This window comes from Talpa europaea (genome assembly GCF_964194135.1).
Source record: "Talpa europaea genome assembly, chromosome: 13".
NCBI lineage: Eukaryota > Metazoa > Chordata > Mammalia > Eulipotyphla > Talpidae > Talpa > Talpa europaea.
The window spans coordinates 90783024-90854423 of NC_140080.1; the positions used below are offsets into that span (position 1 = coordinate 90783024).

The following is a 71400-nucleotide window of genomic DNA, read 5'->3' on the forward strand; positions in this document are numbered from 1 at the left end:
GGCAAGAATACTTCAAATAGTGTGTACTTTTACTTGACATGAGGAGGAATTTAACATTAAATTATCTGTTATGGGTGATAATTGTAATCCCATGGTTGTTAAGTGATATGTTAGATTTTTTCATGTAAAAGTACCTTCCCCTCTTTCAATTTAGCAAGGTTTTATTTTAAGGACATGTGAATGCTTTGCTCCCAACAACTTTGCGCTTGGTGGTGAAAATGCCAGAACCAATTATTATATTTTGTGGTTGCAAAATACTTTCCTTTTAAATTTAGCAACAGGAATTCTTATATAGAGAAGAGAGTTCCCTGCACCTTCCCCCACCCTTTCTTTTTCTTTTTTTGCAAATCCCTATGGGCTAGGATTCTTTTATTTACTGGTACTGTCTTATTCTTTTTGCTACTCAATTTCTGCCACATTTGGCCAATGGAAGTCTCTTTGGTTAGCAATTTAATAGAGTTTATCAGTTTGTGTGTCCTTTTTTACACATTTCAGTCATTCCAGATTTCTGAACCATGTGATGAGAATTTTGGGATTTCCTGATAGGGATCAAGAGTCATTCTTGGAGCTGACAAAGGTATGTCCAATGCCATATAGGGTACATGAAAAAAAAAATCAGGCTTCTTTTATGAAAACAAAAGGGGAAGAGATGGTGGGATGAAGTTGGGTTGAAAGCAACTTAGCAATAATTTGACATAAGTGTAGATTTAGAAAAATACATGAATTCAGCAAATTCCATTCCATCCCAAGATGGCTGGAATCATGGTTATTCTCCTATATAGTAAGCTGCCTTCTGGGACACTTCCTCCTTTCCACGGGTTCCAAAAAGATCAGTGTTTGGGGGGTGGGGAATGATCATCTTGCCTTTTTTTTTCTTTTTTTTTTTTTTAAAGATTTATTCATTTATACAAGCACTGGGTACAGTCAGAAGCGCGGGAGGGTGAGAGAATTCACCAGAGCCAGAGCAGGGAGCAGAGCAGGCAGAAAGACCGAAGCACAATGCTGAGGGGAGCAGCGGGCGGCAGGAGAGGTCTGCGCGCCATGTGGGACCCTCCTCCGGTGGCCGGGGAGCAGCCGGGGATCAAACCAGCTCTGTAGAGGCTGCGGGCAGCTTCTCAACCCAGCACTCAACTGCTGCGCCACCGAGGTCCCGCTTGGTATCCTTTTTATAGAACTGATCATCATTATTCTGCTTTGAATCACCTAATGAACTGTGGTCTTAGTTGAATTTCTTGCCATAACTCAACTGCAGAAAGGATTGCAGTCTCCTCAATCCTTAATCACTGGTTAGTGCATTAATCCGAAGTAAAACCTAAACTTGAAACCAGTCCTTCTGGTTACATATAAATATTTGGAAAGTAATGTCAACAATATCATCTATCATTACTAAGCAGGCAAATAAAATAGTGCCTTGAATATGACTTCAGTATCATCCAGGGACAAGAGATAACAGCACTTCGTGTCCCTAGAGATTTTTTTTGAACCCTTTAGGAAAGATTTGGATACAAACTCACACCCACTATTACCATAGTTATACTAGCTGGCCTCCCTAAGGACCACCCAGGCGGTACATAACAGCAGAGAATCCAGTGCAGGTGTTCTCAGTGGCAGGCCGAGGAACTGGTGAGAGGAACACCGTCCCAGGATGTCTCATTAGAATTATCTGGGTGAGTCCCCAACGAAACACACCTGCACCTCATCCTGGAATATCTATCTAGGCCCCTCCTTCAAAAGTACTGCAGGAGCACACCACTTTTACTGAATGCTCTCCCTGTCTCACTTACGATGGGGTGGGAACAACTTTGAGGCCTAGTCTGGAAAGCTGCAGTATGGAGAGTGGGCCCTGAAATACAGCTAGTGGAGGATAAATAGCAAATTGTCCAACTGATGGGCCATAAGTACATGGCATTCTGTGTAAAAGCTTTGATTACTGCATTTTCTAATACCAGTCAGACCGGACATCATCACGGCTAACAAATTTTAAATCTGATGTGAAAATTTATGGATCAAGTGGAGAGTTCCTACCTAATGCAGAGAATTCAGACCTGGGTCACACGTAAATCTCAAGTGGGAGTTAAGTGTTAGCTCACTGCAGGCCATATCCTGACCTACGCAGGACCGGGCAAGAGCTAGCAGGATGAATAGTATCAGCTGCCTATAGGATTTCATTATAAATTTTAGAAAGGGGGGAAGAGGAGATGAAACGCGAAGATTCCAGCACAGTGGAGGTTTGCAGCAGGAGGAGGTAAGGGTTGTTAATACAGAGCCCTACCCAATTTTCTCCGGATGGCAGTGATTTCGACCTTACACCCAAGAACGCAAGCAAGTAGCAAATGACATGTAAGAACGAACGCCTTTCATGTAATTTGCCAACTCAAATGTGTCGGAAAGAACTGTTTCTCCGTTTTGTCAGCAAAACTGATTTGGGCTTCCACCCTCTGCGGGATGGTAAGTCAGCGTCTGGGGGCGCAGGGCTGAGGGGGCGCGCCCGGGAGGCACGTGCCGGTCCAGCAAGTGTCCCGCCGTCTCCGGGGGGTTTCAACGAGATTTTGGAAAACACCCGCCTGCCACGGCCGTCGCGGCAGTGGGTGTAACTGAAAACAGCGAAGATTTAAATGAACCCGCAAAAGATCCTAACGGGTTTGAAAGATCTGTATCAGAACGGGAAACGCTGCCGGGCAGCCTGTCCCGGGGGCGGCTGAAGTTCGCGTCCCGGGGAACTGACAGCGCAGCGGGGTCCCGCCGTCGGGGTCGGGGTCCAGACGCGAGCTGGAGGGGTTCGCCCCCAGAGACGCCGGGGCGGGGCGGGGCGCTTTGGCCAAACGGCCGTGGAACCCGTTCCCAGAGCGTTAGAGACCCGACGCGGCCGTTAGGCCGGGCGCGTCCCCCGACCCCGGCCCCTCGGCCGCGGCCTCCCCCCCGCGCGGCCCCCCTGTAACCCCCGGCCGGCGCGCGCCCCCCGCGCCCGCCCTCGGCAGTGGCTCCCCGGCCGGGTCTGGGCCCCCCCCCCCCCCCCGCGCAGGCCGCCCGCGCCCCAGCGCCGAGCCCGCGCCGTCCGCGCCCGGCTCTGAAGTTGCGGCGGGACCCGGCCCGCGGCGCACTTCTGGAGAGCCGGCCGGGGCGCGGCGGAGCCCCCCGCGGCGAGCGCGCACTTCAGGGGAGCCCCCATTTCCACGACGCGCCCCGGCGGCCGCGGAGGTGGGGCGCGGCCCGCGGGAGGCGGCGGGGCGGAGGGAGCGGGACGCCGGCCCCCAGGCGCTCGCCCGGGCCGCGAGGCTCCCCGCGGACGCGCCTCCCACGCGGGCGCGCGCCCCGCCGCCCCGGGCCGCTCCCCCGCGGCCGCCGCCGCCGCCGCGCCCGGGCCCCAGGACCGCGCGGGCGCAGCCGCCGGGGGGGCGGCCGGGGCGCCGCGGGGCGTGGCCTCCCGGAGGAGGCGGGCCCTGGGGGCGGGGCGCCGCGCAACCGTCGGCGGCGGCCGCTGATTGGCCGCGGCGCCTGCGCGGAGCCCGCCAGCGGCCCCGCCCGGCCCGCCGCCCCGCCCCCCGCCCGGCCCTCAGCCCGCGCCGGCTCGCGAGGGAGCCGCTCCGGCGCCGCCGCCCAGCCCAGTGCGGACGACGGGAGAGCGGGAGGCGGAAGCAGGACTCGCTCGCTCGCTCGCTCGCTGCCACCCGGACCCCGGCCGGCGCGGCGCGGCCCAGGGGGAGGAGCCGCCGGCTCGCCCCGCCCCCGGCCCGAGCCGCCGCCGCGGGCGACCCCGCCGGCCGGCCGCCGCCCCCCGCGACCCGCCCCCGGCCGCCGCCGCCGCGGCCCCGGCCCCGGCCCGCCCCCGCGGCATGGAGGGGCCGCGCTCCTGACGGCCGCGCCGCCGCCCGCCCCCGGCCGCGCCCGCCCGCGCCCGCCCGCCCGCATGTCCGCGCCGCCCTAGCCGAGGATGCTGAGGATGAAGCTGCCGCCGAAGCCGACGCACCCCGCGGAGCCGCCGCCCGAGGCGGAGGAGCCCGAGGCGGACGCGCGGCCGGGCGCGAAGGCGCCGCCGCGCCGCCGCCGGGACTGCCGGGCCCCGCCGCCGCCGCCGCCGCCCGCGGGCCCGCCGCGGGGCCCCCCCCCGCCGCCGCCGCCGCCGCCCCGGGGGCTCGGGCCGCCCGCGGCCGGCGGGGCGGCGGGGGCGGGCGGCGCGGGCGGCGGCGGGCCCGCGGCGGCGCTGCGCGAGCAGGAGCGCGTGTACGAGTGGTTCGGGCTGGTGCTGGGCTCGGCGCAGCGCCTGGAGTTCATGTGCGGGCTGCTGGACCTGTGCAACCCGCTGGAGCTGCGCTTCCTCGGCTCGTGCCTCGAGGACCTGGCGCGCAAGGACTACCACTGCCTGCGCGACTCGGAGGCCAAGGCCAACGGCCTCTCGGACCCCGGGCCGCTCGCCGACTTCCGCGAGCCCGCCGTGCGCGCGCGCCTCATCGTCTGCCTGGCGCTGCTGGGCTCGGAGAACCGCGAGGCCGCCGGCCGCCTGCACCGCCGGCTGCCCCAGGTGGACGCGGTGCTGCGGAGCCTGCGCGCGGCCCGCGCCGAGGGCCCGCGGGCCGGCGCGGAGGACGAGGACGGCGGCGCGGACGGCGACCCCGGGGAGGGCTCCGGCCCCGAAGGCGGCGGCGCCGAGCCCCCGGCCGGCGGCGGGCTGGGCTCCCGGGCCCAGGAGGAACTGCTGCTGCTCTTCACCATGGCCTCGCTGCACCCGGCCTTCTCCTTCCACCAGCGGGTCACCCTGCGGGAGCATCTGGAGAGGCTCCGCGCCGCGCTGCGCGGGGGCCCCAAGGACGCGGAGGCGGAGCCCTGCAACTTCTCCGGGGCCCAGGTAGGGCGCGCGCGGCCGCCGGGGCGCCCCCTCGCCGGCCGGAATCCCCCCCCCCCGCGGCGCGCTCGGCCCCCCACCCCGGCGTCGCCACGCTCCGTGCCCGCCCCCGCCCCATCCACGCGGGCACCGCCATCACAGAATGCTCTAGAAGTCCTCCGAGCCGGAGTGGCCGCGGACGGCGTGGAGCTCCCCGCCCGGGCGCGCCGGGGGTGGAGGTTCTCGGGACGCGGTGGGCCGAGCACCCCGCGGCCTGGCGGCGCCGGGGAGCCGGGCGGGAGCCGCGGCCCGGCCCGGCCGCGGCGCTCGGGGGGTCCTGCCGCGGGGGCCGCGCGCTTGAAAGCTCCGCCTGCCCCCGGGCGCGGGTCCTCGAGGTGCGCCCTGGCCCGCTGCCCGCGACGGGGCTGCAGAGCGGGGTCTGCTTGGAGCTCCGCTTGCGCACGGCGGGCGCGAGGGGCTTTGGGCTCGTGCCCAGGTCTCGGCGCGCCCCGCGCCTGGACGCGCGGGGCGGTGGGGGGCGGGCGGGACCCCGCGGCTGGGCTGGGCAGTGCGGGCGCCCCCGGCTGCGCGCGCTCCCGGGGTTGAGTCGTTGGGCCCGCGCTGCAGGGGTGGTTCTCTTGACGCTATTGAACTCCGAAGCGGAGCGGGTGAGGGTCAGGTGAGCCGCTCGTCGCAGACAGTGAAGACGAAATGTGGAGAGTCATGGCATTAGTTTGACAGGAGCCGCAGCCCAGCGGGAGGCCCTCGGGCCGGTCACTAAGGGGGGCGCGGGAGGGCTCGGGGTAGAAACTAGGTCCAACAAGGGTGTTTTCTTGGATCCTCGCCATTATTTCAAAGCTACTGATGCGGTGTCAGGCTCCCAGCTTCGGGGCTTCCCCAGGAGGGTGTCGTGGAAGGGCCCCCCCCCCCCCGCTTGTGCACTTTCACTCTGGGCCGGCGCGCGTGTTCCTGCGGCGTCGCCACCCGGAGAATCGGGGCCGAGGGCCGGGAGGAGCTGCCGATGCGTCTTCCCCGCTTTCTGTTTAAAATTCAGGCTTTCCACGTCCAAAAGCCTCACATGCCGCCGCCGCTCACCAGGCCGGACACTTGAGCCAGGAGCGGGGCCGGCGCGGCGCCTGCTCCTGGCAGCCTTCGCGGTAGCGCCCGCGCGGGGGCGGCCCGGCTGCGGCGGCGGGTGGCGCGCGCCCCTCGGCCCCCCGCCCCGGCTAGTCCCCGCCCTTCGCTGTCGCGGCCCGTCCCCGCCCGCTCCCCCCTTGAAAAGCCCGGCCCTGCGGGGCGTGCTGGAGCGCGGGCCCGCCCGGGGGAGGGGCCTCCGCCGCGGCGTGGCCTCTTCCGGCGCCCGCGGGCTGGGGGCGCAGCGTGGCCCCGCGGGCGCGCCGAGGCGGGGCCCCTTGGGGCGCGGGGTGCGGGGCGGCCGCTGGGCCCTGCGGGGCGGGCTCTCCCGCGGGAGCGGTGGGGGGTCGCCCTGACGTCACCGGCGTCTCATTAAATTCTAACGGCCTCGCGTTTTCCGCTGTCGGCGCGGACGGAGCCCCGGGGCGGCGCGATCTGGCCTGGAAGACCGTCCCCTCCCCGGCCCGGGGGGTCGCCGCCCGACCCCGCGGGCCCCCCTCCTGGTCCGCCGGGAGCGCCCGAACCCGGGCTTGCCCCTGCCTGGCCGGCCGGAGGGCCCCGCGGGCCCCGCTGCGCTGGAGCGGCCGGGCGAGCCGGGTCCACCCCGCGGGGCCCGCCCCGCCCCCGCAAGATGGCGGCCGCGCGCGGCCCACGTGACTGCGCGGCCTCCCGGGGGCGGGGCGGGGCGGGGCCGGGAGCGGGAGCCCACGTGGGTGAGGAGCGCTCCAGGGCCCCGGGGCGCTGGGGGGGCCGGTTATTGCACCGGGAGTCACCCTGTGGATCACAGCCTGGCGGTGTCGGCGGGTTAGAGACCGTTTTATCCCCAGCACCGTCCCTGGTAAATGAATAAAGGACTAAGGTCCTTCTAATTTTCTGTGGCGTGTAGTTGTGCAGAATCCGTTCCAGACCCATCCTAGACTTGTGTCCAGTATGCGCCTAATATGCAGTAGCTTCTCTTTAGGAAAAAAAACTTAAATGTTTACATAGAACTTGTGCTTTCATGTAAATTTCACATTCTGTGCTTTGAAGTTGAGCAGACCCAGCAGCTCTTTAGTGACAGAACCGTGGTTCTGATGTCTGCATTTGAGGTGATGACAAATTCAGTGTTAAAAAACTTACTAGCTCACTTTTGATTCATGGATTTGGCAAGTATATTTTTATTTTTTAAAGTAGCATTTGGAGAGTTTTTTAGGGATTTGGGTGATTTCAGAATAAATGTTACACTGGATTACAACTTGAATGTTGCACACTTTTAGGGGAGTTATGCATAAAACTCCCGTTCTTCGCAGCTGCATGGACTCCCGGTCTCTTGCATGATATTCAGCAAATAGGCCAGTGGGCAGTAGTGAAAACGCTGAGCAGCGTCTTGAGAAATTTGCGTGATTGTTGTAGTTCTGTGTTATTACAGGCTGCATATATAGCAGAGTAGACCAGGTGTTAAAAATGAATCTCTTAGCCGGGACCCAAACTGTAAGTGGTGTGTTAGCTCTGGCAGCAGAAACTGCTGAGTATTTTAAAACATGGTCTTTTTGTTGCTGTTTCATTGAAAAGATGAAAGAGAGTCTAGCTTCCTCTCTCTTCAGTCTTAACCGTCTGAAAACAAATATTCTAATTAGGAGATTTAACCCTTCATTCGCAACGCAAAGTGAAAAGACAGACAAGCTTAGTAGTGGTTGGTGGTTATCTCTGATGACCTCTTTCCTTTAAGTCAATGCAGAACCATTTACATTACATGTGTTAAAATAACAATTTTGTTGATGTTTGCAAGTAACAGACCCATGGCCACTTCATTTTTTAGTTTAGCATTCAGATGTAGGGTGATCTTGATTTTACTATTATAAGTTTTAGTTTCAAGCATTTTAATTCAAGCATCAGTACTATTTGCCTAGCAATCTCCAGGGAAACATGAATAAACCAAGGGTGTGATCTTAACTCTGATATTCCAAGTCTCTTTTAAATAGGCTTTTATGAAACTGTTTAGTGTAAATGAAGTAACTAAAAAAGGAAACTTTGCAAAATTGTAACTTTCTCGTAGCATCTGTTAATTAACTATTACATGTGGTAGAGCAAATGCCTCCTGTTGTGTTAGCAATACAAATAATGTATTGGTGGTGTTGGGGCCTGAAAAAGAAAACGCTTCAGAATTTCAGCACAGATACTCCTTTGAGGAACACAGCTGTCCCTGTGGTCACCTGAACCCCAGAGCACCGACTGCAACGAGAGGGGTGGGTTGGTTGGTAGGATGTCAGCTGTTGTATTAGGCATAAAAAGATGCTTTCTAAAAATGATTTTTAAGAACACTTCTACTGCTCACAGGTAGTAAATTCCTTTTCTTCATTTGTTACCCACTGCTGGGAGACTTTTTAAGTGACTAAGGCGTTCCTCCTCAGGGAAGGGTAACACAGAACTTAACGTTGTCAGGATATGCAGCGCACAGGCGCTTGCAGAGTAATGCTGGTAGTCTTCAGTAAATGCTGGTGGTTATAGGCAAAAGTTAAACCTCGTTGGGAAGGCGGTGGTGAAGGAGCGGGGAGTAGAAGTAGTCTTAGATGGAAAATTTTGGCTTGGTTCGGCTGCAGCAAAGCATAAAAACTGTTCAATTTTAAATGCCTCTGAAAGAAGTTTTTAGAATATCAGAGTTGTACTAGTGATTATTTTAGTGGCAAACTAACTTTTGGGCCTCCTCCCCTCTTTCATTTTCCTGTGCAGCGACTTTCTCAGGTGGGAAAGTTCAGGGTAAGTCTCTCACCTCAGAGAAGGCGAGAACGCTGGCGAGGCAGAGGAAGCCTGTCCTTCAGGTTCACTGAAAGTAGACGCGCGCATAGTTTCTAACTGCGTTTTGTTACTTGGAGGGGTGGTGGTGGGAAGCCCGCTGGAGAGGCGGTGGAGGGCCTTGGAGAGTGGGTCGCCTTGTGTCTCGAGCAGCGGGCGGGCGGCTTCTGTTCAGCTCTGGGTCAGGGGTCACTGAAAATACATATTCTCCCCATATTGGATTTGGGGATGGGCATAGAGCAAACATTATTTCGAGTTTGTGTTACCATAAACTGTTGTATGGCCATAATCAACTTAAATCTTTGATTTTCACATTAGAAAATGATTCACACTAGAAATAATTTAAGGTTGTTTTGTAGTTTTAAATCGCACAGTTGTTTGTTTTATCAGAGCACAGATTGGAAGCCATAGATAATTAAGGAACACTTTTAGACTTTTTTTTTAATAGAAGCTATTAAATTGATATTTTCATTTGATATTTTTGTCTTTTCTTGAGAAATATTAAACTAATTAAAAAAAAAAAGAGGGCGAGATGCAGAAGGCCTCCTTACATGCCCCTCAAAACTGAACAGGCTTTTTCACTTCATGGACTCTTTCATTATGGAGGACTGTGTGTGACAGCAGTCCCTGTGCTCACAGAGTGCTTTGTCACAAAAGCCTCCTTCATCCAGTCTGAGTAAACAGTGACTCTGGAAGGGAAGCGCACCTCGGGTGTTTATGTTACAGGTGGCAGAGCTGCTGGGCTCTTGGGCATCCATTTCCTTCTCTTCTTCCTATGCTCCAGGCAACATTTGGCCTTTGGCTCCTGTCTAAGTGTCTTAAGCTCACTGGAAACTTTTCACATTCATTCCAGAAATAATTCACTTTAGGTCAACTTCAGGTTTTGAAAAGGTTACTTTGACAAACTAGATTTTCCAAGTTCCCCACTGCTTAGTACAAAGTAGGTCCAGTGCCTTTGTATGTAACTTGTGAAGAGGAACAGGCTGTTTTATATTAAACTGATTGGTAAACAAGACTGAGCTCTATTGATTGTTCAGTTCAGAGTGAATAGCACAATTTGGTCGCAGTGGAGAAAGACAAATACAGCAGTCTGAAGAGACAATAGGGGTTGAGTTGCAGAGGGCCTTGGAGGTCAGGTAAAAGGAATAGGTTGTCAGCAGGTTGTGGAGCCAGTGAAAATTTGTGTGCGCGTCTGTGGTTTGTCTCCCTGAAATGCCCACTGTTACTTTAAACTTAGTATGTATGAAAAGAATGCAGCATTAATTAAAAAACAAAGCAAAACTTCCAGACTCATGCAGTTCTCTCGGTGGCACCATTGTACTTCCAGTCACTCCGTTGTCCTCAGTCACTCCTGAGTCCTCTCCCTGGTATCCTGGATCCACCCTTCCCATCCGTGCTGACACTACTCTCTGTGGGGACTGTCTGCCTAGGCCTTCCCACGGCTTGCATGTTGGAAACGCCTGGTAGGTACCTTTTCCCGTAGCAGCATTTAGCCATCACATTTCCTTGCAGTAACTGGTAGAGGCTGGCCTCTCGCAGGCCTTTGGACGTAAGTCCCTTTCCCTCACTCTTCTTACTCCCTGCCTTTCATTCAGGCTAACTGGTGCCTCTTTGGTGACGCTGGGCAGTGATCTCTGGTGGTCTTCTCAAGAGTCTTTGCTGTCTCTGGTTTTCATTAGCATGCTTGCGCTGTATTACAGTTTCAGTACTTCTGTAATTCTTTGAATGTTTTTAGCATGTAAAATTGACCTTTCCTGCTAGATTTTAAGTTCCCCATAAGCTCAGGCATCACAGCCTATTTTTTGCTAGCGTTGCATTGATCAGAAGTGCTTGGTCATCATGTGCTTGCTTAGGCTTTTCAGATAGAGCTCTGAGAAACGCCAGCATGATAAATTGCTTTAAGACAAAGTACATCAGGCCGTGATATTTTTTTTTTTTTGTATTGGCTTATACTTTTCAGCTACTTTATAATAATACTTTCAGCTTTACTGTGTAGGCACAGTTGCTTTGGAAATAATAAAAGGAATTGTTGCTTCAGGTAAAGCATGTGGAAAGGTATAGTTATGAAGTGAGTCCTCAGTGGGTGACCCCTTAAGAGTACACTGTTTATTCTCTCAAAATCAGATCATATTTTGGGGTAGATGTCTCCAGAGAACACTGAGTGTTGCTCTCTGATTTATGATTTGCTTGCGGGGTGGTGGGAATCAGGTGTAAAGTTGAGTTGCTTATGATCGGAATGTTAACAACTTACACTGTGGTCTCTGAAGTGAGTAAGCTAAGAGTTGTGGAATTTATATTGTTAGGCATGTCTAAATTGGGATGGTGGAGGAAAGTAACTTTCCTGCAATATAATTTTTTTTTTCTATCAAGTGACTGAAATTCGCTAGTGGCCCTAGAAGGATTGCCACCTCCCATGTCAACCAACCAACGAGCTTCAGTGTTTGTAAAGAACTCTTGGAGAGTGTGCCAGAAGGGAGGTGGTGAGTGGTTTTGTTAGTTTGGGGTGGTTTCTGTTATAATAGGTGGCATTAAACACTAATTCTAAATGCAGTGTTTCCTAACACTGGCAGCTAACAACCTATACATGACTTACTGTTGGGGATTCTTCTTCAGCTCTGTCAGTTTCAAATTCCACATGGCTCTCCTGGCGTTTCTCCCCTGGGTGGAGGTTGTGGCTGTGTTCAGCAGGGCAGTGCCTTCCTGCCGTCAGGCCTCTGAGCGCAAGCTCACTCCTACCCAGGGCCCTTTTGCGTGGCCTCACTCATCTCTGGGGCGGTGCAGTGCAGGGGAGGGCGTTTAAAAAGTCATATACGGCTAGGAGGGGAAGCATACCCTCTCTGGAACCTCTCGCATGCGTGTTAGTGGGTGTGTTCTTTTTGCCTCATCCAAAAACTTCTGTGGTTAAGGAGAAGATCTTTTCCCTTCTGTGCTAGAAAAGTAGAAGGATGGTAAAGCCTCTGGTGCTACCCCAGCTTTGTTCTAGGCCATGGAGCTCTGTCAGTACTCCTCTTCATTCTGTACCTCCAGTTTTGTGGTCCATTAATCTTTTTTTTCACCAGTCCCCTATCAACAGTTGTCTCTGTTCTAGTTGAAATAGCCGAAACGTGGAGCCTTACAAAGCAAACATCAAGACCTGTTCTGGGGCAGAAACTGCTGCCCTCCCTACTCTTTCCTCCTCCGCTCCTCTGCCGACCGGCAGGCTTCCCCTCCAGCATCTTTGGCCAGATCTTCCCTGATTGTGCATCTTACAAATTCCTTCTGTAGAAAATAGGAAGACATCAACAATTTGAATCTGTTTTTGTTTGTGAGAGTTCCCTAAACTATGTAAGACAGCTGCAATGATGAGTGGTTCCCCCCTCATCGTGTTCCACCCTCCCCGCTCCAGCCCATCCCTACTCTGCGTGGATGATGCCTGCTTGTTCCCAAGGGCTGTGTCGTAGCGGCAGAGCCACACTTGAAGTGGCGGGTCTGGTCTGTGGCCTGATGGCGAGGTGTATTATCGGACCTTCCCGCACATCTAACAGGTAGCGTGTATTTACCATCCCTGAATAGTGAATTCTGTTTCTCCTGTCTGGCTGAATCGCCGTAACTTGCGCTTCTACTGAAACGAAATGTTGATGGTGCACGGGAAGGCAGACTACAATCACAGCAGAAACCCCCGCGCTCTCTGTGCTGCTGACTCACTGGTCTCCCGCCTCTGAGCTGCCCTCAGGTGTGTGTGTGCTGCGCAGCCTCAGGACACCTGGGCAGCCTTGTTCTCGTGCTACATCTTGCCTTTATCAGAGACTGGGGTGATCCAAGGCCTTATTTTGGGTTGGGTTGTGCTGTTTCACTAGCTAGAGATGAGACAAACATCTGCCGATTCTAGCACCTCCTCTCAATGAAAGAGACAGACAGTAAGTAATCCTGAAATTCTCTCCAGCTGCTTCCCTCCTCTTCCACCAAAATGGAAGAAATTTGACATCTTAGTAACTTTTCCAATTATGAGTCATTTTCTAACATTCAGAGCAAGACTTTGGATGAATCTTGCTCAAATAATAGCCTATGCTATAGTTGCAACCCTGGTGGTTTAAAGAAGAGAATTAAAAAAAAAATGAATAACCGTATAACAGATTGCCTCAACACTTAGTGACCTGCCAACAACCATTTTATTATTTTTCACAATTCTTTCAACCAGGCATTTAGACAGGTAACCAGCAGCATGGACGACTCTGCAGCAGGGCCCGGAGAAGCGCTGGGTGCCTCTCCTCACCGTCTCTCTGGCACAGCAGCCTTGGGGATTGCACTTCTGAGGTGGGGGTCAAGACTCCCAGAGCGATTGTCCCCCGCAGCCCATGTGGGACTGAACTCAGCAATGCCAGGGCACCTCTCCCCCTCATTCTGTTGGCAGGCGAGTGAGGCGCAGGCCAGCCCAGACCCACTGCGTGTAGATTTACATCTGTCTTTCAGTGGGAGGAAAGGCAGAGTATTTTGGGCTGTCTTGAGTCTACTGCAAAGACTTAATTGAACGTTGTTAGGTACCAATGTCATATTCTAAGTCTTATAGGGGGGATTAAAAACTTCTGAGGAAGTTAATGACTTCTGATTTAAAAAAAAAATTGAAACTCACACTTTCTGCTCTTTTTAATAGTGATTGCCTTGGTATTTTAAAATTTATAGTCTGCATCAAATGCCAGAGGAAACACGTAGACCATTGTTAGATGAGCTAAGAAAACCCCTCCCTCTACAGCTTGACCTTTGTTAAAGTAAAATGAGGCCAGTGTGACCTTTGTTCTCAGAGGAGAGTCTGCCTAGGACTGTCCAGCCACTTGACTTTTTCGCATTTCTCCACATTTGAGAAATCTCAAGTATGAAGTTGTGACGGAAGTACGTGTATAAAAAGCTAGACCTGAGTAATCAGTGGTGTAAAGGAGAAATCCCGCTTCCCTGCCTGACTTGACCAGGGATTTGCGCTGGCGGGGGCTCTCAGGAGACTCAGAGCAGCCTTCCAGGAGTTGGAGAAAGTGGAAGAGGGCACGAATGTTCCTTGCATTCTGTGCATATTTTTGAAGGCTTAGAGTTAAAAAATGTCTTCTTAATCTAAGCAGAGAAAGTTTCTGCTTGTCATTGGGTGCTGACTTTTTCTTGTAACTAGCCTTTGTAAAATACCAATCCCAGCATGTGATCTGTATCGTGTTTCGCCTGAACCTGAACTTTAAATAGAGAAAGTGGGGTAATTCCTGTCTGCAACGGTCCATTAAACCAGTAGTTTTCGATTTTGTGACACCCGTCCTGTATCAAGGGCAAAGGAAAACATACAGGAGGTGTATTAAGGGGCATTGCCAGCCCTTCCTGCTGGGACTAGCAACTCACAAGCCGATCTCGGTGGCACTTGAGGTCTTGCGTGTGATTCAATTTACAGATGACAAGCTCAGGCTAACTTTATAACATCAGTACATGCAGAGACTTTGGGCTGGGAAATGGGGGACAGCCTCGCAGATATTTCATGTGTGGGTGAACATAACTCCTGGAGCAGAAACTCAGATTCCATGTTCTCTCGGTTATTAATGAGGAAGCGTTTTCATGGTGGTTAAGTTGTATTCTTAAGATGAATTCACACTTAGAGATGTGATTTAGTCTGTAAAGTGAACTACTCTCTCCAGTTGCTTCAGTGTACTATTTGTGGAGACAATATAAAATTTTTTAAAAAGTTTTAATGTAAAATTTTGATGTCATAAAATTTGCCAGTTTAATCCCTTTTGACTGTCAGGATTCGGCGGCGTTAAGCACATTCACATTATTGTGCAGCCATCGCCACCATCCATCGCCAGAGCTTTTCTTTCATCCCAAACTGAACCTCTGTATTCGTTAAGGAAAACTATTTATACATGTTGTAAAGTTGTGACTGGGTCTTGAAACTGAGATGAATTTTATCTGAGTAGATTCTTGGGGGCTCTGCGCATGAGAAGGGGCTACGGTGTGAGTTGTGATGGACAACTGCATAGGGCACTTTATTTTTTGGCTTAACCAGTGTGATAGTAACGATTTTTATGTGACAAGCGCTTGAATTGTGTAGGGCTGTTTTTAAAATTAGCGTGCTCTTCGTTCCAAGCAGAAGTCCTCCTGCGAGGAATGCTTGCACTTGCACCCGTTCACTGGCCGCTGGCTGAGCCAGCTTCATTAGATTTGGAGGGCCGCGTTGCTGTTGGGATGCTTCACTTGAATAAAGTCATTTCCATACACGTGCTTGTTGAGAAAGATTTGACACGTATTATGGTGCCTCCAGAAACCTTTCCCCTTGCGCAGAGTCTTGTCCCTCCACGCAGCACAGTCGTCATCGCCTGCAGGAGGTTGGAGCCTGAGCCCACACATAGTACCAAACCCTCTGTGTACTAGGTTCTCCCTGTGATGCATGCATGCATACATACATCATGCATGCATGCATACCTGTGTACGTGCATACATACATGCATGCATGCCTATACAGTTTCATGTACACACAGTGAGAGCTTAACAACAACAAATACTAAAATGGAAGACTTGTAACTGCTGTGTAATAAAAGCTATGTGACTGTGGTCTGTAATGTTTCTGGACCACGATTGACCTCGGATTACAAACTGCAAAAAGCGAATGTTCGGAGAGGGAGGACTGCTGCAATGAATAAAAATTGAACAATAATGTAAAATATACAAATACCCTTACATAAGGGAAATTGGTGTAAAGCTACAGTCTATCATGTGTTCCTTTGATTCTGGCTCACTTTGGACATCATTAGCAAATTCTGAATAGCAATAGGTAATTCTTAAATTGCCTTTAATTAATTATGAAATTTACTGTTTCAAGAAAACTGGGACATAAATAACTGAAAATATTACCATTAAATGAACATAAATATTGATGTTTCCTTTTTCTTATTGCTCTGGTATTTGCATCTTCTGTCCTAGATACATAACCATCTATCTCATCTCTAGTCATTACTATTAAAATGGTTGTTATTAAATGTGTAAGATTTCAATCTGGTTTCTTTTTAAGGAATTTACTATACTTAGCCCATGGTGTAGATTAACACCTGCCCCTCTTTTCTCCTCCAGAATGACTCCGCTCATGGTGATTACATGCAAAGAAATGAAACCAGTTTAATAGAACAAGCCCCAGTACTGCATGACGAACTTACTATGGCGCCTCATAGAGCTCAGCGAGAAGGTATGCTCTCTTTTCTGTAAACTCGGCATCTGCGTGCAGAAAGATTGTGGAGTGTGTCTGCATTAGTTAACTCTAACGCTTCTTTCTTCTTGTTGGAGTAGCAAAATCCTACTGGTCCTAGGTTGGGCTCATGCTGGTTTACTCTCTTGGGTCTAAGTCTGGACGCCTATTCCTTGCTCATGGTCTATCCTAGCTCATGCTCACTCAGTTCTTCCTTGTAGTTGGTTGTCATAGATCTGCTTGCATACTTCTGGAGGGCAAAGACCTTAACATATTCCCAAGTATTTAGTGAAGTGCTTCACTGTAGAATGTGCACAACATTGCCTGAAAAAAACAGATTTTACAGAGAATTTCACTGCAAGAAAGTGAAGCATTTTCTTACAAGTCCATGCTTCCTGTAGTACTTCACAGGGCCTGGGTTGGAGGAATGAAAGGTACTGCCACCAGAAAAGAAGTGAATTCAGATACTCTCTTCTCTTGGCTTTTGGAGAGTCCATTAACCTGTGCTGAGAGAAAAATTGAGATGGAAAAGGTGGACCCCTGCCTGGGCAGCTGGGAAGAGCGAAGGGTACATATTAACCAGCACACACTCAGTTATGTCAGCTTTGAATGGACAGCAGATGTCTCCTTTAATCCAGTGATAATTCTTTTTGTGTAATAGTTTACCTCACAGGGTCTCCCCGGTGGCGCAGTGGGTTGAGCGCCGCGCTGGAAGCTGTCCCCAGCCTCTGCAGCGCGAGTTCGATTCCTGGCCGGCCAGGGAGAAACCCACCTGGCGCGGCAGACATCTCCTGTCTCGCCCGCTGCTCCCCTCAGCAGTGTTTCAGTCCATCTGCCTGTTCTGCTCTCTGCTTTGTCTCTGGTGAATTCTCTCACCCTCCCGTGCCTTTGACTGTACCCCAGTTCTTGTATAAATAAATAAATCTTTGGAAAAAAATAGTTTTCCTCACAGAAGAAAAATAAATATGAATATTTAATGTTTAAAAAGACCACTTATATTCAGGATGTCATGGTAGTCCTCTCAGTCCAGCTAAACTACTCAAAACAGAGACTGCTTCAGCCAAGTTCACCAGACTTGCCAGTAAACTAAAGCAGAGTTTGATTTTACCATGAAGGTTCTTTTTTTTTTAAAAAAATAAAAATTTAGAAAGGTGTAAAAGACATCACTGAAATGCTAACAAGTAGTTACAAGTAGTGGTAGGATAGATGACTTCTTACAGTCCTGACTTAAAAATAATGCATGTGGTACCTGCTTTTCCATTTGAACTTATAAAGGACTGGAGGATCTCCATTATCAGCCATTCCCCACCGCATACTCTTTGTCATACTCATCTTGATTCTGATAGATCACGGCAGGTAAAGCTTGAAATCAAGGCTGCAAACAGAGCCCTATTCCCACACCCTCCAGTGCCCTAGGGTCCCCTGCCCTTAGCCCCATGATTTGCGGAAGTAAAACTGCTTTGTATTTCTGAACGTAGATTAGTTCAGATGGTTATTTGATAGCATCATCCTTTAACTAATTTAATAGATAAGCTTTTGGAAATAGCAGACCCTTCCTCCTCCAGGTTGTCCTTTATCACACTCAGCAGTCCTGAGGGGTTGCTGGCTCCTCGCCTGACTTCGGTCTCTCTCAACATTCTTCACCCACTAAGGGAAAATTGGCCTAGAAGTAGGTCACTAGATACTCTGCATTTGGGAAGTTGGTACAAAATGCCGGTAAAGGTGTCACTTTATTTTTAGTTTATGAATGTCTGTTTACCTGCAAATTCTGTGTCTTACACTTGGTACCTTCGCATTGCACACCTCCCGTGATCTATAACAGCCTTTTTCCTTCCTGTGTACTTTTGTTCCTTTGTGTATTCTACTTCATCTGTTTTAACTTCTTCCTCTAAAGCGAAGGGACTCCTTCCCTCTTCTTCCATCTCCTGTCCCCTGAATCCAGCAGTGACGCTGGTCTGCTGAGTCACTCTCCTCACTATTTCCTGCGACTTTTATCATCTTCATTACTGCCAGCCTCTGATAGTACCTCCCTCATTTTTTAAGTAGTATTTCTTCTATTCATACCCTGAGCAACAACTTTTTTTTTCCCTTAAGTCCTTACATTATGCTTAGTAGACTGGTTCTTTTCAATTTGTAAAGGAATTTACTTCCTAAGTTGCTATTTTTATTAAAGGATGTATAAAGTGAGTAGCTCTGGGATTTGTGTGTTTGCTTCATGAATAAGCTCAGATTTTCTATTTCAATTCAGAGTAATTGTTCTTAAGTCACTTAAGTTATGACCACCGTTTCTTGCTACAGTGAAACTTCATAGTTCGTTATAATGCTGTTTGTGTTTATGATATTAAGGGTCACATTTGAGAAAAATAACTTTTAAATTCCCAAATGGAAAGACATTTTTATTAGTTTTATATATTGCCTCTGAAGGGGGTTTTCCCAGTTAAAAATATAACTGTTTGCGAGTTTACGTGTATTACGCATTATCATCGAATGAACCTCAGTTGCTGGTGGTATTCTGAATAACAAACAGTTTTAGAGATCATCATCTAGAACAGCAGTCTTTCACGGCAGGCACCTTTTACTACTTATCCTTTTCATCTTCGGGGTCAGCAGAGTGCTTGATGCAACTCAGGCTCTCGGCACATTGGATTAATTGGTAGAGGAAAAATGAGTTCATGCATGGATGGCACACTGCTTTGCTTCTGGGTTTTTCGTTTTATGATTTAAGACTAGTAGTAAAGATGAAAATAAATTGCTCAATCGTTAAGCACTTGTCAAATTGGGTAACTGGAATGTGTATCTAGTCGCTGTAGAACGAGTCAGCGTGTTTTCTGTCTTTCAGCTGTACACATTGAGAAGATAATGTTGAAAGGAGTCCAGAGAAAAAGGGCTGACAAATATTGGGAGTACACCTTCAAAGTAAGCTACTCTCATCCACAAAAGATACCCCATATCCCATGTTAAATGATCTTTTTTAAAAGAATGAAAGCTTATTTTTTGGAAAAATTTCTGGCAGGTTTGCTAATTTAAGAAAGGTTAGATATGTATGTGTTTTAATTAAAGGAATGTACTGTGTCTAGTTTATACTTCATGCTTTGCCAGGTTTTTAAAATTATATCACATTAAAATTACAATTTTGTTAAAAAGAAATAAGAGCTTTACATTTAAGGTGTAAGATATATCTTAAAAGGTGCAGTAAACATTTCCTTCAGTATTTTTGAAGTCAAAATCGCAGGCATTGTCTCTCCCTGGCATTGTTTTCCCCGTTTCTCTCCTCCTCTTTCTCCGTGTCGGGTGGTGGTTTTATTTTCTGGCCTTCGTTGCCTGGTTTTCTTGTCTGCACTTGCTCTCCTGTCCTCCAGGCAGCTGTCTCATCAGCCTCAGAGCCCAGCTCCCTTGCTCCCAGCATCTCCTCTCTGCCCATTGACCATCGAGTGGATTCCCGGCCTTGTCTTCCTTATTCTCTCCAATTGGGCTTCACTCTCCAGCCCTTTGCTGGGCTGCCTGCGTCTTGACGCCCTGGGATGGTACCACATTTCAGAGCTTCCTCACTTCAGTTCTTCCCCAAAAGTTGCTTGCCAAATTTCAGTGTCCTTCTCTCATGAAATCATTTCTGGATCCTCCAGTGGAATGTTTTATCATTCACCCAAGTTATATGACCGTCGTGTTTCTCACAGAGAATCTTCTATTTGGGCTGCATGTTTTTTCTTAACAGTAGGTTATCATCTCATGGAGAGCAGGACTCTTCATTCTTTATCATCCCTACCCTATCTGTCTTGCTATTAGTACTTACATTGATTGAATTTCAGACTTCTTCTTCTGCTTTTGTGGGAGAAATATCCTCAGTCTGCACATTTTTAGTCCCTGTCTGCATATGTTTGACTTGAGTTTTGTAACACGTGGCGCAAGCCCCTCTCTGCTCTTTTCATTCAGTCACGTGGGTCTCCTTCTGTAGTGGGAACGCATAGCTTGTTCCTTCCGTGAGGCCTTCGCTGTCCCCTTGCTCTGAAATGATCTTGCCCTAGGCTGTGGCACAGCTGATGACCCCTCAGCAAACAGACTCTGTCAGTCACTCCCACCTCTGAGGTCTTTCTAGGCACCAGGCTAATGTGCTATTACCCCCTCCTGCGCCATGCCCTCCTCATCATTGTCTTCAGAGCCCTGGTCACTGGTAGTAATCCTTACGTCTTCTGTTGCTTTCACCTGTCTCCTGCATCAGACTCAGCCAGTGGACACTTGCGCTGTCTTGCCCACTTCTATATCCCCTTCACTGGAAACTGTCTCACACAAGTAGTTACCGTACAAACAATTTAATAACTAAAAAAATCACCCAAGAGATACGCCAGTTAATAGGGATACTTGTTTTGAGGATTGCTAAATAAAATTTTGAATGTATTTTAAAGCATCTGATAATTACGATTAGTTGATAAGGGTTTGATATTAATTGCAAAGTAGAAATTATTACTGGGCCACCAGTGAGTCCTCTGAACTAAAATTATCCAGAGGTAAGGAGGCATAATAGATTTCAGTTCTGGCTCTTCTGTTTACTTAGGGTTGAACCAAGTAACTTTACCTTTTTGAGATGTAGTTTCTCCATCTGAAAGTGGAGATTATCATACCTGTCCCATCCACTTTAATAGGATTTTAAAGAATAAAGTTGAAATTTTTGAAATGTTTTCATAAACCATAATATCCCATGAAAGTACAGTTTGGTGTGATAGAGGAGAGGCAGTAAACTCTGCTTATTTCTTGTGAGAATGCATATTTCATAAGTCCCAGGAGATAGGATTTTTATCTTTCTTGGGGCATGGAACTTACTGTCAGAGCTTCATTTTAGAATCTGGCAACTTCACAAAAAAGGAATGTAAGACATTTCCCTTGCTGAAAAATTACTAAAACATAGTCACATTATTTTAAGACAACTTTTTATAAAGACCATGTAATCTAATAGAAATTATTAAAAAGAATTTTGAGTAGACTGTCAATGTAGAATAAATTTTGAAGAGATTATGTGACAATGTCAGATTAACTTCATATTTTTAGTGGTTAGTAAAATTTAAGTAAGGCCCTTTGTTTTACACATGGCTTTTTTCTAGCCGGTTCCCGCCTAAGAAATAACCATATAATATGTGTTTTTTTTAAATCAGGTAAATTGGTCTGATCTTTCAGTCACAACAGTAACAAAAACCCACCAAGAACTACAGGAATTTCTACTGAAGGTAAAAGTATAGATTTTGTTGTTAAAAATGATGTTTACATAATATACATAATCCAGAAATCTCTATCAAAACGAACATCAGGAAAATTAAAACATATATATAAAGGTGGTTTGGAACTCTCCATGAGCTGTAGGAAATGTCATGTTGTTCTCGACCTGAGTTTTCTTACATTGCCAATATGAGGAAATGATAAAGGTTTTCCATATTTTCAGAACCTGTAGCCCTGCTCCAAGTTCCTGGGCACGATATTTCCTGTGGTGGCTGCTGGAGGTGGGTGGGGGTGGGGGTCCCCGGGAAAGGTGCATCTCAGGAAGTGGGGCATGAGGCTGGTTTGCCTTTGGTAGTGGCTCCTGGAGGCCGTTCAGCTCCCTCCCTCTGGCTGCCTTAAACTCGCCTCCATTTCTTCTTCTCTCCTTGATAGAATCTCCACGCTCTTGAGAGCAAGGGATAGTGGAATCGCTCTAGGCAGACTTGCAGAGGTCAAGACTCTCCTGTTTCTTTTATAATTATTTTCTTGAAAAGTGTGGATGGGGATAAATATTAAAAGGCGAGAATAGTTTTAAATGGTTAGGCAATAAATTATTTCTCAGTAATGGAATTTTTGAACTTTTAATAGGAAGATAAAGCAGAAATTCCAGAAACAGGAAAAATTCCCAGCGCAGTGTCTACCTTGGTGAAGATGGGACGTAGTTAGGGTATCTGTAACATCTGACATTTTCAGGACAATGCTGGTTTTTAAAGTGATGTTCAATGCTTATCACCATCAGTGCTCTCTTCTCAGACTATGTGGGTCTCCCCTTATTCTGAAAACTGAAAGAGGCGATTTGTCACGGGTTTCAGAGCTTCGAGCAGCACCTTAGATGCTGGTCTGAGAGCAAGTACCTCATTCAGACCATATCACATCTTAGTTCAGGCGAGTGAAAACCCCCCAGGGTGACTTGAATATTTCATTCTCCTGTGGCTTATTTTAATCTAGGCTCTCCCAGGGAAGGGTGAAACTCCAGCACCCACTTCCAGCTGGTGACCTAACTGCACATAAAGAGAGGGGCTGTCATTCGTTTCTGATTGCCAGGGTCGCACACCTGTGACATGATGCTGTGACATGACATGACCAGGGTGGTGAGAAGAGCGCAGCGGGGGCGTGGCGGTGTGACCACTGGCCTTGGAGAGAGGCTGACTCCTGGCCAGTGTTCTGCACTTGAGTAAATTAAGAGTCCCCACCCCCCAAGTGCTTTTAAAATGTCTTCTATTTCAGTCTCTTCTGTCTCTTGGTAGAATAAGCTGATCAAAGTGTAAGGACAGGTAATCATGAACAGGCTTTGTTTGAAATACGGTACTGTGCTTCCTTCATTTCCCTTCTTTCTTCTGTGGCCCGCGCACAACAGAAATCTAATGCTGGAGGGGAGGGGGTAGGGGATTTAGAGTTGAGGCTGAAATATCTTGCATTCTGAAATTTGGTGGTAGGCGGGTGTCTGGCCCTCTCAAGGCTGGTAACCTAATGCATTTGTGTGGCGGTTGCTACCTCCCAGCCTGCGGGCATTAACCCAGGGAGACACGGCTGATCCCCGGCCAGTGTCTTCTACTGGGTTTCCCTAAGCTCTTTACAGATTTCAGTTTTTCAGTCACACAGTTTTTCCAAAAGCTTAGGTCCTTTTTAAAAATTACAACCCCAAGTAGATAATTCACTCTTCAGAATCACAGTAATTAAGGATCCCCCTGCTTAGCCTACACTGGAACAGAGTATTTTTCTAATATGTGACAAATGACATTAACCTTCGTAGACGCTGTTTAACTGCACTTACAGTTTGCTGTCACGTGGAGGGGTGAGTGTGAGGGCAGTGTTTCCAGATCCATTTTTCCCACGTAGGTAACAACCTCTGTCCTTCGCTTCCCAGTGCCCTGCTCCTGCTTCTTAGCAGCTCTGTCTCACGCCTTTTCTGTTGGCTGTCATTCCCAGAGTGGAAGCTCGAGGGCGGCAGGGATTATGTTTCTTCTTTCACTGTTGTACCCACAGTGCCTGAGACAGAACCTGGAACAGAGTTTGAGTGTTTGATGAATGAATGAACAAAGGAATGAGACATGTTGAAAACTAAGTTGTGATGAGGTTGTGTAGAGGCTTATTAATTAGGCCTCAGTGTTTTAAAAGACAAGCCTGTGACAGTGAGGTCCAAATGCTTTCCAGTTCTCTGCACTTGCGCCAGGCTGAGCCGGGCTCCAGAGTTGGGAGTCAGGGTGTGTTGAAGCAAAGATCAAAAGGTGAGAAAATTCAGAGTGACTAGAATAGAAAAAACATGATTTAAAGCTGTATTTTTAGCAAATATGCCTTCCTTTCGGTCTGGAAATAGTATCTGGAAATTAAAGATAAAAGATGAAAAATAAAAAGATAAGTGGGACGTAAACCAGTCTGCAAACACTAGTACCTGCCCTGTGCCCCATTGTGTCACCAGTCACTGATAAGGTGAGATTTGCATGCACCTGCCCCCAGGTTTAGGAGAATCACAGTGACATGGATGTTGTAAAAGACTTGTCCCCTGAAGCTGGGTTTTTGGCTGTGTACAGATATGCAGTAGAAATAGTGCTTAAAATGAGTGAGGCGCTGTATGAAGAGTGTCCTAAATCTCCATTAAGATGATGTCAGCGAGTGACTATTACAATGAATAGCCATTTCTTTTTCTGGAAAAAGTGTAGATCCAGAACTTGTTTCTTCTCATGAGTAGTCAGGGTGCCCGATCCCTCCCCTGCTCCAGCATGTATGTGGGTGGGCGTAGAGCCCGGCCTCCCATCTTGCCAGGTCAATAAATGTGCCAGCAAGGGCTTCATTCGGACATAACATCTTGATTCTACAGTCTCACTCTGCCTAAAATTAGTAATACTGTATGCTACCTTTGTTGAAATTTCTTTTTTTGAATTGACAACTCAAGATGTTTATTTGTGAAAAGAATACTTTCTTTGGGTTCTCAAATTAAGCTCAGCATGTGAACTGACAATTTGTGTAGCTTCTTATATTCATGTAGCTCCTTAACTAGTGTGTTAATTGTTCTGCTGCTCCTAATTTTAGTGAAAGTGCCAGTTAGTTATTCAGAAAGTCAAGTGGAGAACTTTGAATTCTTGAAAGACTTGGAAAGTTAGTTTTATAAATATATAAATTTGTTAGGAATTTTTAGAAAAGTAAATTAAAAAATAAATTTTAAAAAGTTACTGAAATGACCTAAATTTTTATTTGTAATTGTACAACTTCCTTGACCAAGGAATAGTTTTTGTGTGAGTGGTTACTTGTGAACTGCTCTGAAAGCACCTCCACCCCACAGAACAGACACTAACCTTCCATCAGGGTGTTTTTTTAATGGAAGGAGATGAGCGTGTTCACCCCGTCTTTCACACCCACTTCTCTATTTACCATGTGGTGTTCGTGTTCTGGCATTGCCTGAGATTCAGACACAGATCGGGGGCACAAAAGTGACCGCTACAGAGGCAGGGAGAACACTTTGAGAATACTATTTGAGGGTAAAAATAACACTAGCTATTCTGTGCAAAGTACTGCATTCAACGGGAAGAGCTGCGTGTGGGTGTCCTGGCTGTGTGGCTTGTGGACTGTAAGGTCGATACAGGTGGCTCCCAGAAGCAGATGGATCGCTGCTGGCCACTCTATCCTGTGGGAGCCCCCAAGGTGTGCCCAAGGGCAGACGTGGTGTTGCCTTGTGGAAAAAGGGATCCTGCTTCAGCGTGCAGTGCGATGTTGTGAAGACTTAGAGAAGGAGCTGCTTTTGGGTGATTATGGAGCAGGCACATGGATCTTCCTTTTATGCCTCTGGTTTGTAATGTTTACCAGCAAATGAGGAACTTAACATTGGCTGTGCTGTTTTTCTTTTCTAGCTTCCAAAGGAATTGTCTTCAGAGACTTTTGACAAGACCATCTTAAGAGCCCTGAACCAGGGTTCATTGAAAAGGGAAGAACGGCGACAGCCTGACCTAGAGCCCATCCTAAGGTAACAGTTTACCTGCGCTGTCCCAGCAGGTCACAGGCCGGACTGTGGACTGAGCAGAGGACTTAGGTGGGGATATGGGAGGGGCTCAGAGGTGCTTTTTTCCTGCAGTACTTTTTAAAATGGACACAGTCTAGGCTTACAGTAAGAGATAATTAAACTGATTTAATATTGTACTCTTCAGCTCTCTTGATACCTTAAGGAATTGCTTCTAAAATCTACAAATATTCACTGAATCCTCTCTCTCTATAAACTGTTTATTGAAGGAGACCCCTGTCTAAGAATGCAACTTTGGAGATGTGTTTTATCTTAAACTGTCATGTTATATTAGGTTAGTAGGTGGGAAAATGAAAGGAAACAGCACTTCCGACTGCCTGCTGTTTGGTATGGGGGTTGGTGCAGTGGGGGGGCGGGGGGGCGGGGGTGTTGAGGCTCAGTGCTGGAGAAGGTGAGGTCTTTGCCCTCACAGGGTTGATGGGCTTTTAGAAAAGATGGGTATAGGCAAGATGATTGTTGCATAGGCTGCCAGGGGCACACAAACCCTGCCTGGGATTAGCTCCAAAACATCCCATGCTCCCTTGGAGAGGGAAGAGAGGAGGTAGAGGCAAGGGGGGTGGTGTTGTTAGCCACATAGGACTCCCTGAGCAAGCAGGGTGGGTGTGGGTATAGGTAAATTTGCTTACTTGATGACAGCAAGTTGAGGGATCTCTTGCCTAATGGTTTTTATTTTCTCCAAGGTAAGAGATTGGCCTAAGAAGGAGTAGATTGAGAACGGGGTCAGATGTTTGGGAGTGTAAGAGATTTAAAATAATCTTGTGGGAATATGGAGAACAACCTGACAGGGGATGCCTATGTAAGCCGCCCAAGGTTTGGAGTCCAGTTGCAATGGGAGCTTCATGAATGATATTGCTGTATCAGTCTGTCCTGCTGAGGGAATTAAAAAAATCCTTCCAGTAGCTCAGACCTACCTGATAGGGAAGCCATTGGTTGGATTTCCCTGGATAAAGACTCTCTTGGGTGTGACAAAAGGACATGGGGGAGAGAGTTACTTTAAAAAAAAAAAATGATGTGCAGTTGGATTCAAAGAGTAAAAGTCAGGGGCTCTCACAGTAGAATGAGCTGCTGGTGGGGAACGGGCGTCAAGGGAATAATCCATTTGTGAAGGAAATGGCAAGTTGAGATTTGAGTGGGAAACGTCTGAGTTAGTGAATGTCAAGGACAAGCGACTCCTTGCAGTGTGGGAAGTTTGGAGTGTGGTTTGGTGATGCTTGTACCTGCGTCCCCCCCGCCCCTTGGCAAGAATGGCCAGAGGGGAAACTGCCGTTGTCCTGGAAACTTGGAGTGACGAGTCAAAGCCGTGGTGGAGCATGTGTGCTTAGAGGCAGGGCTTGCGTGAGGCTGCTGCCGGCCGAGCCTGAGATGGCCTGATTTGGGAAGCTGACTTGCTGAGGGGGAGTGTGTCATTCACTGTCCTGATGCTCGCATCCTAAGTGAGGGCCCTGTGAGTGTCCTCTGGGTGGGGTGCCGCTCGAAAGAGGGAAGGAATGTTTGCTCCTCTATGTAGAGAAGCAGAAATCTGGGAGGGGAGAGTATTTCATTCTAAGGCAGGATCCAGGGTGTGCCTGTGGACGTGAATGATTGAAATAACTCAGGAGCTGGAGGAAGTCACTGGGGAAAAGGCAGCCCAGCAAAAAGTCCGGCGTATTCTGTCACTCAGGCAGAGCGTGACAGACGACTAAGCGTGGAGAAGACCGCGAGGCCGGTGCTAAAACTGAATGTGGAACAGTGGCCTGGAGGCCAGTGCTGACTGGTTGAGTGGCAGCCCCACGGGGTGTCCGCGTTCTCACAGCCCTGGTATGGCAGGAGGGCCGGGGCGATGGGCCCTCCCACCGGAACAGGTGGGATGGGCCTAGCAAGATTGGTCAGCATAAGGGGGTTCAGGCTTTGTTCATTGAAGAACTTGAATATGTGGGGCACCTCAGTGGGCACAGTGGAGGAGTTCAGAGAAAGAGGAGGAGACATGGGTGGGGCTAGGTCCAGGAGACCCTCCAGGGGTGAGACTGCATAAGAGGTTGGGTGATGGCAGTGAGGAATAAATAGCTGAATTCCAGAGTACCCTAGGCTGTTTGGACTTCAGTGGGCATATGCATGCAGATTTTTGTTCTCAAGTGCTGGGTGGGCCCCGTCTGGGATTCCAGTAGACGTTGGTCATCCAGGGAGCAGACCTGTAGTAGCAGACCTTAGAGGGGACCGAGCACACAGATCCCCACATCTGCAGCAGCTGAGAAGGGAGCTGCTGCTCTGGGATAGTGGGGTGGGTTCGTCCCACAGGGGGAGCCTGGTGTTCCCCATGGGAGGAGATAGTGAGGATGGCGGCCTCTGGGGGGTGGCCACCTGCAGAAGCACATCTTCCAGATGTGCTCATTGATGTCCCTTGCCCTTGTTGGCTCAATGTGTGCTGTCTCCAGCCAGGCAGTGGTTATACCTTGGCGTCAGCTTTGTACCAAAGTCCTTACGTTGCTGTGGTCATGACCAGTGATCACCTCAAACTTCCATAGCTGTACCACTCCAGGTTAGAGGATACAATCTCATAAAATCCTACTTGGGATTTGGCTTTTTTGCTTTGTTTTTAAAATACAAAGTGCTTGATACAGAATCATGCAGGTAGATACCGTGATGTTTGGGACTTCATGGCAAATCCAACGTGGTTATGGTAGCTCACAAAATGACACAGAGATTTTTGTTTTTATTTATGGTGTCTGTATGAGGAGATGGCTGCCAGCTGCCCCTGTTGTGGTTGTCACTTGGCAGTGTTGTGCATTGGCCATCTGCCTTAGGTTGTGTCCGCCTGATGCACAGTGATATGTGCATGTATGTTGTACATACACATGTGTATGTACATGTATGATGTATGTAAGTCATTTCACAATAAAACTGGAAAAAATCCAACAGATGCTCAATATAGAACCTTTGGGAAACACAGAAGAGTACTGAAAAGATGAAAATTATCCAAATAACTGTTACCACGTTTTTTTCTTTGAGTTTTTTGTTTTGCCTGTAATACTAGATACGCAGTTTTATATTCTATTTTTTCCCCTGAAATTATGAGGATCTTATATCTTAATTCTTCAGAAGCATTTTGAATAGCTGCAAAATATATCCCATCTGGCTGTATAATCTTAGACTTTTTCTCAGTTGTTGGGAATAAAGATAATTTTCTGTTACTTATTTTTTCCTAAATATTAAGCTTTGAACATTCTTGTGTCTAAAACATTTCCCGGATTTATGAGTAATTTTTGAGGAAAGATTCTTTGATTTACTGATTCAAAGAACAGGCTCCTCTTTAAGAATCTGAAACATATTTTTTCTTACGGAAAAGTAGTTCACGTTCCCAGTGTTTGAACTTGCCTGCGTACCACAGGTCGGCTAGCTGCAGTATCACTTAAGAGATATTTGCCAGTGTGATCAGTGATTATCTCACTGCTTTTTATTTCCTTTATTAGTGAAATTCAGCCTTTTTGTAACTTCAGCGATTTGTGTATTTTGTAAAACTATCTTTCCTTTACCAGTTTATTGTTGTGCTTTTTAGTGTTTTTGATTTTTAAATGAAAACTATTTCTTTTAGTAACATTATTTTTTCGTTAGCTGTGATATTTTAAAATGAAGTTTAAAGTATGGGGAAAATCAGTACAGGAATGAAATTGGATTACTCACTCTGTGACTTTAATCCAAACAGATTAAAAGATTTAGATGTAAGATCTACAGCAGGAAAACACTGGTGATATGTTCCATGGTGTCAACGATAGGATATCTTCGGGGACTCAGCCACAGTGACAAGGGAAATAAAAACAAAAATAAACAATTTGGTTTTACATCAAGTTAAAATGCTTCTATACAATGAAAGAAAACATAGGACGATTCAGAAGATACCCTATTAATGGGAGAAAGTATTTATATGATAGATATCTGATAGAATAATAACCATGATGTATAAAAACTCATAAAATAGTAAAAAGCAAATAACCCAATTAATAAATGGGCAGCTTATATAGACAGGTCATCAGAGAGGATATCCAGAAGGCCAAAAGACATATAAAAAAGTGTTCATCATTGCTTCTAATAAGAGAAGCAGATTAAAACTACAATAAGATATTACTTTACACCCTTGAGAATGCCATATACTGAAAAGACCTCCAACAAGTGCTAGAGAGGATGTGAAGAAAAAGGATTACACCGTTAATCAGAATATAAACTGGTGCAGTCGCTGTGGATAGTAGTCTGAATTTCTCTTAAGCTAAAAGTGGAAATACCATATGTCCCAGTGATCCCACTCTTGGGCATCTCCTTAAAGATTGTATGTTCCACAGTATTCTTAGCAGCATTATTTACAGTAGCTGGGATCTGGAAGCAGCCTAACTGTCCTCCATCCGTCAAAAATTAGATCAAGAAGATGGGGTATATCCATACCATGGAGATTCTGTAGCTCTACGAAATGATGGAATAAAGCCATTTCAACAGAATGAATTCTGTGCAAGGAAATAAGTCAAAACAATAAAGAAATACTCAACATTAGATCACAGACAATTCGATAACATTAAACACTTTAAAAAACCAGTAGACATTAAATATCCTGAGGGCTCTGAGGTAAACGTGGAGAAGAGTGGAACAGAGACGAGGGGACACACAGCGGGGTGGTGGTGGGAAAAAAGAACGGAAGAACTGGCTTAAGCTAATAGCCACCGTATCTGAGCCTTGTGTGAGATACTGTACATCGTCTCGTTTCATCCTCCCCCCGCCCCAGGCTGCATTGTTCCTCATTTTACAGAAGAAAACTAATTTCAGGCTCATGTAATAGTTAAGCAACAGGACTAGGGGTTGCATTCAGACTTTTCTAACTTGAATTAAACCACAATACTTATTTAAAAAATTACATGAGGTCTGTTAGTCTTTGTTTCTGTGTACTGGAATGCCTCTTTCATGGATAAAGGCATTCCCTGATTGTTCAGCAAAAGGCAGGTACACCTCTGTGGCCATGTGGGAATGAAAGGTCGGAACTCTGCATCATTTCTTACACCAGCATTAACTCTAGATGGCTCACGGGCTTAAATAAATGCAGGAAAGAAACATGAGATTAATAATATGTGTATGAGAGGTTTTCCAAGTGTTGCCTAACACCTAGTTACCACTACAGAAATGGAAATTTGAATACTCAAATTTCTGCACAGTGTATAAAAGAAAATACATTACAAACAAAATGAGGACAAATCTCAAGTTCAGAAAAAAAAAATACTTGCAATGATTTCTATTAAAAAAAAACAAACAAGCAAACAGGGCTTCCCTTGTGGCGCAAGGGGTTAAGCACCGCACTATGGAGCAATCCGCAGCCTCCGCGGCACGAGTTCGATCCCCAGCTGATCCCCGCCAGGCAGGGAGCAACCCACAGACCTCTCCTGTCTTGCCTGCTGCTCCCCTCAGCAATGTATTTCAGTCAGTCTGCCTGCTGTTCCCCACTGTGTCTCTGGTGAATCCTCTCACAACCCCTCCGCCCCCGCATCCTCTGGTCTGTACCCCAGTTCTTGGATGCATAAATAAATAAATCTTTTAAAAAAGAAAAAACTAATTAAAAACCAGTAGCCTAAAGCTGGGAAAAAAATGAGAGCAGGTGTAAACAAAAATAGCACGGAGTTAGGTATCATTTAAACACGAAAAGATGCTTATACTCAGAAATATAAATTAAAACTTTAAGTGTTTTATTTAATCTTTGTTGAATATGCAAATCAAAAAGTTTGGTAAATAGGTGGTGAAAGGTGTTAATTTGGTAAAATTTTTGCAGATAGGTAATTGGCGATATTCATACTTAAACGAAGATAGCTTTTGCATAGGAATTCATCCCACAGGTATATTCCCATTCAAATGCAAAGATGATTGTGCCAGCATGTTTACTGCTGTACTTTTTGACTAGAACAGATTAGAAATTACTAGATGTTGAAAGGGACTTGGTTAAGTCACAGCGTGTCATTCACTGGACTACTGGGCAGCCTTCATGAAAAGAACAGGTGAGAAAAGGAAGAAGGAGGCACAGCTTTTCAGTGGGTGTGTGCGTGAGGGTGGCCCAGCACTCTGCTTGGAGGGCAGCACCCTTGACGGGGCAGAGAGGTTATCACAGGGGGTTGACCTGTTAATAAATATTTGAATAGTGAGAGCCAGGGGCTTTTCTCTCTGTTGAAGGGAGTTACAGGAAGGAAAAGGAGAAAATGAGAACACACCCCGTAGTGGCAGATGGGAATTGAAGATACTGGTGAGAATCATGGATTTCTATATAAATGAATACAGTCGTGTGTGTATATGGCTTCAGTGGTTGAATGACAAGATATTTACGGTATCGAATTCCTTTCCCACAACATAGTGCTGATTAATTATAAATGGAGGGAGAGTAATTCTAGAGGGGAGAAGCCTGACAGGTGCCACCCTAATCTCCACTAAAGTGAACTTGATGAGTGAAGGGTTAGGATTGCCTACCACTCGGTAGGCTGCAGTGAAAGAACACGGCCTCGCTCCTGGGATGCTTCTGTGAGTCTAATGGTGGGGAGACATCAAAGAAACCCGAACTCCGACCTCTCCACAACAGCCTGGTCTATCCTCTGAAAACCTCCAGAACTGAGCGAGTGCCAAGCAATTTGAGAGACCAGGCCCTGAACTGGGCCTTTCGGGGATAAGAATGCTTAAGGGTCCATTGGGAAAGCCTAAACAGTCTGAGGATTTGGAGGTCACAATGTATCAATATTAATAGAGACCCTCAAACACTTCTAATGTGAAACGGTCATTTGTACTTACTCATTTTCCTACCTGCTTATCTTGGTTCAGGGCCTCTGCTGCCTGGAGGCTCTCCCTGCAGCTTAGGGCTCCAGGCCTAGACACGATCTTGTTCCATGGCAGGTGCATCTCACACACCCACACTCCAGCTGGGCAATTATGAGACACGCCCATGAGCCTCATATGACCATCCTAGGATGTGGGAGGAGCCCAAAGGACCTGCAGAAAAGTCCATGAAGACTGTGGTGGGAGGGAGGGGCCGGGCGTGCAGACTGCACTCACAGTGGCCTCCGGGAATCAGTTTCCGTTCTTACCAACATTCTAACAAAATGTCAGAGGAGCTGATGTTCTTCAAGGACCTGCTGAACATGTGAAAAGTACCTGCTGCATCGCTTCTTGGCCTTTTGGCTAAGATCAGCTGTGAAAAGTACCTCCTGCCTTTTTGCTACATGATATTCCATTTTCAGTTGTGCCATAACTAATTGGTATGATTTATGGTCATTTTGATTGTTTCTAAATGTATTAAAACTGCTTCAAACACTATTATAGTGAACGTCCACATTTTAAAATCACATTTGGATACAATTATCTGTTGTATAAATTTGTAGGATTATTATTTGGTTAAAGAGATGCATTTTAAATTAAGTACTTCCAAATTGCTTCCAAAGAGGTTGCAGCAGCCTTTATACCCTCAGGAGCCTTGTGTTTGTGTCTTTACACTACAGCAGACATCAAATATTCAATTTCTCATCTTTGCCCATCTCAAAAAGGGAGACTGCACTTCATCTGTATTTGAGTGACCATTTTATCTTAACCATGAATGGCCATTTTACTGGTTTATGAGCACTGATTTATTATATTGGAAAAGGAACCCTGTTTGTCCTCATTTCTTGTCCATGCAGATGGTTTAAATTTTTACGTGATGGAATTTATCCAGCCTTTTCTCTTTAGTTTCAAGATTTTGTGTCATGTTTAGAAGGGCTTTTTCTTCTCGAAAATTTTTTCATTTTATTATATGCATTTTTCAATGAGTGGTTTTTTAAAATATGACTTTAAATATCTAAGTATGTATACGTGTATCATATGTATGACTAGCCTTTGTTCTCAATACCACTTTATTTTTTTAGGATTGATTTATTTATGATGGGGTGTAGGTGGGTGAGAGGATTTACCAGAGACAGTGGGGAGCAGAACAGGCAGATTGGTTGAAATACACTGCTGAAGGGAGCAGTATAGTGCTGAGACTTAACACCTTGAGCCACCAGGGAGGTCCCATTACCACTTTCAATGGGATACTGTATGTTCACAGTTGGTGAATTTTAGATTAGTATCGTCATCAGTCATATCACTTATGTAACAGTTATAAAGGAGGGGATGGAATGAAAAAACAGGAAATGACTTTATAAGCAAAGGAGAGCTTGGTGGTCACAATACACTGCTTCTAATTCCAGTGTAAATTAAGGAAGTGAACACACAGCCCTGAAGTGTGCATGAGGTGATGGCCAACTTATGTCAGCACATAACCTTGTCTGATTTAATTTACTAAGTGACCACTTTGATTTTTTTTTTAAACATTTTTTTATTTTTATTTTTATTTATTTACACAAGCACTGGGTACAGTCAGAAGCGTGGGAGGGTGAGAGAATTCACCAGAGCCAGAGCGGGGAGCAGAGCAGGCAGAAGGACCGAAGCACACTGCTGAGGGGAGCAGCGGGTGGCAGGAGAGGTCTGCGCGCCATGTGGGACCCTCCTTCAGTGGCCGAGGAGCAGCCGGGGATCGAACCGGTGCTGCAGAGGCTGTGGGCAGCTTCGCAACCCAGCGCTCAACCGCTGCGCCACCGGGGAGGCCCCTTTGATGTTTTTATTTAGGTGGAATTGCCTCTTGGAGTTGTACATTAATGAACCTTGACTTTAGTTCTCCTGATTTCAAGCCCATGCCTTTATCTCAGGCGTGATTTACCTATAAGCTTGGCGTTCCCATAGGGCTCTGCAGCTGGCATTTGAGTCATAAGTGGTACCCAGGCTGTCTTCTGGGACCCAGAGCTTGACTTGAAGGTGTGATTGTGCTTTTGACCAATTGGTTTATAAATGTAACTAGGCCATGGCTGGTATCACTGCCTTTTGGTCATGTTTGACTTGGATATTTAGGTCCGTTAACTCCATACCTCATTTCACTTTGTTTCCACCCTTTGTTGTCCTATTTGATGTCTCCACATTTGAGGACCAAGCAGCAATTTTGCATCGTTTCCAAGGCGTTATTTGGCTCTATCCGTCATCTTTTGGTACAGTATTTGATGGTTTTATGATTCATCCGAGTTATAGATAAAAAACCTGAAATGAAATCGACGCATGGGCAGTGTTGAGAGCAGTGAAAGGGGAAGTGTGTCTCGAGTGGGTAGCAGCTCAGTCTGTATGTGCTGGCGTGTCTAGTCACCTCAAAGAACAAAGAACTTACGAGGAAATTAATGCTGAAAGGCGAAAATAATGTGTTGGAGACTTAGCTTGTAAGTGGCTGAGTAGAATCATCAGCTTAGAGTAGAATCCAGTTAGATGTGCTATGACTTGGACCCGTTTTGCAGAGACCCCCTTGTAGGGAGGGGGCCTCCGATTGGACAATTTGAATTATATTAATACAACATGAGGAAAACTGTTTTTGTAAGATAACCAACTTAGAACTGGGGAGTGGCGCACAGTGGCGTGAATCATCAGTCATGCCATGGGATGTAGTCACACCATACCAGCCCTTCACCATTTCCGAGTCTGCCAGCTTCAAGCTCTACATGTGGGAAGGTGTCTTCATGGTTTAGCGAGATGATGGAAAGTAACATAGATGAAGGGGAAGAAAGAAATTCTGCTTCATTTCCTGAGAAAGACAGCAGTTGGACCACTTTGGGCTTTTTTTTTTTTTTTTAAACCAGAAATCAAGCCTCACCACAAGATTTTAGAAAATTGAAAATAAACTTGTTTATTAGATTCTTACCAAAGAAAGTTTTGTTAAATTATAATTTATTCTCTCCTATGGGAAATTCACTAGCAAACAATATTCATTTACTTAGGTAAACTGTATTTTTTTAGTATCTGAATTAACTGCCACCTAAGTTTGCTTCACAATCTAAACTGAGACTTGTGGATTTATATTACATGAAATTAACAGATCTCTTCTTTTTATATGCAGGCAGCTATTTGCAACTTCATCGCAAGCTTTTCTACAGAGTCAGAAAGTGCACAGCTTTTTTCAGTCCATATCATCAGACCCACTACACAGCCTCAGTAAGCATCCTGCGTGCCTGTAGAAATTCACCAAGTCTTGCTTGGTGTTTTTTTTTTACTTTACTTAACTATGCCATCTTGTATGGGGTGGTTGTTTGAAAGACAAGGAGTAGTTGCATGCATTTAAGAAACAGTTGCATTTTTAAATGAATTTCATGCTGCAGTTTCGAAGAAAATAAACAAAAGCTGATTCCAAGGAAAAGCCCAAGTGTCTCTGAAACTAGTGACATACTCAGTCCCTCTGACCTTAACAGAGCCAGCTGACAGGTGGCAGAGATGCTACAGTGATGGTTGCAGGATCTTCTTTAAAATCTGCCTTTCCCCTCCTCCATGATGACCCTCCCCTCTCCTCCCCAACCTCCCATACTGGAAACATTGGCCTTATTCCTTTCACTTTTCCTGCCTGGCTTCAGTCATTTAAAGGCCGGGCCTTTAAATCTCCTCTTGTTGGGTCTCTCACTAATTACCTGCAAAGCCCTGCTCTTTTCTCAGATTATAGTTTCTCATTATACTTTAACCAGCATTATTTCAGGAATAAATTTGATAAGTCCCTCTTCAGAATCTGAAGGTTGGGTGTGAAATTCAAATCCTGCCATGCACTCACTTGGGCCTCCTTTCTTCAGATCTCAGGCTTAGCTGCTCCATTGGCATTTGCTCGGTACCCCTGACCGTTTCCAGCTTATGTTCCCACTCATTCCTTCTGTGCCCTTCCATGAGTGTCCTTCCTTGTCACGGCCTGTTATAAAATCACACCTGCTTTAAGACCCAACTGAAATATCACCTCAGGAAGAGTTTCTAGTTTTTCTGAATGTTCTTGTACTTCAGTATTACTCACATTTCAACATTCATCACAGTCCGCCTTGTGTTTAGTTTTATACACATCTGTCTACACAGCTGCCTTTTGACAAATATTTTGCCAGTAACACTGATGGGCATTTTAGGAGAATTTCTCCCAACATTAAGCACATTCACTGTGGCAAGTGGGTATTTTGGTTTTTGTATCTTCTACTTTCAACAAAGTTACATTTTCCTGTACCTAAAAGAGAAAGAAAATGCATGTTTCCTCAATTTGAGGTGGGAGGAAAAGGTAAAAAAATATGTGGAATATTATATAGGTTAATTTTTGGAAATTTTCTAATCATTTGTGTAAATATACCTGCCTTCGATATTTTAAACATATAATTAGCAGTTAGAGTTAATGGTTCTTCTTGATTAGTTGACTAAGGTAAGATGAGCAACTTCATGGTTAAATTCATATCTAACAGTCACAGCCTTTTTTTTTTTTTTTTTAAAGAGAATCCTGATCCTAGAGCTGTATAGAGTTATCAATCACTGCTTTCTACTTGAACCAGTAATTTTTGCTGAATAGCTATTAATAGCTTCTCTTCTCTACAGGCATTGAAACACAAAGTTAAATTAACTCAGATTAACAGCTTGACCAGAAAAATTCACCCAAGTAAATAGTCCAAATGTAATTAATAGACATCATCTTGAGAGCTTGGTGGTATTTAAATTACAGGAACAATGCTAAAGAGGCTGGTAGACTTTAAGATTCCTAATTGTTAGGAAATTAAAGCACTGTATTACAGTGCATGTGTTGAGATTATGGACGGGTCAAGGTAGTGGTTTTTTTGTGCATGTGCAAGAAGTTTCACCAAAGAACACATGTTGTCAGAGTTCATTTGCACTCTTGACAAAATGACAGTGGTACCTTTCTTCCCCTGGGGTAGAGAGCAATGTTCCATGTCCTGACAACTGAGAAAGGGGCATTGAACCCCTAAATGACTTAAGATGTTCAACTCTGGAAACCCACTGTCTGTATTTTAATGGGGGGGGGGGTAATCCAGTGCCGTCAGAATGTGTTCTGTGGGTCAGTGCTAGCACGAAAGATAGCTTGTCACTGGTTGGTAATAGAAGAACAGGAACTGAGTAGATAGTGAAATACTTTTGTAGCGATTTAGTGCTGCCTCATTTTTATTTCAAAAGTAAAGGTCCACAACAAATTGAAAATTTTTAAAAAGTTGATGTCTTTCCATACCAATTAGTGCATCTCTTCTTCTTCCACCTGAGCCCGTGGGACTGACAGATGTGTAGCAACTAGCCATGCCGTGGCTCAGGATCCCAACTCCAGTGCTAAGTCCTTGAGCTTTCTGAGAGGCTCCGACTAGTAGAGATACTCCAGTTACCAGTAACCCTCCTTTTGTTTCCCATGAGGGGAGAGTAATCTTGAATTTGTTGCCTTTATCTCTTAATGATTTCCCTAAAAAGTTAATGATATTAAATACTTAACTGCAGATAACCTACAATCATCACTGAAGACTTCTAAGATACTAGAACACTTAAAAGAAGATAGCTCAGAAGCTTCAAGTCAAGAAGAAGGTAAACGTTAATTCACTAAAATAAGCCGTTCTGCATCATAGTGGCATAGGAGTAGGCAAATAGACAAGTAGAATAGATTTAGGAGCCAAGAAACAGACGTATGGGAACTCAAAATGTGACAGGTGCCTTTACGAATAAGTGGGGAAAGTGGAGACTGTCAGTGAATTGGAGACTGTCGGTAATTATATATGTTTGATCCCTACTTGAAACATGCACTAAAATTCTAATTGAATAACAATCTGTGTGTAACATATATTGTAACATTGTAATATATAAAATGTAAACCTTAAACTTTTAAATGTTAATATCTGGGAAGAGGCTTTTATAAACAAGACAAAGCATGATCAGGGTGGAGATCTTTCAAATCTGAAACAAGAAACCAGACAGAAAACATTTGCAGGATATTTGCAGAAAACACTAAAAAAGATTCTCCTCAAAATCACTGAGAAAGCCTGGCAGTATGAGCAAAAATTACAGACAAGCAGTTCATAGAAGAAGAAACTTGGGAGGCCATTAAGCAGTTTCTGCCTCTCATGTAGTCCAGAACCTGCAAATTCAAAACAGTGGGCTGTCAGGTCATACTCATCAGATGGACAAAATATTTTCCAATCTCGTGTTGTCAAGAATACGAAATTATCACAACTCTGATGGGAATATAAATTTGATGCACTGTTTTGCACAGAAATTTAATATTGTACAGTGAAGTTTGAGGTAATTTTATGCTTCTGCTCAACAGTCCTGCTTCTATGACAACTGTTGTCCATGTGCTTAGGGGACAGGGACAGAGGTGCCATAGCTGCAGTGTCTGTAATACAAACACCCGGTATTCCCAAATAATTTAAATGTTAATAAAATTTTAAATTGTGGCATATCCATGCCAGGTGGTAATAAAAAAGAAGAATATTTGCATTAGACTCAAACATGCAGCACCACTGTCTGTGCTTGTGCGTACAGTTAGGGGTAGTTAAAAGAAAAACATGGTCTAGGTTTTGTAACTAGTTAGCTTCGGGAGGGGGGAAATGGACAAAGGGCTTCCATTGTTGCTATGAAATTTTCTTTCTAAAAAAATGAAAACAGATTATCTGGGAAGTGGATATATGGGTGTTTGCTATGTTAATCTATGTGATTTTTAAATATTTGAGATGTCCATTTCATTAAAAATTGCATTTTTTAAATTCTGTTTTTTAAGTAGAACTTTAAAAATTTTAAAAAGGGTCTAAAATTGATGTGGTTTTGCAGTGACTGCTCATTTTAGACTTTCATAGTTATGGACAAAATTGATTTCTTACTAGGTAGAACACATCTGAAAGGAGATTTAAGAAAATTTTAGTTTTTTTAATTTTGAAAAGTTGCTCTGTAAGGAATTTTCCTTCATGGAAAAATACTTAGAAGTTTGTCGCCCTGTCTTGGTCACAGTCATTGTTTTGGATTTTCACAGAAGCGTTTTTGGTATAACAGTTGTTTTTTTCCTGTACTCTAGATGTGTTACAGCACACCATCATCCACAAGAAACACACCGGGAAAAGTCCCATTGTGAAGTAGGTATCTAATTCCTAAAACTGGAATGTCTTTGTGCATTTTTAAATTAGAGTGACACTCACTGCCAGTATGTTTGACAGCAGTTCTGCCATTTTGCTTTACCTGTTGCTCATGCCACCTGTTCTGTGTTTCCTTTTCACTCCTTTCTTGCTTTGGGGTGGGTGGCTTTTATAATTTTTTCTCTTCTATCAGACATGCTAGCTATGCGTTTTTCGATTCTCTAGTGGTTACCTAGAGTTTATGTCACACCTTTTTATAGTGGTCTTAGCAACCCTTACTCTCTGAGGTCTGATGTTGTACCTTAATACGCGTGCGCCATTTCATCTCTCCTCCATCTATAAACTGTAGCTGTCCTGTGTATTTTAAACCTCGTGACACCTTTTTTTCAGTAATTAATTTAGATTCTGCCAGTGCTTGTCCTTCCTTCCTGTGTATCTAAGCATCCACAGGCCCTTTGCCTTCTCACTGAAGAACATTTGATTATTTCATATAGTCATGGATGGTTCACAGTGCTGGATTCACTTCATCCGAAGAAAACATTTATTTTGCACTCATCTTTTAGAAGATAATTTCCCTGTTATGGGAGTCTAGGTTGGCATTCTCTGTGAGTGCTTTGTGACAGTGTGGCAATTACAATCCTGCTGTCCTTTCATCCCTTGCATCGAAGCCTCCAGTCCCAGCCCTGACTTCTGTTGCAAATCACATGAAAACATTTCTGTGACTCCTGACCCCCTGGCCTTGGTACTGTCCCACAGCAAGCATGTGCCCCAGGCTTTTCCTCTCCGCCTGGGGGCCCTTGCTGATTCTGCGGGGATCTGCTTGACTCTCCAAGATGCAGGCCCCAAGTACATGCAAGGGAGGCCATTTCTTTGGGGTTAGCCCTCAGTGCATGGGGGTACTCCAGCTGCTGTCCTTCGGGCAGTAATCCTGGGAGGTACCAGCAGGGTTGAATCTGTCACTGTGGCAGCAGCCTCAGCCATGCCCCTGACACTGGTGCTTCCTTTTTCATTCATGCCACTGCTTGCTCCTGCTTCCTGGGATCACCTCCCAAGTGAACCACAGCCTCCCAGATCCCACTTTTAGAGGGAACTCAGATATGAGGTGGCTGTCATTCGTTGCTTCAATCTTATTGTTGCTCTTTTGAAGTTAATGCACTTTTCCCGACTGATGGCTTTTTAAGATGGTCTCATCGTCTGGAGTTCTCAAGCTGTCCTGTGATATATTTATGGTTTTCTTTGCATGAGTTCTGCTTCTCGAGTCTGAAGCTTTGATGCCTTTGGACCTTAGGGAGGTGTAGACCACGATCTCCAGGTGCTGCTGCTCCCCTGTCCTCTTCTCCCATCTTTGTTTGACACAGTGTCTAGTGAGCAGGCTTCTCCTTGTCCTCACATCACCACTGCCAGTGGGGCAGGGAAGGCCTGGAATTTAAAGGCAGAGCGTGTGTTTTTTGTTAATCTCCTCAGAGACAAGTGTCAGTTATTAAATAGAGAAGATAGTTCCGCGCTGGTTTCTTCTTGCCGTAGACTGCTTTTGCGTTCTAGGAAAAAATGAGCGTACTGATGCTTTCTTCATGATAAAACTAGTACACTTGATGATACCATACAGTAGACAGGACTGGGTTAGCTTAGTGAGGACAGATTTTCACGCTTGTGAACTTTCTCTTGGACAGCACTATTGGTACAAGTTGTTCTCCACTGGACGGGCTTCCCGTGCGGTATTCCGAGCAGAACGGAGTCGTGGACTGGAGGAAGCAGAGCTGCACGGCCTCTCAGCATCCTGAGCACTGCGCGACCATGGTCGATCAGGTACGGGGGGACTTTTTGTCTTGTTTTTGTGCCACATAGTTCAAACATTGTCACGCATAATAAAACTGAGTTCTGTGAGTCTCATGTTGGTAATAAATTATTAGGGTATATTTGGTTAGAAGTTAAGGAATGCTTATATGTTTGACTTTAAACCTATTACTGGTCTATATGTTCTAAGTTTTTCTGAGAGCCATTTGAAAAGTATGTTTATATTGCTTTTATTGCACATGTAGCAAACTTAGTACCTTTGAATATGATACCTTGAAATGTTTATTCTATTTGAGGGTATATAAAATTACTATGCCAGATGTTTTGCTTTAACAGTATCACTGACATTTCAGTCTTGCTCCTGATAATGTGACTTTTGAAACTGACCTACCCTCATGGGTGGCTTGACCTGTTTATGGGTTCTTCTCAATGTGGCTAAGGAACCCCTGCTTTTCTGGGGGCTGGTGTAATCAGAGAGCAGAATGCTCTCCAGTGGGACACCGTGGACACCAGGCTGGCAGCTGCGGGCAGAGCTGCCTCTTTGAGAAACTAGATTTGTTAACCTGACCTTTATTTCTAGTTAACACTCAGATTCAGGTGTTACCTTTACTGGAAGGTGCTTTCATGAACTAAAGCATTGAAGCATATTTTGAGAAAATGTGTGTTACCTTAAGTCATAGTTATATAATGACCTACTTTCTTTGTTCATTCAAGGGATTATACTTTTTCCTTCAACTTCAGTGCCTATCTCATCTTGAGCTGATAGTCATGTTAGAGCCAATACGATCCAAAAATTAACAACACTGTAAGAAAATAAATTTAATTGTAAAAATAAATAAACAATAAAGCCAAATATAAAATAGATCTTTTTCTTTCATAGTTACTAGTAAATGTTTGTCAGAAAACATGTAAATTTTAAAGGTTCAGGTAGGTTACTTCAAAAAATAGGCTGAAAATAAAAGTGTATTAGAATGTACATCTGGGAATGTATTGTCTTAATGTTTGATTTTCAGAATAAGGGAGTAGCTAGATATAAATTTGGTTTAGCTTTAGTCTATGTAATGTCTTTTTATTCTTTCCACTAGCATTCAATTGAAAAACGAAGCTTATCTTCAATAAATAAGAAGAAAGGAAAGCCACAAATAGAAAAGTAAGTGCAAGTTAATGTTAACCAGGAACAGAAATGGTTCAGAAAAGACATATGATTATGGGTATGTTTAGGTTATTTGGTGAAAATAGTTTTCCTCTTTTTTTTTTTTTTTTTACCCTTGGGCTTTATTTTTTTCAGTTGAAAATAAACAGATATTGATGACAGAACTTGAACTGTCAAATATTCAGTTTGCAGTGACAAAACTCTCAGAACCATACACTAAGGGGTGAATATTGGCAATAGATTATAACTTAACTGATTTTTTTATTTATAAAAAACTTTTGAGGGGAATTTTAATAATTCTGTACTTAATGTATTTTTCTAGAGACCTTTATTAAAATATTGGTGACATGTATACTTTTGGTTTAGGGAGAAAATTAAGAAAACAGACCACAGACTGAGCAGTAGAATAAATGGCATTAGACTGTCCACTCCTCCGCACATCCATGACGGCTCCGTGAAAGGTACGGAAGTCTTTCTTTCAAGTACCCCTCTCCTAAGTACCCTTGTGTGCCACCTCTTAGGGTGGGTTCTGAGCCACTGTTTCAATCCTGATGCTTGCTTGCTTGACATGCACAGCAGTTTCTGAACAAGACGCTTCTGCGTATTAGTGGTCGTGTGGGAGACCGCACTCTGAGGAGATGAGCCTGTCCTAGGCCCTGGGGCTCGCACACCTGCCCCCTCTCCTGGGGACAGTTCTCTCCCCACTTGTTTCCTTAGCCAGCCTCTTCCTGATCCAGAGGCCGTGGAAGGGCTTTCCCACCTCATGGGAAGCCTGTACATGTTCTTGTGTAAAGGCGTTTTTCACACTCTTTCAATTTTTAATGACTTTCTGTGAACTTGACGGGGATTTGATTTAAGAGAACTTCGACCCTCTGGCTTTTGTTGTACTAGAGAGTGCTTTCCATTCACCCACCTTATGTTCAGTTTTGTTTGTTTTTTTTTAGGTGAAATGTGTTAACTATTGGTTCATTGATAACTTTTCCATGTTATAGCAACCTTTACTCTGCACAGTAGAGATGCAGAAGAACAAAAGCCCACCTGGAGCTTATTTGTCCATGTGTACACCCATCACCTGTGTGGACTAGACTGGTCCCACAAATAAGGATTTTTTAAATTTAAATTGTATTCAAATGTTCACACATTCCATTGTGCGCAACCCAAATTACCAGAATGTATTTTTTAATGGAGTGTATTTTTGAGCTAGATAATGGTTTAGAGAGATTGAATGTTGGTAAAAGAAATACAATTTTATTTTGACTCCAAAATCACCTGGCCAATTCATTGAATCAGCTGAGTTCTCTTTAGAGGGGGGAAGATGACATAGAAAAAAGCCCGTATCATTTGTGAGTACATTGAAATACTTAACTGTCCTCAAGGTTTCCTGTGGCAATGGCAGCTGAAAACAAATGGCAGCAAAGCTAATAAATGAGGAAGGCAAAAGGTCGACATTCTTGAAAATAGGTTTTGCCTGGTCTCCTGTCTTTGTTCCTTTCTCCTCCATTTTCTACCTTCTGCCTCCTAAAGTACATACCAAATCAGGGTCATTCTCCTTTTGAAATTCTGTCAAACATACCACCCTGACGAGCTCACTCTCTTTTCTCTCACATAACTTGGGAGCTACTGCTCACCAGACTTCACTTTCATATTTTCATAGAAGCAGCCCAAGGTCTTTGATCTCAGATGATGTGGGTTTGACCCTTGTGCTGTCCCCGTTGCTTAGATGTATGGTCTCTCAAGTCGCCTTAGTGTGCTCCTTTGTAGAACAGGAATGCTACTTCCCCCACCCCCACCCCCGCCAGAATTATGAATTGCATGTGATAACATACCAAAAGCATTTCGCTAGTACCAGACATGTAGGTGTTCAGTGATTTAGTTCCTTTACTCTCTAAAGTTAGGAAAAAACATACACTGTGTAGTTCATTAACTTTTTAATACCATCTCAAGTTCTGATTCTTTGATCTCTTAATTCTGAAATGTTGTAAAATTAAGATAAACCTTATCAGATCAATATGTCACTGATTCATGCACATTTACATTTATGGAATATAACTAATAAAACACACGTCATACAGCTTGTCTCACTGATGTCAAATGTAGGTCAGATATTTGTTGACTCCAGCTTAGAAAAAAACCTGTTTATTAATATCCCTTTGCAATATTAAAGTATCAAATGGGAAGTTCCTTTAAGCATTACTTGAACACAAGATATATTTGATTTTTTTCTTTATGGAACAATCCGTGTGCATATCATATCACAGAGATGCTGTATTGAAATTGAAAACACTCTGGGTCCTGCTGATGTGTAAGTTGTCGAGATCTTTTCCTCATTTTGGTTGAAGATGCTATATATTTTTCATTTTAAAACTTCACTTCTATCTTCTATTTTAGGTAATTATTATTTATGTAGTTCAAAATCCCAAAGGTATGGAAAAAAAAAGAAAAAGAAAAATCCCTCTGCCTTCCTCCAGGTTGTATCCTCCAAAAAAAAGGAGCTAGGACTTTTCCTCATCTGTGTTGTTTGCAGTGGATTTGCTTTCAAAACATCAAGCTTTAAATCTGTTCTTAAGAGCTGTGTGCGTCGCCCCATCCACGTCCTCAAGGACCCTGCCTGTGCCAGGGCCTCCCCGTGTTTCTTCCACCCCACTCCTCTGCTGACTGATGTGGCACCAAGAAGGTGAAGGGGCATGAGGTTGTTGGCCTCTCGATCTCTTTACAGTCATTTAAATTTCTTCCGCTTCCTTCAGTAACCCATCACAGTTCTGTCATCAGAGGTATCTAAGAGATCCTTGCGTCTAACTAACTTCTTATTGTTCATTATTACTAATAGCCCACTTTTTTATTGCTAGAATAGTGGCTAACAGAAGTTTTCTGAATCACTTGCATGGGCTTTTTTACCCTTTGTGGGTAACAAAATAGTGTATATCTTTAAAGGTTTTAATATATTTAAAAGAAGGTCTTTATGGAATATCCTTTGGCATGGTTGTTTCATCCTGGCCTTCCACGCTGCTTACTCTGGAGCATTGCGTGGATTCTGATAACAGAACCCAAAAGCTCTCACTTCTGAAGTAACTTCTGGATCTTCAAAAAGAGGAAGTTATCTTTGGTGTAGCTTTAGATTTAGAGCATTTGGTTCTCTGAAAACTGCAAAGTAATATGACAGTTGGTGACTTTAATATTTATTAACTGTATATATAATCTAAAGAAAATCATTTTACAAATTCTGCTACTTTGAGAAGTAACTGCCTGTTTTTGTTTAACATAATGAAAGTTACATTGACATTTCCAAGACTTCACTGTAGTTTCACTGTCTAACTTCTAGAGAACACGTCTGCTCACCCTGCCCCAGTGCTTCCCTTTCGGCCCATCTTTCCTGCTTTGAAGCTGTCATAATGCATTATTGCTTCACTTAATTCTTCAGTGGTTCATTTTGCAATATTCTGGTTAAAATACTTACATGCAGAATTTCTGTATGTCACAGGTTCACAGTTTAATTTTTATAAGTACAATTTAAAACCAAGTTGTTTGACCAGTGTGGCTCATTAGGCTGTCTCGTGGCGAGCTGCATCCTTCCTTAGTCAAGGTATGGCTGCTAACAAGAAATACTTGTCGTTTACAAGTATCTCTAGTCCGTAAAATTAATGCTTGCCTTCATAACTCCTCTGCCACTCTTCGTATAGTCTTGAGATTATATGCAGTTTTCATTTGGCAGTTTAAAGTTTTATTGCCCAAAAGGAATAAGCAGCATCTGCATTCTTAATGAGTTTATTCTTCAACATTCATTCACTGTAGGAGGACTGTGCCGGGCTGGGCGAGCTAGGCTGGGTCATCTTTAGCAATGGTGACACTTACAGATGTACTCCTCCACTTGAGACAAGTTAGTCAGATAACTTGCTCGTATACAAACCATGTCATTTCGCTAACACGCTTTTCCCAAATGATTAATAGTAATATTACCTTTTATTGGTTCTACCAGCTTGCTATAGAAATGACTCACTTGTTCATAGTTCTTAAAATTCTTCTGAAATCCCTTATACAGGGATTTAGACACTGAACATGTGATAAATGCCTTGCTGTAAGGCAGAAACTATGCTGGCAACTGGGTTTGCAGAATGAAAAGGACATTTCCTAATTTTGGACCATTGTAAGAATGTCCACTATTTTGGTTTATCAATAATTTCTCCTCTGTGTTTAAAACACATACAGCTCAGTGATTGTGACATTTGCTAGCTTGGCTTCTCAGCACAACTAAAGGGGCTACTCATGCTACTAAATGGGAAGAATTTTCCTCCTAAATACTTAGGCATAGTAATTTTAACAGAAGGGGCATTTCAGCAGCCCTTCTTCTTTTTAAAGAATAAATTTTCAAATAAGCTCTGAGGAGTTTTATACTCAGAAAGTGGTTCAATATGATATTATTCGACTGATCCTACAAAAAAACCTTAATTCTGATTTTTTAAAGTCAATTAGATTGACTTGTTCCTTTGCCTTTGTTTTGAGAATGAATTTTTAAATTATTTTCAGCTAAAATTGTGATTTAATGATGATTTTTCACCTAGAATCAAAGACCAACTTTTTAGGTGGTTGTAGAACTGAAAAAGCTGTAACTAATTTCTAATGGTTCGATTCAGAAATTAATTTAACTACTTACCATGAATTTTAAAAAATAGAACTGTTAATTTTAGATGTGCATTTGGACAATGGATCGGGACTTGACACATGTGGAGACACATCTTCAGAGAGTTATAGTTCTCCGTCTAGCCCACGACATGATGGAAGAGAAAGTTTTGAAAGTGAAGAAGAAAAAGACAGAGGTTTGCTCTTTGGGGGTGGGTATAGGGGATGGTGGAGGGAAATGTGTGTTGTCTTAAAATCAAGGTCAAAGATAAATAGTTTTATGTTCCTATAAATGTCGTTATTGATTCTAAATTTAATTTCACTATAAAGGGTGTCTTAACAGACCATTACCTTAGCATTTCCTAGAATGTTGATTTTTTTTTTAAACTTCTTTCACTTAATATGAAATTAAATGGAGGACCAAGTCACAATAAAATGTAGATTAGTCTAGAAAATTTAAAATGTGTATGTTGTCCAATGCACATATAATTACAATTTTTTTTCTTCCTAATGGATTGGCCCTTTTATCATCATAAAATGTTCTTTGTCTCTAGTGACAATTTTTATCTTAAAGTCTGTTTTGTCTGGTAACATAACAGCTGCTCTAACTCTCTTTTGGTATTGTTTGCTACATACCTCTTTTTCTGTCCATTTACTTTAAATCTATTTGTGTCTTTGAATTTCAGTGTGTATCTTATAGATAGCATATAGTTTGGGTTTTTTTTGTTGTTGTTGTTCTTTCAGTCTATCTGCCATTTGATTAGTGTGTGATCCATTTAAATTGACTGAGATTACTAATAGGACAGGATTGACGTCTACCTTTTTGCCTTTTGTTGTCAGCATGTATTATGTGTTCAGTTCCTCCTTGCTCAGAGAAGTAGCGTCAGCCTGTAAGTGAGAGTGGGGAACCTTCACAGGCCTTTTTCTGGATATACATAGGTACAGTCCTAGACGTGCTCCTCACCTTCTGAATTCCCACATATATAGCAAAGCTTCTCAAAGCTCCCTGTGGACTTCTCTTTCTCCAGTTTTTCCTTTCAAGTTTTTTGGTAAACCTCTTATTAGCTCAACAATTGCTGCTGGCTGTTTGTAACAGATGGCCTGTGGGGGAGAGGCTGTCAACACTGAGCTGGAGCTGCTGGTCAGTTGGGGGTAGTGACATTTCTCTGAGGATGGGGCTTCATTTCTCTTTCTCAAAATGTGTGTGGGTCCCAGTGGCCGCTAGGCTGCCGGTTTTCATAGCTGTCATAGTTGCAGGTCTGTAACCTTACCAGGCTACTTCAGAGCTGGAGAAAGTGAGATGAGATGGCAATAAAGACAAAATAAAATGCTGCCGGACTGGTTATTCTAAAATAGATTAAACTGTTTGTCTTGAATACACACTCAGATTGCTACAAGCCTTTAGTTAATTTCCAGAATTCCCAGAAAGTTGATTTTGACAATTTTTGCCAGGAATCATACTGCTTTTATGGTGGGGTAGAGTATCAGACGTCGTTATTCTGCCATTCTGGAAGCAAGATCTCAGAAATGAGTATGTTGAATGAGGATGTTGTTCTTTACACTTGACGACGACGTCTGATTTGCAGCGTCTTGGTTATGCGGTGTTCCCACGCTTGTGGCCAGCATCGGATGGTTTCTCCAGGGCCACCTACAGATCTGTAAAAATCCCAAGACCGTGGCATTTGTGTGGTTCTTCCTGAGCCCCAGCTCCACGATACTGAGGTGGTGTCTCCGAGCCATGGTGCTTCTACTTCAGAGACAGTTGATGCCAGCCCTTTCTTTGAAGTTATTCTGAAGTCACACCAAATGTAGCCTGCAGTGACTGTACCACCAAGTCTAACCTGAGGCAACGCTGCATTCTGATCTGCAGTTTCCTCAGGAAAGGAAAAAAGTGAAAGTAACACAGCTGTTGAGAAGGTTGGGCGATGAGAGGGTTTTTATGCCTTGCCCAGAATACACACTTTCAGTATGTTTGATTTCACATGCTTGGTTCTGTAGGGTGTACAGATAGTCCTGTGACTCTTTAGCTGACAGTGCTGTGTGGACCATGGTCAGAATTGTTAGAGCACATCTGTCTGCCCAAGATCCCACTCCTGGCATCAGATGGGCTGAGTCGGTGGCCTGTGTGGAAGAACTAGCTCAGTTATCAGATGACTAAATGAGCCATCCCTAAATGAATAATCATTTAAGGCTGACACCTTAAATGTCAGGGGGAGTTCCACAGTGATGCAGAGCTTTGATCAGCTTTAGAATTCTGAGGGCATGAAAGCTTGCTTTAAAAGCTCGAGACTTTGTTCTTCTTGTTAAGACTCTGCACTTTTTAAAGAAGGATGAGACCTATCTCCTTTAACTAGGTGAGACCTTACAGTGCTCTGAAAACTTTTAGCATCCCTTAATTTAAAATTATGGATTCAGTTGCCATGATTTAAGAAGATTTAAACAAAACCCAATTCATGTAGAAACTTAACTCATCATCTGAGAAATGTTAGTTTCTTTTTGCCTTAAATGTTCAGCCACACTCCTGTGATGGTACAGAGAGAGATGTAATGTCTTAAGTAAGTAAGTTTTGGATACTTTGCATTTTGTAAAGTTTAGCAGGAAACACCCCAATTATGAGAAGGAGTTTATACTCCCTCTCTTTTTTGTAATATAGAGAATAGTTGGACGAATACTGCTTGCCATTCTGTCACTAAGTACATTCTGGTCTTCTCAAGGAAGACTAGTATGTTTCGTCTTCAGTGTTCTGTTTCAAAACTGATTAACATGTGAACATAATACAACATTTTAAATACATAATGCCAGTTAGATTATATTTTTGAACAGAAGGATGTTAAAAGGGGCACTGCAATTAGTTGAATGGTCTGTGTACACATTATTGTAGTGTCTGGGTTTAAGGCATTGTAACCTTGTGAATTAGATTTTATCCTTTGTCTCCTGTACCAAAGTCAGGAAGTCCATGAGAAGTGTAGATTGAAGTTCTTTCCTTTCATTAAAGTGTAACATTCATATATGACACTATATATGACTTAATGGTTTAGCTTCAGTAGATTGAAGTTATTTCTGTGGGTTAGCTTCAGAGTGATGCAGTACCACGTATGAAAGCGGGACTGTTGTGCATATGCCGGGTTGCTGTTTGCCCTTGGAGACACGGCCAGGCTCTTGCTTTGCCCTGCTGCACGTGTTCTAGCGCATTTGTTTTGTGACTGTTAATAGTAGCTTTGAATTTTCTCTTCCCCCACTGAAATATGAAAGAAAGAATGTTTATTCCATTCTAAAATAAAACTCTTCTATTCCCTACCTCTAGATATTTGGGTTAAATATAGTCTTGATTGAGCTCCTTTAAATTGTTTCATTTATGTAGGCTCTATATATGAAGACCATGGATTTGGCTGTGCACAATATAAAATCACATGAATGGCCTAAAATTGATTAGGTTAACATTTAATCCTTGGTAATAAGGTGACACTAAATAACTCTGTTTTACACTGTGCTTCATTCAGTCTCCAGTTAACCTTTTGTTTTGTTGCTTATCTCTCCATATATTTTTGTTGTTGTTATAGGCTTTATTTAGTAAAGCATTTTAGGTTTATAATAACACTGAAAGGAAGGTTAAAAAAAAAAAAAAAAGCATTCCCCATAAAGCCCCTGCTTCCACATACAAAGCCTCACTAGATTGATACATTTTTTTAATTAAGGATGACATGTCATAATCCCCCAAAGTCCATGATCTAATTAAGGGTGCACTCTTGGTGTTTTACCTCAGCGGGTTTGGCCAAATTATAAGAACATGTATCTGTCATTATAGCATCATACAGAACATTGTCACTACCCAGAATACCCTCTGTGCGCTGCCTGTTCATCTCTCCACCACCCCTTGGGAACCACTCATCTTTTTATTGTCTCCATAGTCTTGCCTTTTGCAGAATGTCCATATTTTAAAGATAAAGTATATAAGTGACCCATAGAAAGTAAAAAATTGAAAGAAGTTCAGCTTGGCAGTCAGGCAACACAATAGAGGAACACTTTTATTCCCGCCCCAAACGTCAGAGTTCCTTTTAGGTGTGCTTAAAACTTACTTCTAGCAAGAGAGGAGGAGGGCTACGCTTTCGTTAACATCTATTTATATTTGTTTTCCTTAGACACAGACAGCAATTCTGAGGATTCTGGGAATCCAGTAACCACCAGATTTACAGGTTACAGCTCTGTCACCCAGACACTCACTGTCAAGCCACCTGTTCCGATCGCTTCGCTAGGAAACGACGACGGCAGCGTCCTGGAAGACCCCTTAAACTCACCCAAGTACCCGCACATTTCTTTTATGCCCACTCTGCACTGTGTCATGCACAGCGGCGCCCAGAAGTCTGAAGTTGTCGTTCCTCCACCCAAGTCTGCCGAAGGCAAGACAGTAGGGATGCTGGTTCCAAGTCCTGTTGCTATTTCTGCAATTAGAGAGTCCACAAGTTCAGCCCCTGGGGGAATGCTGGGGTCAGCAGCTTCCACTGGAGAATCAGAAAAGCACCTTGAATTACTGGCTTCCCCTTTACCTATCCCATCAACATTCCTGCCGCATGGCAGCGCTCCTGCTTTGCACCTCACAATTCAGAGGCTGAAGCTGCCTCCGCCACAGGGACCTTCGGAGAGTTGTACAGTCAGCATCCCACAGCCGCCGGCCGGGGGTCTGAGTGTCGGGTCACCAAGCACTGCCTTTCTTCCTGTCCATAGCCCGGGTAGTTTTCCAGGATCTCCTGTTGCCACCACGGACCCCATCACAAAACCTGCGTCCCAAGTAGTAGGACTCAATCAAATGGTGCCTCCAATTGAGGGAAGCGCGGGGACCGTCCCTCAGCCTACCAGTGTGAAGGTAGTCGTTCCAGCAGCCGGCCTCTCCGCCGCACAGCCACCAGCCTCCTACACCCTGCCCGGCTCCCCGCTGGCCGCCGGCGTGCTGCCCAGCCAGAACTCCAGCGTGCTGAGCACGGCGGCCACGTCCACCCCGTCGGCGGGCGCGGGCATCAGTCAAGCCCAGTCCCCGGTGCCTCCCGCTGTCCCGACACACACCCCGGGCCCGGCCCCCAGCCCCAGCCCCGCCTTGACACACAGCACAGCGCAGAGCGACAGCACCTCATACATCAGCGCGGTGGGGAACACGAACGCTAACGGGGCGATGCTGCCGCCGCAGCAGATGGGCTCGGGTCCTTGCGGTTCTTGCGGGCGAAGGTGCAGCTGCGGGACCAATAGCAGCCTTCAGCTCAACAGCTACTACTACCCTAACCCCGTGCCCGGACCCATGTACCGAGTCCCGTCCTTCTTCACTCTGCCGTCCGTCTGCAATGGCAGCTACCTCAACCAAGCACATCAGAGCAATGGAAGCCAGCTTCCTTTTTTTCTGCCTCAGACCCCATATGCAAACGGGCTGGTGCACGACCACGTCCTGGGGAGCCAGGCCAGCTATGGCGTGCAGCAGGTGGCAGCGTTTGGCAGGTTCTACCCGGTCTACCCGGCACCCGGCGTAGTTGCCAACGCGAGCGGCTCGGGGCCCAAGAAGAACGGGAATGTGTCGTGTTACAACTGTGGTGTGAGCGGGCACTACGCGCAGGAGTGCAAGCAGTCGTCCATGGAGGCCAGTCAGCAAGGTAATCCTGAGGGCTCCCAGCGCACCTGTTTCTGAGGGTCCGTTTCTCCTCCCCCGCTGCTCACGGGGGTGCTGTCGGAGCAGCGCGCTGCTGTGTGGTCGTGTCGGATGTTGTGCGTGCGGGGACAAGTCGTACAGAGCAGACGGCAAAGCGTGTAGGGTAGACACAGGCCGCGCAGGACGAGGGAGTGCAGAGGAATCCAGTTCCAGTTCAGAAAAAACTGTCAAGGCGCCTCTTAAGAGATGCAGTGGGAATTTGCATTGCCTAGTGTCAAATTTCTGGCTTGCGGCACTTTTTTTTTTCTTTTAAAGCTACAACCCTGTTTGATAAGAGTAAGCATAAATTTGAAATAATGAAAAACGAGGAGGCAACCCAGTCACCTGATGGGAGGTTTTAGTCACTCCTCAGTGTACTTACGCCACAAGCAGCTGGCCGCCCGCGGGCGCCCCGGCAACCCTTTTCCTTCCCAGCAGATGGTTTTTAAAAATGCCCTTGCGTTTTACAGGAACGAGATATTTAAGCACTGGTTTGGGAGTAAAGGAATTTGACCTAAGTTTAATATTATAAATAAGTAGGTTGAAATAAGAAAATGCTCTTAAATAAGTATGAGCGAGACACCAAACTCAGTGTAGACACCTCAGACCTACCGTTCCTTGCATTTGGCTTTTGTCCTGTTGCCAAAGCTCACCCAGGGAGAAGGTCTTGATTTGGGACTCTCGATTTGGCATTTTTAAAGGAAGATGGAATTTGATAGCTTTAGGTTGAACTTAAAGCACAAACTTCGTGTTCCTTCTCAAAAGTAATTGTACTGACCGTTTCGGAATCGAAGTAGCGCGGAGGAAGCGGCCTCTGGAGCGCATGCCCGTGTGCTGTCTGTAGTGGTCTGCGGCGCGTGGCTTTGTGAGCAGTGACTTAGCGTTCTGTCTTTCCCGTTTTAGGCACTTACAGACTGAGATACGCGCCTCCCCTCCCCCCTCCTAGCGATCCGTTGGATTCTGCAGACTGAAACGAGTAAAGCCTGCCTACTCGACACACGGCAGTGTGGGCAGTCATGGAGGGGTGTGGAGGGGAGGCAAGGAAAGGTATTTTGTGTTTCTTTTGTCTCTACGTTTCCCAGATTTCTATGCAGTCGGGATGTTTCATTTCTCATGTACTGATGTCTAAGACAAAAAAGAATGCGTTGCTTTTGAGCCGCTGGTCTCCTGGTTCAACAACAGGCTTCTCTGTATGATACGTGTAATTTAAACCTCCAGACTATCAAAAGGAAAATGTGGATGTGTGCTTTTTTTTACACTGAATACTCGCTGTGTGCAATGTTTACTGAATCTTTAAAACTGTGTATTTGACCTTTTCTTACAACACTGGTGACAGTCATATGGTTTTGAAAAAAGGACACTTCGCTTCTTCTGCAGCTTTTTCTCACTTTCACCCTAAACTGTACTTTTCTACCCCTGCCCTCCCTCTTCCTGCGGGCGGGGGTGGGGGCAGTACCCGTGTCCCCCTGGTGGAAGCCGCCCCGCACATGAATTGAGGGTAAAGTGATTCACCTGAATCTTGCGGGAGAAAACAGATCCCCAAAGCAGCGCGTGCACGTGTGGTGCACGGCCTCCCCTGAATACAGACGCAGCACTTGTCCAAGCAGAAGTTAAGGTAAATGAATGAGGGATGAGCAAAACCATATGAAACTGAACAAATGCACTAGCTAAGGTGGACAAAGAGCTTTTCTCAGAAACAAACAAGCCCCCACCTTTTTACTTTTTACATTTTTAGCCTGTTGCTTCAGAGAGACATAAAGTGAACAAACTGTGTGAGTGCTGTTCTCGTGTGTGTGTGTGTGTGTGTGTGTGTGTGTGTGTGTGTGTGTGTGGCCCGTCCCCAGCCAATCTCTCTAATTACTCTGGTCCTCCACTGTGTCCCCGGAGACTCCCGGAGCTGACTTCTTCCTTCCCTGCACCAACTGTTACAGTGTTCTGTTGCGTTTAAAATGTGTATGGCTTATTGCAGTCTGAACAGAAGCTCTTAGTTTCTACAGAAAAGTCAGGTATTTGTTCCCTAACCTGTCTCTCCTAGCAAAGTCACTTTTATAACAGTTTACCACTATGCTTGAGTATAATGTGAAAGACTGAATTCTGAGTGTGTTAAGATGGTGTTAATCATGTCAGTGTCATGTCACTAAGTTTAATGCTGCTGTTTAAAAAAAAAAGTTTTTTAAAAGCCAATCTATGTACTAAATTGCTTCCAGGTAATTTTTAATTTCCTAAAGTGCACTGAGGTTATCTGGAAGAGTAGGTGTATTCTTTTGGACTGCTGCGTCCAACAGCAACGAGCAACTGCCACAGGGTAGTCACAGGCTGGGGGGCCGGGCTGGCTTCGTTTGCCACCCTCAGCAGAGCAGAAGGGGCAGGTGGTGGTTGGGGGGTAACATTGGGGTGCAGCAGAGCGACACAGAGTTGGTCTTGGCTCAGAAGCCTGCCAGATTGCTAGGAGAAAGGCAAAACTTGAAGAGCAAAAAGAAGCTTCATTTAATGCTTCCTAGGTAGTATTTGTATTTATAGCACCGATGTACATTTTGAAACTTTATTTCAGGGGCGGGAGTTCAGGGGAAGGGAAGGGTGGGCGTGAAGGGGTAGAAGGTGAAAGCTTTAATTTAAAAAGAAAAAAAAAGTTGGAGTAAAGGAAATTATTTTGATTAAATATATTTTATTTGATCTGGGTATTTTTGGACCACATTATTAAATTAATTGTTAAGCTGCGATTGAGTTGTTCAAGTGACAGTTTTGATAAGCCACATACGGACCGCATTGTGAATCACTTGCCAGTTGTACTTTATGGAGCTTATTTTATGATTTAAAATACTGTACTGTACATAGGAGGTGTGTTACCTTCTTCTTATTTGTATGTTTACCATATACTTTGATATTTGAAATGTTATGTACTGGAAAGGCCACTTATATTTCTAGAACAGATTGGATTTTATGCAACCTTTTTTCCTTGAATTAACAGCAATAAAAAAATGAAAAACAGCTTAAGAATTGTGCTTTTTTGCAAGTTCTGAAAGATGATAGACAGGACATCATACCTTGTGGGGTTTTTTTTTAATTATTTTTAAAATAGTTTTTATGAATTGACCCGTTTGTCCGTGTCATGCGGGCGTGAATCCCAAAGCTTCTTAGCATCAGCATTTTTCACTTTGCGCCCAGACGGCCGCTAAGGGACGAGGCTGCGTGTCTGCGCCCCCGGCGCGCGCCTGGGCGAGGCCCCGGGCCGGGGATGACAGCGTCCTCGCACCCGCGCCCGGCTCCGGTCGTGGCCCTCCTCGCCGACAGCGCGGGGGCCTGAGTCACGCCGGCGATAAGCGGGATTTTTGTTTTCCAGGCAGCTCTCACTAACAGTGTCGAGTATCTTTGAGTGCCTTGGCTCTGTCTTCTGAAATCCAGTCTCAAGTTAATTTCTTAAACAATCGTTTATAAGATTACCGGGAGGTGCTCACCAAGTACTCACGCGCCGTCCATGTCCTCTGGTGACGGCTGGTGTTTCTGGGCCCAGGCCTTCCGGGTGCCCCCACCTCCCGGCTCGGGGTCACAGGCCAGGCCGTGAGTGAGTGAGGAGAGCCGCCTTCTAATAAGTGGCCCGTGGGTCCCCACCTGGGTAGTGGGTTTGAAGTGATCGCAGAGTCCCCGGGGGTTGACAGCACGTCCGTTCCCCCGCCCCCCCTTTTTCAGCCAGCAGACACGCGCCTGTGCACGCGGAGCACAGTGTAGGATGGGCTGCTCTCCCGGGGTGCAGGCGGGGCCCTATCCTTGTCCAAGCAGCTGTCACTCCTGTCAGCAGTTACCTGAGTATCCCCCCCCATCCCGTCACCTCTGGGAGCGGTAGAACAGTGCCGCTGCGGGGTTGGAGCAGGCCGCAGAGAGCCATGCTCCGAGGCCTGGCGCTGGGCCGGCGCGGCGAGGAGGTGCCTGCGCAGGGCAGGGCCGGGCACAGGACAGGGCGGTGCGGGAGACGCGGGCAGGTCTCGTGCAGGGAACATTTTCTAAAGGATTTTTGAGATGTGTGGCTCTACAGAGGAGGCCGGAGATTGCGGAGTTGACTGAATGAAAAAGTTAGAAGCTCACCGAGTTTGAAATAGAGGAAACATGTCGACAACAGTTTGGGAGGAAAACGTTAGATGGTTGAAGGGGGAAAGCCTGGGGTTCAGAGACCAGTCGGGGGGACGGCCTGGACGCCCCACGAAGGTTGGCAGAGGCCAGGCCAAGGAGGGGATGGCGCCTGAGCTGCGTTTCCCCTCGAACGGGAGCTGGAGTCCCCGCTCTTGGGGTGGAATGAATTCCATGGAAAGTTGGTGGTGAAATGCACCTAGAGGGCTCTCAAAGATCCCACGAATTCCATTTTGATGAACATTGTTCTAAAGAGACAGGAAACTAGGGATGAGGATAAGGTCTAAGAGTGAGAGGGTCTTTGGGGGTGAGGAACCCAGAAAATGTGTTCACTGTGTTAAAGGGAATTATTTCAGCTCCGTCCTGGTAGAAGAGCCGTGTGCTCCAGGGACCGGTCTAGCTGGACAGCTTACCAGCCGCTGGGGGCCGGGGCTGCCCGTGCTGGGGCTGGGCTGTGTGATCCCGAAGAGGCGGTACCAAACCCAAAACTCTTTTCAGAGCAAATCCACGTTTAATATTTTATGTAAATGCTAAAAACCAGTTTTTTTTCTGAGAAGATTCCCAAAAAGGTGAAATAAAGCACAGTGTGATATAATCTTTTTCTCTCTTTAACAGGTAGCATCTAGTACTAGGAGCATCATCCATTTGAGCTTGGAAGACACCTTTTTTCAATTCTACACACTGGTTACAAAAGCATTCTAAGGTTAAGGCAGTGAAACCAAACAGAGGCAAGCTGTGGCCATAGTTCAGTCCCAGAGCCCTAAAGAAGAGAGACTGCTCCCCACCCTACCAGAAACCACTGTGGGGGTTGGGGGGGGGAGCCCCCAGCAGGCACCAGAGCGCACGGAACTGGGCTCCAGAGGTGGAGAGTCAGGCGTGAGCTCGAGCAGAGCGCAGCCCCATCCTCTCCTGGGCAAGACTCGCGGCGGGCACGTTGGCTGGCTGGTTCGGAGTCCTCAGTGCATCCGCTCATGAGTCACAGCTCGTGCCCATGTATGCAGAAATACCCACCATATCGCCAGAAGTAGATTCTTACATGAGAAACATGAGCCCTCTAGATTGGAGCAAAGGTACACACGGCCTGAACTCTGTGTCCGCAGATGTCTGTCTGTCTTGGGGACCTCTGGGGGTTTTAGGCTGCTTCTGCTCTGCAAAATGGGCACATCACAGGTGGGGGGAGCAGAGACCCTCCTTCCTGCACTCACCCGTCTTCTGCAGAAACTGCAGACCTCGATCACCAGAGCTCTTAATCCTGAGATTTGCTACTTGAAACCTGGGGGCCGGGGTGAGGGCGAGGTGGGGGCCGGGTGGTTCTTTATTGTTCTCTTTGCTCTTGCAGCTCCAACTTGATCCTCTGGAAAAGGTCTCAGCCTGCCTCCCACCAAAAGAAATTGCTACTTGGGAAGCGGCGCCACCTGGTGGGCGATGCGGACAATGCACGCAAGCAGAGGTCTTTCCCGCTGACCTCACTCAGAGAAAAGGGACTGTAAGACAGAAAACATTTGCGATTGGGAGCCTGTGCCTCAGACCTTGCAGGCAGCGGACCACAAGAGTCATTCAAAGTCTCCTCTTTCGGCCACGGCCACCTGGTCTGTTATAAACGTCTCCGATGCATCGATAGTACTTTACCGTGTCCTTTGCGCTTTGCTCTGCTCGTCGGTGAGTACAGCTGTGAAGGCTGTGGGCTCTTCCTCCGTAATCTGCAGAGTAGGAGCTCAGGGTTTAGAGGGCTGGAGTGCCCCAGACATGCCAGTGACGCCAACCAGGCTCCAGCTTCAAGCGAATGCTGCTCTCCCACCCCGCCTCCCGCCTCCCGCTCGGCACCGCGGGGACCCAAGGACATTTCAGCCACCGGCTCTGCGTTCCTGCGAGGGCTGGCCCCGTCCTGGCCGTCGCCGTGCCCTTTCTGTGCCTGTGTCTCTGCCGACCAAAACACCGGGTGAGGGAGTCTCCGGGGACGGGGAAACTCAGGACTTTCAGATCTGGGTTTTAAAGCATCTGCCTGTCTGAGTTCAACTCAGAAAGCAGCAGCGCTCTCTGTATAGGAGGGTTTAAACACACACGAATATCCCCCGTTGGAACAGAGTTTGGTTTTGCAAAGGTTTTCCTTGTCCCGGTGTCTTGATAAATTGAGCGTAAGGTGAACGTATTCCATCAGCTTTGAAATTTCAGGATTTAAATGAAGTAGCAGGAAAGGCAGAAAGGAAACACTGCTGGCATTTTAAAAGCTCTGACACTGGCGTCTAGACTGTGCCAGGCACTCCCTCTGCGAGCCACCACCACCGAAACAGCAGAGGCCAAGAATGACGGTGGCAAAGTCACCTTCACGCAGGAGCAGTCGCCACGCCCACCCCCAAGAGCCCCCCAAATGCTGAGGACCAAGCCAGCTACCTGGGAGTTACCGGTGCTCATTCCTGCTACCGTGCCAGGGTCAGGTCGCGATTGTGACATTCAACTGTGCGTTGACACCTTCATCAAATGGTCTTGTTCCCAGCACCACCCACGGACACATGCCCTTTCTCAGCTTGTTCACAGAAGGTGGGGGGAGTGTCACGTCAGCTTCCTGGTTACGGGGATTAAATCTGGCAAAATGCAGAAAGCACTCAATGTGTGGCAACGTCCTGGTGGTGGCCACACCGCAAGGCTAGGTCTCTGCAGCCTGCAACCCCCTACGGGGTAGGCTCCCTATCCCACCTTACACCTGGGGAATTTGGGTGCAAAAGCTAAATAAATGTCCAAGGGCAATTAAGCAGTGGGACTGGGACCTGCACCCACAGCTCCTAACTCACCCGAGGCTACCAGTTCTCCTTAGTGCCCATTTCAGGTCTCTCACAGGCCTGGCCGAGTGGTTTTACGGGCCACCCTGTGCAGGGTCTGGAGGGGCACTCTTGGGCAGTGTCTGCCTTAAACTGTCACCTTGAACACCTTGCCCCCTGGGCCTTTATTTTCTTACCTGACAGCTGGGTGCTTGGTGGTTAATGAAGGGTGGTTGAAATAGAACTGAGTGATGTCAAGACTCTGTGACTGAGAAGCTTGCTTTTTCACGTTAAATGGCTCATCAGTTCTTACGGTTTGAAGGCCTTCCCAGGGGCGGGCAGGATTACCAAGGCCACCCATCTGTGCCCAGGTGTCCCGGGCAGTTTTGCCTCCCTGGGGAAGAACAAGCCTGACCCTCGCGGCTCCCGGGGCTGCCAGTAGGTGGCAGCACAGAGCTCCGGCCGGCCCCTGCCGTCCCTCCTCTGCCCGTGTATTTGTAGTTTTCATTTGTTGGGGCATTTTAATGAAAGAAAACAAACAAACATAGTCTTGTGCCGAGGGACAGTGGGTTAGGCACAGCTGGCGGGTAGGCCACACTCCGAGGGCCAACCAATGATATTATGGTCCACAGGCTGAGCGCGGTTTCTAGCTCTTTAAATGGCTGAAAAACAAAAGAATTTTTCATGACACATGAAAATTATATGGAATCCAAATTTCAGTGTCTACAAATAAAGTTTACTGGCAAACCACCACTCCCGACCGTTTATGTATTGTCACGGCTGCTTTCGTCCCCAGCCGCAGAGCTCCGTGGGTGCAGCAGAGACCCCGGGCCGCTGAGCCTGCACTCCTGCCGCGGCTGCAGGAAAAGCTCCGCAGCTGGGCCCCACCGTGGCCGGCGCGGTGCCTGCATGTAGGGATCCGCACTCGGCCCTGCTCGTGCTCTAATGAAGTAGCTCCTGGCGCGGGCAGGGCCGGCTCCTGTCGGCTGGGAGACCCCAGAACATCACTGGCACCGCGTGGCAAGCAGCCCTGGGACCAGGGTGAGCCGAGAGGCGAATGCTGCCGCCCCAGAACAGGGAAGGGTTCTCAAGAGACCCGGTATCTTACCTGGACCACGGGAGACAGTGCGCTGCCCGTAGGGAAGCCCTGAGAGGCAGCAAGGGAAACGCATCCTCGGAGACGCGCTTCAGAGCAAGGGGAGGGGCAGGAAGCAGGGGGGCACTGGCAGGGGCGTGGGTGGGCAGCAGGACACAGGATGGACCCAGTGGTCGCAGGCCCACCCTTCACTGTGGGGGCGGGGGGTGGGAGCAGGAGCAGGGGGGGAGAAGGAAATGACGAAAGAGGAAGAACCTGAGTTCTTTGTGCCAGGTTTGAGGTGTGTGGCACGCGGCCAGCAGAGCTGCTCGAGGAGCGGCCTCTGGGTTACCGCAGCAGACTCTGGGGGGCTCAACTAACAGTTCCGCACTCCCTCCGCGCCCCCAGCCGGCTGAAAGTGCTGAGGGCGAGGAGGAAGAGCCAGCGAAGAGGGCAGACAATGGCTTGCAGAGATCCTGGGGAGAGGGACAGGCTGTCTTAGGGCGGGGACGAGGGTTTAAGAGTGAAATAGCACTGCAGCGAGCCTTCGGCTTTTAAAAGTGTGAGATGGTCACTATTGCCACGTGCAGGGCAGATAAGGACACGAACAAACGACCGCGGGGTGGCTACCGGAGGTCACTGGTGACGGGAAGACCCAGATTTAGAGGCAAGAAGCTGGAGGAGCCGAGGCCACAGCTCGGGAGGTCACAGGGCCAAGGCACCCGAGGGCCTCTTTTCTGGATGAAATAGGGGGAGTCTGGGCCAGAGGAGAGGGAGGAGGGTCTGGAGCTGCCGCCTGCCAGAGAGCTTCCCTGCGGTGCAGCCAGAAGGCAGGTTGGGAGCATTTCCCCAGTGATGCCGGCCTGGGCGCAGGGCAGGGTTAGGGGGCTGGGCGAGACTTGAGGGTTGCCTTGTGAAGATTTGACGTTGATGTCACGGCTCTGCCTAGTTTTAGCTACAAGTTGCCCCGGCTCTGCAAACGGGGAGCCTTCCTGTGGAACCTTCCCGGAGCCCAAGAGTCCCAAAGTGAATCACGAGCCCTTCATTGACGTGGAAAAGGTTTTGGCCCGGTCACCCATCTAAGCGCACATCAAACCTAAGGTCACGGGCAGAAAAGGCAGGCGTGATAAATCCAGGGGGTCGGGAGCAGTTCCGGGGAGAGACTGGTGGGCAACCCTCCCTCCCTCCCGGCCAAGCAGAGGCCACAAACCCCTACATGGACACGCTTGTGCTTTCTGCCTTCCGTGGTGAAGCAGCTTCCTCGGGGCTTCCTGCGCTGGCTGAGAGCAGGCCCTAATGTGGGCCTACCCAAAAAGCGGTGGCCAAAGGGAGCTTTCCAGGAGCGGCTTTACCTCTCTTTGGGGTGCTCCTGTCCCCTGTCCATCACCCTTCAACAAGCCTCTTGGCTTGTTCCACAAGCCTGACCCTCTTGGCGCATGCGCCAGCCCCCTGACCTGCGGCCTCCTGCTCTTGGGCCTTCGCCATCTGCGCTCTTGCTTCTGGGCCAGCTCCCGGGCATGGCCTTGCGTTCAGGGAGAAAGGACTTGCCCAGGAGACCCACACCTTGTCCACAAGACACTGAAGAGCTGGTAACGCACATCAAAGAAGCCAGGGACAGAAGCGCCTGCAGAGCTGGTGGGCCTTGAGCTTTGGATTTAGGGGACCGCAGAGAGGTGAGTGGCTGAAAGTTGCCTTTCACTGTGAGAGGAACGAGGAGAAGAGGGTAGTCTGTTCCCTGTAGGAGCACAAGCTCCCTGTAGGAGCACAAGCTCACCGGAAGTTTCTACTACTTACAAATAAATGAGATCTCAGCGCTTCTGACGGCCTGTGAGCCTCACCTGGGTGCTGAGCTGTCTTGGAGGCTGAGCAACAACGCGCTGTCTGCCCGGCCTGGTTTGAGTTCTGAGGGCCTCGGAGCTTGTCCCTGACCTGCGCCCGCCTGTGGGGCCAGGCGTCCCAGCCCCTTTCAGGGTGGTTCCCAAACCTGCCTTCCTCTGAGGACCCGTCAGAAGGAGGCCTGCTTCTCTGTGCTGGGTTCTGCTGTGTTGTTTTGCTTGTGTTCCTAGATTTCTCAGAATTGCCATCAACCTATAGGTGCATTTTGTATCTTTTTTATAATTCATCAGCCAGTATCGATACTTCATTGCCAGGGACCCGTGTTACCCTGTCACCCAGAGGAGCTTCATGGCCCTGAAAGTCCTCCGAGCTCCCCCCACCTCCTCCCCTCCGGCCTGTCCTCAGCAAACACCCATCATGGGGGTTTAATTGTTGTCTCCACAGCTTTGCCGTTTTCAGGTTGTCAGAGGGTTGGAACCGAACAGCTTTTTCAGTTTGTCTTCTTACTCTTAGTGCGCCAGTGTGAGGGGTCTGTGTGTATGTCTGTCTGCCTGTGGCCGGTGACTCATTGCTTCTTGGCTCTGCATGACAGCGCTCGGCTGTCTGAGCTACAGTCGTTTGTCCCTTCCCTGCTGAAGGGCATTTTGGTGGCTTCCAGGTTTGGGGAGTCTTGAAGCTATAAGTGTCCATGTTCAGATAGTTGTTTTTTTTTTTTTTTTTTTTTTTTTTTTTTTTTTTTAATAGAGGCATGTTTTATTTATTTATTTGTTTGTTTGTTTTGTTTATACAAGCACTGGGTACAGTCAGAAGCGTGGGAGGGTGAGAGAATTCACCAGAGCCAGAGCGGGGAGCAGAGCAGGCAGAAGGACCGAAGTACACTGCTGAGGGGAGCAGCGGGCGGCAGGAGAGGTCTGCGCGCCATGTGGGACCCTCCTCAGTGGCCGGGGAGCAACCGGGGATCGAACCCGCGCTGCAGAGGCCACGGGCAGCTTCGCAACCCAGCGCTCAACCGCTGCGCCACCGGGGAGGCCCTGTTCAGATAGTTTTTATGGACCTAAGTTTTCAGCTTATTTGGGTGAGCTCCAAGGAGCCCGTTGTCGGGGTGTCAGGTAAGAGTACGTTTAGTTTTGTAAGAAACTGTGTCCTGAAGTGGCTGTGCCATTTTGCATGTGGGGAGGTGGTTGCCCCACACCCTCGCCAGCATTCGGGGCGCTCACTGTTTCCGGTTGTAGCCTTTCCGGGGTGTGCCGCGGGCCCTCAGGTTGTGTGCGTGTGCGATGCCCTGATGACTCACCTTGGGGAGCCGCTTTCCACCTGGCTTGTTGGCCGGCCCTTGGGGCGGTGTCTACTCACATCTTCTTTGCTGGGCTGTTTGTTTTCTTGTTGGATTTTTGAAGAGTTCTTTGCATACTTCTGACGCCAGTTCTTTATCAGATAGGGGCTGGGCAAGTATTTCCTCCTTGTCTTTTCATTCTTTTAAGACTGTGTTCTGTCTATTGCAGCGGAAGGGAACTAGGGGGACAACAAGGGACAGAGCAGTCACAGGTCTCACCGGTCGGTCTACACTGGCACTTGCTCGTGCTCTCAGTCCCACGCCAGAAAGGGTGGCCCCTGAGGTTGCCAAGTTCTCACCCCAGAACTGGGGGCTCATGTGGCACCAGCGGTGGCCCGGGGGCTTCCAGGGACAGCTGGGACACTGCTACCCAGGGACAGAAATGGGGACTTCCCCTCAGAAATCCCTCCGACCTCATTCGGGACCCCAAGGACTGAGCCCTTCCTTTGCATTTGTGGAAACACGCCTAGGGCGACTGGTTTCTAAAGTCAGGGGCCACGGGTGTTGCCTGCGACTCCTTCATGCTGCTGCGTCTCCTCCTGGAAAGCAAGCACAGGCCGGAGAGGGAAGAGGGCTGGGGGCGAAGGTCACAGGTCTACGGAAAAGGACAGAGCCAGGTCAGTACAGGTGTCCGACCCTGGGAACAGTCAGACCATTAGAAAAACAAGTGGAGGGCCTCCCTGGTGGCGCAGCGGTTGAGCGCTGGGTTGCGAAGCTGCCCGCAGCCTCGGCAGCGCCGGTTCGATCCCCGGCTGCTCCCCGGCCACCAGAGGAGGGTCCCACATGGCGCGCAGACCTCTCCTGCCGCCCGCTGCTCCCCTCAGCAGTGTACTTCGGTCCTTCTGCCTGCTCTGCTCCCCGCTCTGGCTCTGGTGGATTCTCTCACCCTCCCGCGCTTCTGACTGTACCCAGTGCTTGTATAAACAAATAAATAAATCTTAAAAAAAAAAAAAAAAAAACAAGTGGAAATTCTAAGTGAGCTAAGGTTAAGCAGGCCTGGCGTCCCAGTTGAGACACTTGTCATTTGCTTTCTGGTTTTAAACTCAGTTCACCCCTGAGTGGGGTCTTCACCCCTTTGTGACCTGGTGAAGCCACCGGCCCTTCTCACAAGGGTGTTTTGAGGTGCACCAAACCACATGCTCAGCATTACAAAGGGAATCGGTGGGATCAAAATCAGTTTTGTCCACAAACCCAGCTCTCCGGGACCACTGACAACACTGCAAGGGAGAAGGAGGCCAGGCGCGAGATCTGCTTTGACACCCAGGCAATGGCTCCCCAGATCCCAGGAGGCCTGGGGCTGTGAGTCAGGCACCCTAGAAATCCAGCCTTTTGGGGGTAAGGGAGGGGAGACATGAAGGCGGGATGATCTGGAAGGCAAACCGCCCCCTGCCCTCCCTGGATGTGCCTGCAGCATCTCCCCCTGCTGGTGACCACGCCCGCCTTCCAGCACCTCCCTCCCCGGATTTATTTTGAAAATGATTTACAATGATTTAATTATTTTTTAATTACTGGGGTGTCGAGGTCTAGCCCTCAAGCACCCCGCCGGGCTGGGACAAGCCCCATCACGTGGAACCTCGCCTGGAACAACATGGGGGGGTCAGAGCGCAGGGGGAGGGGGGCGCTGCTGGCCGTACCCCTTCATGGGCTCCTGGGGGCCGGTGACCTTCGCTTCCCGGGCGCCACCCCCAGGCCTGAGGGCGCCCGGCCGGTGCCTGCGGCTGCCTGTGCGGGACCCACCGGAGCTCGCTGCGCAGCCCCCACCCCACCCCACCCCCACCCCGTCCGCGCTGGGGGGGCTGCTGGGGGTTCGCATCGCCCCAGGCCCCTTTGCACAAGGGTTGTCTTTAGGCGCCCCCTGGAGTTGCGGGGGGCCGTCGGGTGGACAGCTGCACGGGGCGCGCCGCGAAGGGCGGGCAGGGGGCGCGGTCCCCGGGTCTCCCCAGCCTCTGGAGGGCGCCGCCCCGGGGCCGTTGCAGGCCGGGCTGAGGACGCCGAGCGGCGTGGACAGCGCGCAGGACGGCCCGGCACCCCAGGGCGGGCCTTCGCCCAAAGCCCGCGGCGCTCGGGAGAGGCCCAGCCCCACGGCGCACTCTCGGGGGCCGGGCCCAGGGTGACCCAGTCCCAGGCCGCGCCCCCAGTCCCCGGGCCGCGCTCTCCCTCCAGGCCTGACCCCTGCAGCCGGTCTGCCGTGCTGGGGGGGCGCGGAGGTGGGGCCGAGGGGCCCGCGGCTTCCCGGGGAGGGTCGGACCCTGCAGCTCAGCGCCCTGCAGGGGTGCCCCGCGCCTCACCTGGCTGTGGCCCTGAGCTCAGGCTGCCAGGTGGCCCCGCCAGGTCAGGAAAGTCCTTTCCCGTGGATCCCCACCCTGCCCTCTCTGCATCTGCCGGCTCCCCACCCCATCTGCCTCAGGCTCGGGGTCTCAGGCAGACGGTCCTTCCTAGACGAAAGGGGGGGCTTTGCACCTAGGAGCGTCTGCAGTCCAGGCAGAGGCCAAGGGCCCCCTCCTGGCTCCCTTCACTTCCTCCAGTCAAGGAACGCTGCGTTCTCAGAGTGGACATGCGAGAGTTTCTAGGGCCCAGGTGAGGAGAAATTAGGAGAACGCCACCTGCCTGCACTTGCTTCCTCCTGAGACCAGTGAAGGACCTTGGGAGCCATGAACCCCTCCAGCAGGCAGAGGAAAGGCCTGCGCCCCAGGCCTCCAGGCTCAAGGGGGCCCCCCTGCAGGCTGCTCTGGCTCACCCCCACCTGGACTGCCCCCTGCCCTTCTCTTTGGGGGAAGGCGCCTTTTATTGCTATGAAGAGAGTCAAGTGGTAGAATACAGAAACCTGACAGCGGGCGGCTCAGTGAGTGCTCCTGAATTTTTCACATCTAGGTTCAGGCCGGTGGAGACACAGAAGGCTCCCGCCCTGCTCCTCCGGGGTAACCACTGCTCTGGCTCCTTTTGTTCATGTAAATGACCCAACGTCTGTGTCTCCTGCACTTTCTGTGGGGCTCCTTCCCATCCACCACATCCCCGTTAACTGTCACCTCCTGTCCCCTGCTTACGGCTTGAAGTGTGTTGTCCCTTTCCTGCAAAGCCCTCCAGCGGGATGCTTCTGTGCTTGCTTATTTGCTGCTGTCTCCACAACCACAAGGTCAGTGTCGTCTCTTATCGTTGTCATCTCCCGAAGCCCAGGCTTGGGCCCCGTGGACAGGTAGACTCTCCAGTGGAGGAGCAGGTATGAAGAGAAAGGAAGCGTTTGCAGGGTCCCGAATCTAAAACTCATTTAAGCTCTGGGCTCCTTGTTGCGAAGACAGTATTCACCAAATTCAAAGGTGAAGACTTAGGAAGAAATACTGGAGTTGTTCTCTTCTGCCTGGGAGCAAAAAGTGGGTGAACATTCAGCCTCTTTAACAAGAATGCTCTGTCCCCCAAAGCTGGGCTTCACACTGTTCAATCAGCATTTTACAAAAGAATTTCACTTTAGCTGAAAAAAAAAAATTCCACCCATGGTAATCTGTACTGGGGTGATAGAGGATGATTTAAGAAAAAACCAAAAACTTTTTATTTTGCCACGTTTTTAAAATGAGCACATCACGCTTAAATTTAAAAAAATAATGGTGGTGAAATGCATGTACATGGTCCTTATTATTTTAATCATCTTTTCCGTGTACATACAGCTCGGTGTGTTTAGTACATTCACAATATTGTCCAGCAATCTTGTCAGCTAACAGAACTGAAGCTCTGGCCCAGTAAGGAACTCTCAGCCTTTGGCAGCCCTCGTGGTTCCTCTGTTTCTATGAATTTAACTACTGTAGGAACTTGGTATGAGTGGAATCTATCGTACAGTGTTTGTCTTAGTGGCTGACTTATTTCACTGAACAGTGTCTTCAAGGCTCATCATATTGTAGTTTGCCAGAATTTCCTTCCTTTTTTCAGGCTGAATAACGTTCCATGATATGTATATTTCACACTTTGCTGATCCATTCATCCATGCGTGCTCACCTGGGTTGCTGCCACCTTTTGAGTCATGCTGCTGTGAACATGGGTCTACAGATATCCCTTTAAGGTCCTGTTTACTTTGGAGTGCCCAGAAGTGGGACAGCTGGATCATATAATTCTACTAGTCATTTTTTAAGAAACTGCCATACTGGGCCTCGCTGGTGGCACAGCGGGTTGAGCGCAGCTCGGTGAAGCTGTCCGCAGCCTCTGCAGCGCGGGTTTGATTCCCGAGAGGCCAGGGAGATTCCCACATGGTGCGGCAGACCTCTCCTGCCTCGCCCGCTGCTCCCCTCAGCAGTGTATTTCGTCAGTCTGCCTGTTCTGTTCCCCGCTCTGTCTCTGGTGAATCCTCTCACCCTCCCGCGCCTCTGGCCAGTACCCCAGCTCTTGTATAAACAAAAAATAAATCTAAATTAAAAAAAATAAAGAAACAGCCACACTGCTGTTCGTCGTGACCTTCACATCCCCGCCGATAGTGCACAGGCCCCACCTCCTCGCCAGCACTTCCTCTCTGGTGTTTCGCTAGCAGCGTCTCAGGCGGCCCTGAGGGGCGAGGTCAGGTCTGCTGGGGAAGCTGGCGCGGCAGCAAACTTGCCGCATTTCAGGCTCGGGTCTGCACATGAAGGTGAGGAGAACATGCAGAGAAGAGGTGCGTGGAGGGCTCTGTGCAGGGAAGGGGCTTGGGTCTCATGCCAACTGCGTGTGTCCTTCCTCAGCAGGTCGGAAACTCACCTGGGCACGGGCCTGCTCAGTAACAGAGACTTGGCCTGGCGCCAAAGCCCAGGCTCCTCAAGGTTCCCAGCTGCTTATTAGGAAACTCAGGGCTCCCCCTGGAACCTCCAGTTCCCCAAATCCCAGGGTCTCCCATCCCTTTTCCATTGCCCTCAAGGAGACGCCCATGCCCGTGGTGGTAAGTCTTCGGGATGCATTGATTTCCTCAGATGTTGGACAAAACCCATGTCCACAGGTGTCCCCTGCTGTTCCCGGGCTCTTAGACTCTGAGACCCGCCCGGAGTCCTCAGGTTGGTGCCCCTGCCCTTCGGCCTCCGGGTCTCCTGAGGTGGAGCTGAGGGGGGCTGGAGGTCGGGCGTTGCGCGGTGGCCACCAGGGACCTCCGCTGGCAGCACCTGGGGAGGAAGGGCCACGTGACTGAACACCCCTGGGCTCCTCATGGCCTGGACATCGAACACAGGGGAAGGCATCGGGGTGGAAATGTGAGAAGCCAGCCTCCTCGGCAGGGGCCGAGGGTGGCATTTCTCAGGGCAGCCCCATGGCCACTTGTGAAGGTGCATCCTTCACCTCCCAACCCCCCTCCCGCCCCAGCACTCAGACCACCTGGCCTGCCCAGGAGCCCTTCCCTGAAAGGAAGCCACCCCTTTGCTCTCCCCTCCTTCCTGCTCCCTTGGAAAACAGGGAGCCTGAAGAGGTGTGAACCTGTGCCCTAAACTGCCAACAGTGTGGTGAGCCGATGTTACCTCAAGTAAAAAAAAATACAATTTTTTTAAATATGGAAACTCTCCAAGCAGCACCCCAAACATAAGCAGCCTTTAATCTTCTTAATAAGTCAGTAACTGTGAGCGGTCAGCTGTTTAGCCCTGTCGGGGATGCTTCCAGGGGCTCCTCTTTTGTGAGCACCTACCACAACCCCAAAAAGCCAGAGCTGGCTGCAGCCAGGGTTTCTGTGCTTCCCCAAGCTCTCCAAGGAAAGCCGTACACTCTCCACCACCCTCCAGAGACGCGGCCACCTCCAGCCGGAAGGCATTCCCTCTACCTGCCGGGAGCAGCAAGGCAGGTGGGCGAGACCCAGCAGGGAGGAACTGGTTCAAGGCCATCGGGTTTGGCCAAGGGGAGCCTGCTCTCTGGGGCTGCTGCAGGCTGCTGGAAAGGTCTTTGCAGATGCCCCCCAGGGAATTAGCAGAGCCTTGAATTAGCTCTCTGGCCAGAAAAGGCCTCATTCTCTCGTTCCCCCAGGAGCAGGGAGCCTTTTCTCCTTTCATTTGATGCTGGAGAGACACAGCTGTTGTTTCCAGCTCGCTTCCTTCCCTGGAAAAGAAGCCATCCCTCTGCCTCCCCCCTCCCCCGCTCCAGATCTTCCCCTTTGCACCTTAGAAAATGTGGAAACTCTGCAAACAGTAACCACAATAAAAACAACCATTGATCTTGCTAAGGATGACAAGAATAAGGGGCTTCAGGCGAAAGCGGCCCTCGGGGCCATTAGAGATGGACTTGGACTTGATATCCTGAGAAGCCAGGACGCGGCCACGCGCAGAAGCCAGGAGGACACACAGAAGGCCCAGTTTCCGGCACGCTCTAGGCCCGCCCCTGTATCCACAGATTCCTGACACCACAAAGAACGTTATCAGTTCCTGAACCGGGGCGCTCGCTGTCTGCTCCATTCGGGCTCATTTCACAGTGAAAGTCTTCAGTTACTCAAAACACATAAATAACAAGGACACAGGGGTGCAAGTTCCCCTTCAGATTGCTGGCGTGGCATTCTCCGGGTAGATACTAGGAGTGGAATTGCTGGATCGTGTCATGGATCCGTTGTTAATCGCCGGAGGAGCCTCCACACAGTTTTCCCCAGGGACTGGGCCGTCTGCACTCCCACTAGCGGTGTATGAGGGTTCCTCTTCCTCCACATATTCCCCAGCAATCTTAGTTTCTGTTTTGTTGGGTTTGTTTTGGTTTGATTTTTCTTTGATGTGGGTCTTTCTCAGAGGAGTGAGATTCAGATAAAGCCAACCGTAAAAAACAATGTTGGCGAGGATGTGGTGAAAAAGGAACTCTCCTGCACTGCCGGTGGGAGTGCAGACTGGTCCATCCACTGTGGAGAGCTGTGTGGGGGTTCCTCAGTCTACTAAAAATGGAGCTACCCTACGATCCGGTAATTCCACTCCGAGGGATCTACCCCAAGGACACAAAAACAGTGATTCAAAAGAGCACCTGCACCCCTATGTTTATCGCAGCACTATTTACAAGAGGAAAAACCTGGAAACAACCCAAATGCCCCAAATAGATGACTGGATCAAGACGATGTGGCACATATACACGATGGAATATTATTCAGCAATCAAAAAAGATAAACTCATGCCATTCTCAGCAGCGTGGATGGAGCTAGAAGGAATGATGCTCCGTGAAATAAGCCAGAAGGAAAAAGAAAAATATCGGATGGTTTCACTTATAGCAGGAATATAGGGGAACCCAATAAGACATCAGTGTAAAAAAATAATAACAGCACAAAACACAACAAAGCGAAAACAGACAATTATAAATCAGAGCCGTCCTGCAGGGAGGAGGTGGGAGAGGGAGCAGAGGGAGGGAGGGAGGAGCACAGGGGACTGAGGTGATGGTGCACGGGTGCCTTGGGGAAGGAAACTCTATGGGGACTACACCTGAGGGGGTGGGGGAAGCAAGTATTGTTTAAAAATGAACAATGATGTAAAAAAAATTTTAAATTAATATAAAAAATAAATAAAAATAAAATCAGTAAAAAAAAAAAAAAACCAACCAACCCTTTAGAGCTGACTGTGGACCGAGGCGTCTGGGGAGAGTTGGTGAGAGCGAAGTGTGGGGGGAGCAGAGAGGACCCTGGTGTGGACTCTGGTGCTTTGGTGGGGGTGCGGTGTGGTCACGACACCTGAAGGGGGGTGGGGATCCTGTACTCCCAAAATACAAACAATAATGTCAAACAACGTTACCTCAATAATTTTTTTAAGAGGATTAATTTTAAGGAGACCCATGAGGAGTGAGACCTGGCGTGCATCCTGTCGGGGCGCCTGGACCACGCAAGCTGCTGGCGAGCCCCAACTGACCCGCTTCCCCTGAGTCTCTGCCTCTCCCCAGCCCCCCTTCTCTGGGTGTTCCTCCTCACCCCGGCTTCCTGCTCACCCTTCCCAAGTCTCCAGGCCTCTCCTCAGCTCGTGGCTTGTCTCGGCTCCACCCTCACCAAACACCCCTTTCC

At 47.6% G+C, this 71400-nt stretch overlaps 1 protein-coding gene across 1 annotated transcript; it reads left to right on the forward strand.

The window, feature by feature from the left end:
• Nucleotides 1–3931: 3931 nt before the first annotated feature.
• Nucleotides 3932–53307, forward strand: ZCCHC2 (zinc finger CCHC-type containing 2; the record flags this gene model as incomplete). The annotated part of the gene is made up of 14 exons (XM_084252497.1): nt 3932–4843; nt 15797–15908; nt 18748–18824; nt 21053–21124; nt 24998–25110; nt 35096–35190; nt 37486–37569; nt 39050–39107; nt 40778–40913; nt 41987–42051; nt 42421–42515; nt 46737–46865; nt 50808–52301; nt 53240–53307. The coding sequence occupies 14 exons, from the start codon at nt 3932–3934 to the stop codon at nt 53305–53307; spliced, it is 3510 nt and encodes a 1169-aa protein (XP_084108623.1).
• Nucleotides 53308–71400: the final 18093 nt, after the last annotated feature.